The sequence below is a fragment of the Phragmites australis genome, chromosome 3 (genome assembly GCF_958298935.1).
Source record: "Phragmites australis chromosome 3, lpPhrAust1.1, whole genome shotgun sequence".
Classification (NCBI taxonomy): Eukaryota; Viridiplantae; Streptophyta; class Magnoliopsida; order Poales; family Poaceae; genus Phragmites; species Phragmites australis.
In genome coordinates, this window is record NC_084923.1 from 11887313 (window position 1) to 11959100 (window position 71788).

The 71788-nt window shown below is 47.2% G+C and overlaps 3 protein-coding genes across 6 annotated transcripts; 1 reads left to right on the top strand and 2 right to left on the bottom strand.

Moving 5' to 3' along the window:
* Positions 1-1043: 1043 nt before the first annotated feature.
* LOC133910983 (small polypeptide DEVIL 11-like) lies at positions 1044-1892 on the bottom strand. Its single transcript, XM_062353219.1, has one exon. The coding sequence runs from the start codon at positions 1809-1811 to the stop codon at positions 1509-1511; it is 303 nt and encodes a 100-aa protein (XP_062209203.1). The 5' UTR covers positions 1812-1892; the 3' UTR covers positions 1044-1508.
* Positions 1893-31646: 29754 nt separating this feature from the next.
* LOC133912166 (uncharacterized) lies at positions 31647-34590 on the top strand. 4 transcript variants are annotated; one of them, XM_062354774.1, is made up of 3 exons: positions 31647-32592; positions 32940-33556; positions 34031-34586. In XM_062354774.1, the coding sequence occupies exons 1-3, from the start codon at positions 32373-32375 to the stop codon at positions 34235-34237; spliced, it is 1044 nt and encodes a 347-aa protein (XP_062210758.1). In that variant the 5' UTR covers positions 31647-32372; the 3' UTR covers positions 34238-34586. The 4 variants fall into 4 exon arrangements, with proteins under 4 accessions (XP_062210758.1, XP_062210757.1, XP_062210756.1 ...); XM_062354773.1 differs by having other exon boundaries at positions 31647-32261; positions 32410-34590; XM_062354772.1 differs by having other exon boundaries at positions 31647-32223; positions 32410-34590.
* A 2299-nt stretch (positions 34591-36889) lies between these two features.
* On the bottom strand, positions 36890-39612 carry LOC133912167 (laccase-10). The gene is made up of 6 exons (XM_062354775.1): positions 39426-39612; positions 39173-39324; positions 38637-38881; positions 38406-38534; positions 37326-38282; positions 36890-37231 (listed from the first exon to the last, which is right to left on the bottom strand). Exons 1-6 carry the CDS (start codon positions 39522-39524, stop codon positions 37101-37103), a joined length of 1713 nt encoding a protein of 570 aa, XP_062210759.1. The 5' UTR covers positions 39525-39612; the 3' UTR covers positions 36890-37100.
* Positions 39613-71788: the final 32176 nt, after the last annotated feature.

A 71788-nucleotide genomic window follows, 5' to 3' on the forward strand; every position in this document is an offset into this window, starting at 1 on the left:
CTGGGTGAATTTTCACTGCACAAACCCAACTATCTTTGAGCGCCAACCCGATCATCTTTGAGCACCAGCCTCGCTGAGATTTGGCAGAGGTGCACGGCGCAGTTCGTCAGTCAGATTCAGGTGTATTGGCCGCTAAACGCATCCTGCCTCCCAGTTAGATCACGGGCCGTCGTTTGGTCACCGTACATCTACAAGGCGATGGCCCGTCCTCTACACGAGCGCACAGGCGACCGCAGAAAACGCAAGCACCTCCCGCCCGCTGGCCAATGGCGCCGTCGCCGTGCAGGTGATGGCAACACCAGCGCAACACCCCATGCCGGCGGGTACTCTGTTGATCAGCAGGGGAGGGGGGTTTTACAGGGGATGGTCCAATTCACCTGCGGCCAAAGCCGAGGCACTCTCTCTCTCTCTCTCTCTCTCTCTCTCGCGCGCGCGCGCGCGCATTGTTTGATGCTTTGATTCACCTAATCGACCTTTCCAACTAATTCCCCACAACTAACAAATGGGTTCGATGACGTAATGTGATTGCAACGTTAATTAATTAACTGTTTCAGCCTAAGATCAGTGCAGAGCGCTAGTACTGCCCTGCGGCTTTCTCTCTCTTTTCACGTGTGTTGCTCGAAGGACCAAGGTGAGGAGGTGGACTGGTGGAGAGGGAGCGGGAGGGAGCACCAAGTGCAATAATGGAGTGCATCAGATGGCCACGCCGGAAATGGCAGTCCCAAAAGGATGAGGACAAAGGAAAAAAGGGGTGCCATCACCGTCACCATCCCCATTTACTGCCCTGCCTTGCCCTGGCTGGCTGCCCTTTCTCCTCGACCTTTGCTATGAATCCTCTCTGCTCACAGCTCTTCCTCAGTCTTCGATCGGTCTTCTTCTTCCTCACCATCCTCACCAAATCATCCATCTCCCTGATCTCTCTGTCTCTCTGCTCGATCCTGCGTTCTGTTTGCATCTCCCTTTTAATTGGCATCCTTGTTGGACGCCACCCAGAGAGAAAAATGACAAGAGAAACAAACAGAAAGAACGATAAACAAATGTGGTGACATCATAACACGCTGTTGCGTCTGATTTCTTTAGCTATACATCGGTAGTGACAACTTTTTCACCCTGGTCCGATCGTGGTACGACAGAAGATCCACTAGATTTCATTCAGCTGCCCTACCCCTGTGGAGTGTGTTCCTTTGCAGCATCAGCAGCTGTAAAGAAAGAACTAGATCCCCATCTCCTTGAGAAGGAGATCCCAAAACTGCCCACGATTCAACATCTACTAAGTACTGTACTAATCACTACTACTATCTACTTAAGCACTAGTAATCAAGAAACATACCAGAAATGGAAGGTAAAAAAGGAAGAAAAGGACTCCTAATTGGACTGATCTATACACACATCACCTAATCAGCCTTCTTCCCCGAGTCCTCTGGCTAATCTTGGAAGAGAAGCAGCGGGGGAGGACCGGAGGAGGAGGGAGCGATCTGCTTTGCCGGCCGGAGGGCACAGGGCGGTGGCTACGAGCAGTCCTTCCAGCAGACTAGCATGGTGACGCAGCGGCGCATGATGTAGAAGCGCGCCCGCTGTTCCTTCACCAGCCCCGCGCACCGGCTCGAGAACGACGGTTGCGGCGGGCACCCGCCCGCAGCGGCGGCGCCGCCGCCGCTCGCGCGCCGGCCGATCGCCTGGACGTCCCTCATGCTGGACGACCTCTTCAGGAAAGAGTCGCCGACTCCGGCTCCAGCTCCCGGGACGCGCCTGCTGCCGTTGTTCCGGCTCTTCTTGGAGAACTTCCACTTTTCGTCCACGTAGAACTCCATGGATGCGCTTTGCCTTGCCTTTGCTGAGATTGAGGTGGGTGTGTGAGGAGAGTGCGGCGGAGAGAGAGGGGAGGGGGGAGGTGTGGGGGCGTCAGGAATCCAGCACTATTTATAACGGGGTGTGGTCTCGTGCGTTTGGAGCCTTATCTAATTTATTACAGGCGTGGCAATTTTTTATCACACATAATTTTATTTATTTTTACCATGAATTTTATGATAATCTTTATTACGTATCACGTTACAAATTAAATCTAAATCACAAATACATGAGATTATGTCTCACAAGATTATTATTCTACTGTTGCCCCAATCCTACGGGTTGAGACTGGGCTCCTACAATCATAAGATTTCTAGTATACTCGATAGGCATACGCTAATTTATTTTGCATGGTCTTTTCAGCCAGTCCGGATCATGACTGTTCTTCAAAATTTTCGTCATAATTGAATTGTTTCTGGCAAAATTTATGCTTTTTACATAAGCCTAAAATCGCTAGAGTTTGTGAATCATATGTGTTGATATAACGGGAATGCATAGTTTTTTATGGATAAAGTATAGGGTTTTGAGAGGAGCACAATGGGCTGGAGGTGTTCTAAATAACTGCGCAAGCATGTGGTGTTTCCTTAGACCATTTCTGGTTACATAGAAAAGCCAATGTTTTTTCCTAAAGAAGCTTTATTTAATCTGGTAAGTCAAACTATGAAGGACTCAGATTTAATCGTCTTGTTTATAAGTTTTTGGATTTATGAGTTGTCATTATATTCTATCTATATTATGCAGCAATTTAGATTTGAGTGGCTATTACATGACACTCTCAACCTAGCCGTCCGCCGTATCTAAAGACTCCCATTTTTAAACTTCCTTGATATGCTAGTAAAAATACTTTCGTGTTTCTTATATTTGTTTTGCTTATGGTTGTTGAAATAAAAGAAGTGAACCAACGAACTAGTTGCACCATTTCGAAGGCTTTTAAAGCATGAAACATCTAATGATCCTAGAAGTCAATAGGTAGGCCATCAAATATTAGTTGGACTAGATAAATTTAGAGGACATATCTCCAGTTTAGTTAAAATTAAGAATAAATTGATGATGGCTAGTATAAAACTACCGTATCCGAATATTCTAGAGTTTTTCTATATTCTTGAGGCATATCTCTATTCTTGAAACAGAATCTCTAAACTTATAGAAACTACCCATATACCCAGAATATATTATAAACACGAAAGTTTATCTCTAGAAATGATAGGAAAAAACTCCAGTAGTCGTACGACTACCCCCTATATATACGGAGCTAGGAACCTATGGAGAACAAATCAATTGAAGTCGAGTTTATTTTCAGTGTGGTTGCTCTATTGGACTTTGATGAACTTAATCGAATGCCGCTGAGTTTTGTGTTCCGTTTCATCTAAGATTCGACTGCAACTCTTGGTTTGCAACTTCGATCACTTCTGTTGGAACTCAAAGGTATTTCTTTAATTGCGACATGTGAAAGACATTGTAAATGGCAGAGAGGGAAGGAGGCAAGTTCAATTGACATGCCACCACCTCACACCGGGCAACAATTTGGAATGGCCCCTGTCGGAGGATTAACTCCTGTCGCAGGGATCCCGAGAGACCCCTTTTTAGAGATTCGGCCGGGGGGATGATTCTGAATAAGTTCGTCGGAGAAATAAATGGGAATGAATGTAACGGCCGGTAGCGGGGGTGTCGACCTAGTGCAAGAAGGAGTAAATGCACCGGAATTTCGACAGGTTCGGGCCGCACGGAGGCGTAATACCCTACTCCTGTATGGATGCTATATCTGTCCTGAGGAAGTCCCTCAAGGATGTTGCTGGTTACAAGAATATTGGCCTAACTAAGAGCTTGAGGCTCCTTGTTCTTCAGTTGGAACTGTACTCAACCTAGCTCACAGTGTCTCTCGTTCTTTCTTGTTGACGTTGTGCCTTGTGCGTTGTGTTGTTCTGCGTGTCCTCTGGCTCTGGATCTATCTCTTCGATTGCCTTCTCCTTCCCCCCTTCTTCTCCTGTGTCGCCGGCTCTTTTAAGTACTCACCGGCCGCGACATGTCTAGAACGGGAAGGGGGGGCACAAGTTTCAAGACGCCATGATTGGAAAAGGCGTCATCATTTCTTCTGGGTGAAGTGACTGGGGGTGGAAAATGCGTCGCACGCCCGATCACCTATCACCATAAACGCCCTAGCAACGGGCGCCGTGGAGAGGGCCCACCGGGCAGCCGCAGAGCAACCCGGCGTGCCCGCCCTGTCTTGTTCCTCTGCCACAGCAGGGCGGCAGACGGAAAGCCTTGATCCTCGCGATGTTATCCCGAGACAAGCCGGATGACGCGGGACGGGACCCGTGCAATTAATGACCCCACGCCTCTCTGCCAAAACATGGCAGGAACTGACGCTGCGGCGGGAGCAGTTGGATGTGTCAGGCCACACACGCTCATTAAATGCGGCCTCGGACCTCTGACTGGTGGACACCTCATCGGTGGGCCCCTCGGGGGCCTTTCTGGGTCGTTGGGGTACCGAGTGCTCGGGGGTACTGTTCACCTCCCCGAGCACTCTCTCCCGAGAACGCCTATCCTTGTCCTCAGGGTACCGGGTGCTCGGGGGTACTGTTCACCTCCCCGAGCACTTTCCTCCCGAGCACTCTTGCACGAACCCTCGGGGAACCGAGTGCTCGGGGGCCGCCACGTGCAGCCCCGAGCACTCTCTCCCGAGCACTCTTTGTGCGGATCCTCGGGGAACCGAGTGCTCGGGGGCCGCTGCTCGCAGCCCCGAGCACTCTCTCCCGGAACTCAGCTCTTCTGATCATCGGGGGACTAGGGTGCTCGGGGGTGACCGGGCACCGGCCCGAGCATTATCTTCCCGGCACTTAGACTACGTGGATCATCGGGGAACTGGGGTGCCCGGGGACCACTGACTGTGGCCCCGAGCACCTTCTCCCGGGACTTAAGCTTTTCTCATCCTTCAGTAGAGACCTCGCGGGATGGTGCCATGTGGCGGATGGCTGGCTCGGTCTCGGGATTCGGGGACCCCCGGTTCCTGATACACCGACAGCCCCATATGTCGAGGTGCTAGCTTTCCTCTGACTTCAAAGCGTCGAACTCCTTTGAGTGGAGAAACCTTGAGATACGTAAAGTCTCCAATCTTGAACGCTATAGGGATATCGACTCGCATGCTAAAAGGTCACAACTACAAAGGTATTCGGCTTATCGTTCCTATATGCGACGTGTAGTAAGCACGGAAAGTGCTAAAGCCAACTGCACCAATGGACAGTGCTTAACCGATGCAAAACGGTTTATGGTGCCCGGCTCCTCTCCCGAACTAGCCCGAGGAACTCCTCCAAGGCAGAAAACACCCCTAACACCGCTCACATCTCGTCTCATCCTCACATCTCATCCAACCATCGACATCATAATCAATATTCGTGAACAATAAGTAAGCCCTAAGCTCACAAACAATGGTTACACCATCGCTCGACTTCTACTGAGGACCTATGCATTGCTAAGCATTTCGAATAACTTTCAAATTAGACATCAACAATGTTATCAAGACTATAAGGATATGGATCATCAAATAACCAAGGTAGGACAATGCGTCGCATAGGTTCTACCTATATAAGCCCGACATTTATCGATTGAACATGCAAACTTACATAAAGCATAATTTATCAGTTTTAGACTCCACAATTCAAATCGAAAGGTGCAATATGCTTGGATACTTGTCTTGCTGCTCTGGGGTTTGCCTGACACTTCCCGCACAACACTCGTAAAACTCTGGGTGGTTGGCGTCGCCTTCACTTACTTGGACTATTGGTGCAACACCCTCTAAACGAATCAAAATGCAATGCATAAACAAATGAGCGACGAAAAAATACGCAAATGATCCATGCTTGAAGTATAATAGAGCGTCGAGCTTAAATACATTTGCAAAAGACTGCTGAGTGATTAGATTTTCAAAGTTTGAAATCTCGGACAAGGTAACCTAAGTATACTTAGCTTTAACAAGCTGGTGGTCAAACTCCTGTATAAGTTTTCAACTCAGATTCTCCGGTCCCAACTGACGGTCAGACTGGCCCTAGCGGCGGTTAGACTGCCAAACCTTGTCGGCAGCGCCTTTGCGAGGTCGTCGGCGAGGATCCAGCGAGACCTTCGACAATGAAGGATACAAAAATGCTCTATAGGACTAGTGGAGTGTTTCTAAAGTGATTTAGACATCATTCACCGAGCTAAACTCAAAATACTTTATGAATTGGATCTAGGCTAGGTTGGACTTGGGCCTAAATGACACGAGGGTCGAATCGAGCTCGAAAACAACGGAGAAATGGTAGGGGATAGCTCACCTCAGCTTATGGAAGTTTTCTATTGGATTGGAATGCTTTGGGGAGGCTCCGATTTGCGAATCGGCTTTCGGAGTGGTGGTAAAGCTTGCGGTCAATGCACGGGTCTCCAGCGAAGGAGAAGAGGGGGAAACTTGGGAAAGTCCTCCGGGAAGCTCGTGGGAGTTCCCACCTCCGATCTTCATCCTTCAAACACGATGAGTAGAGCTCTCTTTCTCTCTCTAGGGTCGGGTGAAGAAAGGGAGAGTGAGAGAAAAGTAAGAGGGAGAGAGCAAAAGGAAGTGATCAATCCACTTAACCCGAGCCTCTGTATGTTGGCGGTCAAATCGTGAGCTCGGGCGGTCAGACTACAGTAAATCCACATGGTAGCCCACGTGGCAGCGCAACTAGCGGTCAGACCGCAGGTGACACTGGTCAGACCGTGAGGGGGTTCTTTTGCTGAAATTTTCCTAAGTCTCCCCTTGACATCCTCCTTCTATTCTTTTTCCTTCTCCAACCATGTAAGGATTCTCTAAAGTGCTCTAAACCATCTCTAAGGTGTTTGAGACATGTTTAACCAGTTTTTGATAGACAAACATGTGCAAGCACATGCGATGATAATTATGCATGCCTAATTACATAATTAGCATTTTGGGATGTGACAAAGGCAGCCCGGAAACGAAAAAAGAGGAGGGAGAGAGATGGGTCTTGGGCTGGGTTGAGAAGGGTTTTGGTCCAGAAAGGTTTAGGGAACAAGAAAAGGCTTTTCATTTTAACTTTTAAACCATTTTCTCAAAGCACTTTTAAACGACGCCTTCTAGCAAACTTTTGCAAACATTTTCACTCATAAAAACCTATTGCAACTACTACAGCATGAATGCATCAAACACGAATATAACCTATGGAAACTTAAATTTAGAAATTAATTTATTTCTATTTGAACAAAAATTACAACTCCTATTTAATTCTAGCAAAATTTTAAACTATTGCAAAGATTGAAAATTTAGGGTGTTACATAAACTCTGGAGCGCACCGGGCTCATCTGGGTCATATCCCATGACGAATTCCCCATGGTTACTGGGGTCCTCGGAACAAGACTCAACGGTTACTGTGGATCCGACCATGAGTATCCCAATCTAATCTCCAATATTCGCTGAAATGCAGAAACGTGCTCCCTACCAGGCACGCCAACTGTCGAGGGTTAATCCCTGACAATGATTCCGGGGTGTATCGGTCAAGGGGCGCATGAAAAACACTTGTGGGGTGCGTATGCTATGAACTCAAGAACACAGGGGTTATCCAGGTTCTGGCCTCTAGAAGGATAATAGACCTACGTCCTATGTATTGGGTTATCAGTGTTTTAGAATTGGTTACATATAAGTTTTCTCGACTCCTCCCTCTCTTTATATACCAGAGATAGAGAGGGTGAACTTACAAGTGGACCCCTTTTTCTTTGATGATACTGACGAGCATGTCCCATCCGTCAGATATCTCTATGCTCACCTCACCCCGGTCAGTCGACCTGCCCTGTCCCCTCACCGGTCTCGCATGTGCGCCTGCAAAGTGGCCTGCCACACCTGCGAGCATGTCCTATAGATTTTAACGCTATGGGACGAGTGGCCTGCCACACCTGCGAGCATGTCCTATAGAATTTAACGCTATGGGACGGGGCATGACACCTCCGTACTGACCACGACATGTCCGCCGGGGTGGAGTGCCTAGGGTAGTAAAGACACTCGAGTGGAAAGCTTTTATGAGAATAGACTGGTTTTGTGAGTACCTGCCCCAAGACCAGTGAAGGATGATCGTAGGATTTTCTTATGTCGTAAGGATCCTGGTCACGAAGGCACAAACTGGTCGCGCGGTGAGACCTCGGTCCGGGAAAAATCTTCTACCAACTGGAATTGGCCGGTGTAGGACCACGGAACAGGGGACCCCCTATTCTATACATAAACACCTAGCTATTCCATGGATCATCTTTAGTCAAACAAGTACGAGCACATAGATCAAGCAAAAACAAGTATGAAGGTTAATGAGATCAAGAACATAAAGAATAAGCAAACGAAGAGAGGAGACGCGTTGATTTATTTTCCAAAGTTCGGACATCTCTGTTGAGGTTCTTACGTCTCTGTTGAGGGGCTCAACCACACTTGAGCCGAGTCTCTTTCAACCATTTTCCTCACCAAGCTCGGCCACACTTGAGCTTGGCTTTCACTCTTGATTTTTTCCCTTGCAGAGGCAAAATCTAAGCCTTCATAAACTTTCAGGGGCACACCACAACCTTGGGCACATATACCTAGAGATTAATACCAGATCATCTTATAAACACAGAAGTTTATCTCTAGAAATGATAGGAAAAGACTCTAGGAGTCGTACGATGATCCCCTATATATACGGAGCTAGGAACCTGCGGAGGACAAGACAATTGAAGTCGATACAAGTTCATCGAAGCCATTCAAGCCTACATGAACTCTGAACCCCTCGAACATTCTGTAACTTAGATCTGTATTAGCAGCTCTTCCTGACTAATTGCAAGGGTGCCCTTCGACTAGATTTAGATTCATCTAAGCTAGCCAGACACTCCTTGTAAATAGTCTCAAAGATTAATACCAGATCAACAGGACGTTGAAAGGACAATGATGCCACCTAGGGGGTGGATAGACATTTTTTACAAAAATCTGTCACACTTTACCGTTGGCCTGAACTTGCTGCGAAAAATAAACTAATGGATTTTTCACAAGTGAAACTCCTAAATATGCTAGACTCAACTAGTGCACAATCACACTAAATAAGTGTGAAGGTTACAATCCTAGGGTGTGACAAAGATTATTTAAATCTAGCAAGATATGCAACAAAACTATAATCGAAAGTTCTGAAATTATTGTTCACCGGAAGTTCCAAGTTCCATCTGGAACTACCGACTATATGGAGCAATGAAATGAGATCTAGCTATGCCTAATGAGTCTTAGCTCAAACCAGAAGTTGTCATAGGTTCCACGAAGTATTTCCTAGTTATTCCATGAATCACCTGCAGTCAAACAAGTACGAGCACATAGATCGGACAAAAACAAGTATGAAGGTTAATGAGCTGAAGAACACAAATAACAAGCACACCAAGAGAAGAGACGTGTTGATTTATCTTTTCGAAGTTTTTACACCTCCACTTGAGGTTCCTATGTTTCTGTTGAGGAGCTTGGTCACACTTGAGCCGAGTCTCTTTCAACACTTTTCCTCACCAAGCTTGGTCACACTTGAGAAAGTTGTAGGTATTATTGTGGGTCAATCAATTGGGCAGCTAGGGCTTTCACTCTTGATTTCTTCCCTTGCTGAGGTGAAATCTAAGCCTTCATAAACTTTTTGTGGCACACCACAATCTTGGATGCTCGCTGGCAACGTCTAGCCGCCTAGAAGCTTCAAGCTCCAAGAGTAATAGATGCGATAACGGACTTCTTATCGATGAACCCGAGTGCTCAAGATGGGAATTATGATCACTTGCTCTCAAACTTCCAATATCTCAACCCAACTCACTTTTCTTTTCAAATCTCACATTAAAATGGAGTGGGGAGAGCTCTATTGGCTTTGACTTCGAATGTTTTCGTGGGAGCATCAGTAGCGAATGAAGAGAGAGGGTGAGAGGGGTATTTATACCCAACCCCTAAAAATTAGCTGTTATGCAACTTTCTGTCTTAACCCGCAACTTCTGGGTTACTCGAGTTAAATCCACCCAAGACCCCTATCCGAATCAAGTTCAAAACCTCTGAATTGATCACAGAATCTGGAACTTTTGGGTTCAATACAAAATTTCTGGATTGAAACTTCAAACCAAAAGCGAGAACCCCAACTCAGATTTCATATGGAACTTTCGGCCAATCTGGAACTTCCGGATTAACCCAGAACTTCCAAGTTCAGCACAACAGACCCTTAAAAAAGGCGATAACTTTTGATCCCGATGTCCCATTTCGATGATTTTGGACTCTATGAAAAAGTTATTTAGAGAGCTACCTATCCCACCAGAAATCATGATCTTAAATACATTAGATCAAAACTAGGAACACTACAAAACCCGATTTAGACACTTCCACAATTTCCACAATGGACTCCTAAAGTGAACTTTCACTTTGGTTTGGTTAGATACTCTTGAGCATTGAGACACAACAATTTGCTCTACGTCGCATCTCTCTTAATAGTGCGGTATATCTGTACTCAAATTCAAATCTAAAACTCATTTAAACCAATTTGAGCCATTAAATACCTTTAAGTATCACTTTCTTCTTTCAAACTTAGAGAGTTGCCAACCTTTATATCGTCTTCACTACATCTCTTCTTGATTCTTCATGTGATTGATGTGAATCAGTCATAGCTTCCCATGACCACGTACGGTATTGGCGCAAAGTTTTTACTCATCCTTCACCACCACTTTGGTCCTTCGGCGTCAAGCTCTTTGCTTGCTTTTCACCACCAGATGGTCCATCGTAGCTGACTCTTGCTTGTCCTTCACCGTCTTACTATAGAAAATCATTTGTACCTAATATCTTTAATAAATTCACTTTATCATATATGGAGTCTAATTTTATTCTTCACTCTTGGCATATATGATTTCAATTCAATTTATGTCTTCTTATGGATCCTAAACCCAACTCACTCTGAAGCAAAAAGCACATGAGTTAGTCCATAAAACTTAATTGACAACATTGTACCTTAAGTTACTTGATCTCCATAAGTAATTTAGTCTTCATGCTTCAAGCTTCTTCTTCTTGTTACGAGCATTACCAATATCTTAACGACTTTGATGCAATTCTTTGAACTCATAGCATTTCTCAATGAATCCATACTTTATTTCTTATGCTTCTCCTATGGAATACTAATAATAATTTTTAACATAATTGTTAGTCCATATATATTATCATTAACTTATCCAAGCATCACCTAGAGCTCATTCATCTTAATGCATATTTTTCCTCCATGTATCACTTCTGGAACACCCAACTAACAATTCTCAACATAGATGTTAGTCCATAGGTATTATCATTAATCACCAAAATCACACTTAGGGGCTAGATGCAATTTCAGACGTAAGGCTATTATCCTAAGTGAGGTTTGAACCAGTATAAAACCCTATATATGTTATGTGATTCGTCTACTGGAAGCATCCCTTATTCTTTCTATAAGTTCATAAGATCGACGGTTCACCAATTGTCTACAACTAGCGGTTCACCAATCGCTAAGTTGCAAGTACTCGCTGACTTCATTGCCAAATGGAAAGAACTCGATCAACCCTAGGACAACCACAATGACCTATAAAATGTATGGGCTCTTTTTTTTGATGAGTCGTTTATGCTTCAAGACATAGGGGCTGGAATGATCCTTATATCTCCCACATGAGAAAGCCTATAATAAGATTTGCATATCAACTTTTTGACCACAAATAACATAGTCGAGTATGAGGGTGTGCTTACTGGTTTCTGAGTGGTTTCTGCTCTTGGTATCTGCCGCCTTTTCCTGAAAGGGAATTCACAGTTGGTGGTGAAGTAAGTCAGCAAAGAGTATCAAACATTGGATAAGACCATGACAGACTACCTCGCGGAGGTGAGGAAGGTGGAAAAGAAATTTGTCTGGCTCGAAGTCAAATATATCCCAAGGAACAATAATTGCTCCGCTGATAGTATAGCTCGCCTAGTCTCCTCACGATCTCTAGGACAAACCAGGATTTTCGTAGCGGAACTCTCCAATCCATCTATGAAATCATCAAATGACATGGCCGAAGGAGTAATGGTCTATGAGACCTATAACCAGCTCGGGGGCTCACTAGGAATCGGCGCTCCAAAAGGAGTCGATGGGAAACTCGTGGATCTACTCAAATATGATGATTCGTGAATGGATCCAATTCGTAAGTTCCTTCAATATTGAGTCGTGCCTAAAGATGATGAACTATCTAAGAAAATATCCTGTGGATCTATGATGTATAACTTGGTGGACGACGTTCTCTATCGATGAGGCACCCATAGAGTACTCATGAACTGCATCTCTCAGAAGCAGGGTAGAGAACTACTCGAAGAAATCCATGGAGGAGTGTGCGGAACTCATGCTTCCTTCTAAACTTTGGTCAGAAAGACATCCATACAAGGTTTCTATTGGCTTACAGCTCAACATGATGCGAGTGAGTTGGTAAAATATGTAACAGTTGTCAGTTCCACAGCAGGTGCATACACTAGCCCACCCAAGTCTTACAGATGATCCCCTTGTTGTGACCATTCGCAACTTGAGGGATGGATATTTTGGGGCCCTTTCTGGTAGCATATGGGAGCTTTAAGTTCCTATTCATCACAATCAGTACCTTCATCAAGTGGATTGAAGCTAAGTCAGTTGGCAAAATCACCTCGGTAGCAGTGAAGAAGTTCATCATGGAAAGCGTCATAACAAGATTCGGCGTCCCAAGTAGGATCATAACCGACAACAGAACTCAGTTCTCAAGCACAACATTCATTAATTATTGTGAAGGACTAGGCTCTACGTTCCGCTTTGCGTCAGTGGCTCATCCACAAAGCAATGGGCACGTCAAGCAGGCCAACGGTCTGATGCTTCAAGGAATCAAGACTTGTGCCTTCAACCTCTTATCTGCCCATGCTACGGTCTGGGCTTCTGAATTGCCTAACGTACTCTGGGCATTCTGGACGACATCCAATAGAGCGACGTGTAAAATGCCTTTCTTCCTAATATACGAGGCTGAAATCAAGTTCCCCTGTGAACGAAAGATCAAATCCCCCTATGTCGAACTCTATGCTGACAAGGATGAAATCCCGAGAAGACAGGACAACCTCAATGTTCTCGAGGAAAAAAGAACTCAAGTGTTGATAAGATCAGCATGATGCTAGCAAGCTCTTCGGCGCTACCATGATTAGAAACATCTGAAAGAGATCCATCCAACCTAGGGATTTGTTTCTATGACGCGTACAAAGCCAGAAAAATAGCAATAAGTGGTCCATATATAGTGATCGAATCTAATTGTCCAGGGTCGTATATGTTAGCAATGGAGGTTGATCAAGTCCTTAATTTTTTTTAATATCGACCAGCTTCGTAAGTTCTATGTGCAAATACTTATGGTATACTTTGTAATATTAGCTGTCATATTACTAAAAAAAGATCAATATATCTTGATAATTTCTATTCAATGTCGCAATCCAATGCCTTAAGTTGAGATAAGCCATTATTCTAGTGCTTTGTGCCCAAGTGCGCGCTTAAAATTATAGACTGTCTATTCGGGAACTTTCCCTGATAACCGGTCGGGGGTTTCATATGTATTCGGTGCCAATGGCTGCAAATACTTGTTGTGCGCGCCACAAAATGTTTTCTAACAAAAAGTAATGATAATCTAAAACCTCCTTTTTAGGGACCGTGAAGATCCTTATCGAGTCCACAAGTGCCTAAAAGCTACGACGCTTTTCACTAAAGTCTGACTTAAGGCAATCCTTGATGTACATCGTAACAAGTACCTACAAAATTCTCAAACTAATCGGAAGAAACATTTCAAAGGCCAGATGCATGTTGTCATTTCTTGCATTCGTGAAGGCCCACATTCATAAACATGCATTATAGTAGAAACTCGGATTTTTATTTAAAAAGATTTTGATCTATTTTTAAGATATGCTAGAGAGAATGAACATCCAAAAGAAGATCTAAAAGAAACCCTATGTTCTAGCTCATCGTCGTGCATGAAGAGGAAGAAAGAGAAGATCATGGAAGCCTCTCCCTCCTCCTTTTTCTCCTCAGTCGTTGCCATCATCATCAGTGTCGCTTGGGATGAGGATGAAGTGGAACCCTTGGCCTCCTCCTCATCCATCATCGTCGGTGTCGCTCGAGGACGAGGGTGAAGAGGGAGCTTTAGCGGCAACATTGCCAGTCGCCACCTCCTTCTCCTTAGTAGTCACTTCCTCTTCACGTATCTCTTCCTCTAAGAGATCCTAGTCCACATTCTCTTGGTTTGGAAAAGATTCTTTGGGAGCCAAGGCCTTGCCATCTTTAACAGAGACACTACCGGTCGCCACTTCTTCTTCTACCTCCACATCGAAAGAGATGTTGAAAACCTTCACAATGGAGTCGACCTCGGCTGGGGAGGGTGGTGGCGCTAAAGGGGGAGACCTTGGTGATGAAGGCAGAGGACCTGATGATGATGAAACACTAACCCTAACTTCTCATGAGTTAGATGAGGATGAAGACTCCATGACTAAGCTAGAAAGCTGATGTAGCAAGAGCTTGCCACCCTGAGTTATAAAGAACTCCGGGTCATGGAGAGACAATGTCTCTTTGTCTTTGAGCATTGAATGGTGGGTGTGGCTGTATAATGGTTCACGGTAAACCAAGTGTCAACCAACCATCAAGTCGCATCTCTTCCGCAGACTCGCACAGATAAAGAGGTGGTATCTCAGAGAGGACAGAGCACTACTCTGTAATACTCGTGCAGTCCCCGAGCATCATTATAATCTCTTGTCAGGTAAAGAATCTCTTCAACACCACACAAAATCTCTACAGCGATTGTTCAAATTTCAAACTCGGCTAGCGACAAGTCTTTTCTCCCCGTCTTTTCAAAGGATTAGGATGATATTTCTCGTATGAATTGGAATTTATACTCGGAGGGAATACCTTCTCGAGAACTCACCTGAGTACTCGAAGGTGCTCGGAAGCCCAAATAGATGACCCGAGGACTCTAAGAATTTGGTTAGATGTATCGTCCTATCCAGGGATCTGAGTTCTACTTGAGGACGTAGTCGGTCAAAACGTTTATCTTTGCTGACTAATTATTTGATATGTTGAAGCATCATTTCATGTACTGGTGGGGGGGGGGGCTTGACGATGGTTAGTATAAAACTACAGTATCTGTATACCCTAGTGTTTTTCTACATTCTCGGGATATATATCTACCTCTGGGAAGGGAACTCTAGGATGCATGGAAACTAGGGATAGCAACGGGTTGGGGCTGGGTGGAGCAAAACCACACTCAACCAGAAACCCAATAATCTCAACCCGACTCGAGCCCGAAATGACAAACGGGCAAAAATTGGCACCTGAACGTGCACCCGCCGAGTGTTTGTCAGGTTGGGGAGCCTCGCTGACCAGAGTGGTAGAGCATGAGGCACTGAAGGAGGTGATAAGGCCAGAGGAGGCCGAGCGAGGCGGCAGGGAGGCCGATTGTGGCGGAGGGGGCCATGGGGAGGGGCCTGCGTGGCTAGGCGGCACGAAGGGGTCGACACAGCGCGGGCGATGCGGAGGGGCCGGCGTGAGTGATGTGAAGGGGCCGATGCGGCTTGGGCGTGCGGAGGGGGCAGACGCGACACGGATGGGGATAGACGTCTCGCGTGTAAGGATGGAGGCGAGGCATTGGGCTTGGCTGCATGAGTAGTTGAGTGCTGAGTGGGCTGTTTGAGTGACCCATGTGCACCCACGGGCGTAGGTACAACCCCGCACTCGACCTGCTATTTTTCGGGTACCTGACCCGCCAGTCCCATGGATGGGATTTTGTATCCGAACCTGCACCCGCGAGGACCCGAACCCACAGATCTACTTGCCACCCCTAATACATACTGTCTATAGATATTCAAGATATCTTGTAAACATGTAAGTTTATCTCTAAAAATGATTAAAAAAAAACTACATGACTCGTATGATGACCCTCTTATATATACGGAGCTAGAAAATCTTACGGAGGACAAGTCAATTGAAGTCGATATAAGTCCATTGATGTCATTCAAGCTTACAGGAGCTTTAAACCCTCGAGCCTTATGTAACTTAGATCTGTATTAGTAGTTTTTTTTTACTACTCGCAAGAGAACCCTCCGAGTAGATTCAGATCCATTTAGACTAGCTAAGCAACTCCTTATAAACAGTTTCAGAGATTAATATCAAATCAACAAGACTTAGGGCTATTATCTTAAAGAAGATTATCCTAAAGAAGATATAAACCTATATAAAATCTTGTGTATTGTACAATTTATCTACTGAAAACAGTACCTACTCTTTTTACAAATTCGTAAAATCGACCGTTCACTTACAGTTGGCAAATTTGATTTGTATATGAAAATCCCTACATATAGTACTGATGATAAAAATAGCTCTTGCCAGCTAGTACACCATATCATTAAAAAAAAGGTAAAATGGGGAAAAACTGGGAAATGGTAAGAAAGTAGTTTGATCCATACTAATGCGGTGATCCTTTGTCGTGACATCGGTAGCCGAGTGCTCCAATAATTGTCCCTATTGATTCATCGATATTTAGATATTTTTTCCCGTCATCTGGCGACGACAACTACCTTTGCTGTGGTGCCAGAAACTGAGTCAAGTGACGCGGGAAAAGAACAGAGGTAGTGAGTTGCCAGGTGATATTTTGGAAGAGAGAAAGATCCAACTCGACGATAAAAAAAGTACGACCGAAATTTTTCTCGAAAGACATCCGCATGAAAAAAAAAAGACAGATCCGAATAAAACAACCTAATTATAACGTTTTTTACCGTGTTACAATGTGTTACCATCGCGTACTATGCAAGGTGACCAATGATCACATGATCAAAATTCGAAATTTAGGGGACCAAGTCCATGTGAGTTTAATCAACGTAACGGTGTACGGCTGGATTCTTTCCGGGCACGAGGGAAGTAATCATTTGCCTGCAAAGACCGCATTTCATCAACCTAATAATCACTAATTTCCCCTAAGAAAGCACGATCCAAAAGGGTAAGTACTATTTGGAGCCATTCGCTTTGTTTGTTCAACGGTGCCACTCGCCTCTTGTTTTTCTCATGATGCCCCTACTCTCATGGAGAGAAAGAGATGAGCATGGTTGCTTGTGATTTTGGGTTCTTGGCTGATGGTGTTCAAGTCCAATCTGGGCTGAGTCAGATGGGCCTGGAAGTGGGCCCTGCCGTGTTCCCTCTTGTCCACAGAGGCTAGCAGGGGAGTTAACGCACATGTCCCTTGGTGCAGCCCCACAACTACCGCCGTCCGCTCATTTCGTTCCAGTCCAATCAACGTCCAAAAAGGAAAGTCTAAAAATGGATTAGGCTTTGATCTCTAAGGAAAAATAAACCATTTCGTTCTTATCAAATCTTTGCCTATACAAATAGGGCTAACCGGCTAAGGACTAGCCCCCGGACAGATCTATTTTTGGGCGTTGGATTACCATTGGATCGCGAGTTAGGTTTGTAAGCCTCGTGCACGTTGTTACTTGTTGGGTGGCCTCGTTGGGTTCAGGCAACCTGGCTCCGATCCATTCGATTCAAAGGGCGCCTTGACTTCACGTGTAGACGGACGCGCGCGGCGGCAGGTCGTCGCTCTGGCCTCTGGATGCCCCCGTGCAGCCGAGCCGCCCGTCCGTGCGCGGCTTGGCGCATCCCGATGCGCCCGCGCGAGCGCGTGACGCGCCTCGATTCGTTTTTTCACCCTTTTTCTCCACTCCGCAGAGCCGCACGCGCCGGCCCCCCGGTCAGCCGCCGAATCCCACGCTGGTGCGGGATCGGGCTCCGTAGCCGCCCGCCCCCGACAAGAGACGATGCCGGCGTGCCGCAACAGCCGCGGAGTCCCGATGGCGGAAAAACGCGGCCACTTCGACGGTTCGACAGTGCCGCGGGCGCGAGGTTCACGGGCGCTGGGCAAATGGGTGGATGGACCGTTAAACTGGGCCGAAATTGCTGAACAGACAGACGGCGGGCGCCGCAGGTGGGCTCGCCGTCGGCATGGACCCGGCTGCAAATTAATTAGCATAAGAGTATCTATGGATTCTCATTAGTTCAATCAATGATAATACCTTTTTAAATTAAACTTTTTTAAAAAAATTAGTATTATTGGTTGAATAAAAAAGATCGCTGAATATACTTAGGTTAATTAATTTACATCCTACGCCGGTCTTATCCTCATGTGTTGTGGTTGTTCCGGAGGGGTCGGCTCGTGGTCGCGGGTGCATGTATGCAGCCACGGCGGGATGGAGCGCCTACGATCTTTCATGGCATTTCCCGGCGTGGCCATACCGTCCGCCCGTGCTACGCCTCGGCATTCGATTCTCGTAGCTATGTTTGGTTCGGGCGCCGCCCTTATCCGGTCATGCTCTTCGAGGACAGACACGCCGCAACCGTATGGGCAGGTAACGGGAGCTCGCCGGGATGCTACCTACGAGACACGAACTGTCCACATGACTATGGCAGCGCTGGCGATGCAAATGGCCTGAGTTCTCCGTTCCAAACTTCTCTCTCACGACAAGCGCGATAACATGCAACGATTTCGCGCTTATCTGCGATTACTCTGTCGCTTTCGTCTACAATCTTTGACGGAGAACGCAACCGCGAGACAGGATCGCACCGGTCCATTTCTGGCTTTCAAGCGATGATCGATGACAGGAACTTGATCATGCAGGAATGCTACCGAGTGGTGTTCATTGAACCGGCAGCTCAAACCGAGGACCGCTCAAAATTGTGTCTTGGCAGAGGCAGCGAGTCCAAAATAAATCCAAAGATTAATCGTGGCCCTTGTTCAGTTGCGCCCTCGTTATCGCGCGCGATCAACAGGGAGACAAATAGCTCGATCGCTGTTCTCGCGCAGTTACGGGACTTGGCACACAGGTCGCGCTTTGTATTGTAGGTGCGCACACATGTCAACTCGCGTGCACAAGGAAGGAGGCCACGAGTTGGCACGTGGGGGTGATAAGGCGTGGCATGGACGTACTCGTGGTTGGTTGGTCCCGATTGACGTTGGGCCAGCCGGCCTAGCTTAGCTCGTGGAGAGGGACTCCGCATGCTATTCTTGATCATCTTATCTGTTGAATGTAGTTGATCACTGTTCAGGGCTTCAGGCGATGAATTTGACCTGGACAAGTGACTTGAGCAAGTGATCTGCGATGAATGTGCGTGTGCTTGGACGGGTTGGGATTATAGTGCAATTCGCTCAGTATAGCCCCTGTACCTGTCTGTATTCTTGGTCATATCACGACTGGGCTGCTATTCTGACAGAGCATGCACATAACAGACACCTAGAGAGAGAAAAAAAATACTGTACAGTAGAACTTATGTACATGTGAAATATTATGAAAACAGAACATAGAATTCTATCCCTGTCTTTGCTTCACGACTAAATTGAAATGACCGCTCCTTCGTTTGCATGGAGAGAATCTTGCAGCAGTTGATTAGCCAAACCGTGTTACCGCCATGAAGTACGAGTCCCATGTGTTCTGAATAATGCAATTGCAACGATCTTGTGCTGATTTTGGTCAAATAGAAACATTGCTCGACCTTCTTTTTTCATTGGAACGGAAAGACTCTCGTGATATGATGGATATCTCCCTCAGCAAAATGATATGATGGATATGCACGACCAGTCTGTCCATAACCCCATGGACACCTGTTTTAGAAGATAATATAATGTTTGGATAGCATGCGGTTTTAGAGCTTTTGGTTCGTTAAAGAAGTAGTTGTGACTTTTAGATTTTGATTGTTAGTTTTTATAATAAATTTTTAGCTTATTGACACATCTCAAAGCTAGAAAAGCCAACTAGAATCTATTTTTCAGCTTTTAGTTTATTTCAAGCATAACTGTTTACTCAGCCAGCCATAAATCATAAAAACCGAGACCAAAAGTCAACCATTTTGATAGATTCTGACTATTTTTAAAGAAAAGCTAAAAAAAAGCTATCCAGATAGGGTTTAGCACTGTCTGCTTCAGAGATTGTGTTTGAAACACCGAATGTATTGTATATTGATTCGTGTCCATTCTATGTGGACTGGTACGCATTCGGCAACTTCAAATGCGAATTCCCGCAGTATCCTGTTGGAAAGTTGAAACTCTAAAAGTGGCAGTAGAGGTTACATGAACATAGTGTTGGAACCGTACTCCCTAACAAGAAAAACCTTCGCTTACAGGGGAAGTCGAAGGCTTCTAGACGTGACACGTGCTTAGGATAAATAGTCTCAACCGATTTCAACCGTCTCGGATACAGTATGACCCTATTTATAGCCCATACTCAACCACTCCACGCGGAGTTTACAGTTTTTACCCCCTTACCTGCTACATCCTCGAAATATTCAGGGGTATTATGGTACAATCAAGTGTATTTACATAATTACAACTCTGTCCCGGGCAGTTAAGTGGGCCCCGACATTCAATCGCGGTCTTCGATAGACCCCATGACTCCACTGGAGGCTTCTCAGCTATCAGCCGGAGGTTCACCACGGGCTTCGCTCCTCTCTTTCGGCGTCGCGAGTCAATCCTCGGTCTCGGTCCGAAGACGCCTTGCTACCTTCACCCACTCCGGTCAGCAAAACTGCCGGCGTAGTCTTCGGCTTCCGACCGAAGGCCATTGTCGCCTTCACCGACGCGGGTAGCTGGGACCGCGGGCGCGCCTCCGATCTTCAACCAAAGGATCGTCCGGGTCTTCTCCCTTATGGATGAAGGATTTGAGCCAGCCTCCAGGTTGCGACCGAAGGTACTCTATGATCTTCGCCTGCACTCCCTGAAACTTCCCTGTAATCACCCGAATGCGTAGCCACCGGTAGACTTCGAGTTACCCTACGAAGGGGGAGGGCGAGAGATCATCCCTAACAGTAGCCCCCTACGGGTAATGTTCATCTTCGTTGGGCCGAACCTGTAGACTTCAAGATGTGTCTCAACGCCGTCCCCGACACCACGTCCACGTGGTCGTGGATTCGATCCCCACGGACGGCGCCAACTATTGGAACCATAGTCCCAAACAAGGAGAACATTCGCTTACAGGGAAAGCCGAAGGCTTCTAGATGTGACACGTGCTTAGGATAAATAGTCTCAACTGATTCCAACCGTCTCAGATACAGTATGGCCATATTTATAGCCCGTACTCAACCACTCCACGTGGGGTTTACAGTTTTTACCCCCTTACCTGCTACATCCTCGGAATATTCGGGGGCATTATGGTACAATCAAGTGTATTTACATAATTACAACTCTGTCTCGGGCAGTTAAGTGGGCCCTGACATCCAGTCGCGGTCTTCGGTAGACCCCATGACTCCGCCGGAGGCTTCTCAGCTATCAGCTGGAGGTTCACCACAGGCCTCACTCCTCTCTTTCGGCGCCGTCCGTGGGATCGAACCAGGAGGACCTTCGCTTATAGGGAAACCTGAAGGTTTCTATGTATGATACGTGCTTAGGATAAATAGTCTCAACTGATTCCAACCGTCGGATATAGTATGACCCTATTTATAGCCCATACTCAACCACTCCACGCGGAGTTTACAGTTTTTACCCCCTTACCTGCTACATCCTCGGAATATTCGAGGGCATTATGGTACAAGTGTATTTACATAATTACAACTCCTCCCCGGGTAGTTAAGTGGGCCCTGACATCCAGTCGCGGTCTTCGGTAGACCCCATGACTCCGCTGGAGGCTTCTCAGCTATCAGCCGGAGGTTCACCACGGTCTTCGCTCCTCTCTTTCGGCGTCGTGAGTCGATCCTCGGTCTCGGTCCGAAGACGCCTTGCTACCTTCACCCACTCCGGTCAGCAAAACTACCGGCGTAGTCTTCGGCTTCCGACCAAAGGCCATTGTCGCCTTCACTAACGCGGGTAGCTGGGACCGCGGGTGCGCCTCCGATCTTCAACCAAAGGATTGTCCGGGTCTTCTCCCTTATGGATGAAGGATTTGAGCCAGCCTCCAGGTTGCGACCGAAGGTACTTTGTGATCTTCGCGTGCACTCCCTGAAACTTCCCTGTAATCATCCGAATGCGTAGCCACCGGTAGACTTCGAGTTACCCTACGAAGGGGGAGGGCGAGAGATCATCCCCAATAGTAGCCCCCTACGTGTAATGTTCATCTTCGTTGGGCCGAACCTGTAGACTTCAAGATGTGTCTCAACGCCGTCCCCGACACCACGTCCACGTGGTCGTGGGTTCGATCCCCACAGACGGTACCAACTGTTGGAACCGTAGTCCCGAACAAGGAGAACCTTCGCTTTTGGGGAAAGCCGAAGGCTTCTAGATGTGAAACGTGCTTAGGATAAATAATCTCAACTGATTCCAACCGTCTCGGATACAGTATGGCCCTATTTATAACCCGTACTCAACCACTCCACGCGGGGTTTACAGTTGTTACCCCCTTACCTGCTACATCCTCGGAATATTCTAGGGCATTATGGTACAATCAAGTGTATTTACATAATTATAACTCTGCCCCGGGCAGTTAAGTGGCCCCCGACATCCAGTCGCGGTCTTCGGTAGACCCCATGACTCCGCTGGAGGCTTCTCAGCTATCAGCCGGAGGTTCACCACGGGCTTCGCTCCTCTCTTTCGGTGCCGCGAGTTGATTCTCGGTCCCGGTCCGAAGACGCCCTGCTACCTTCGCCCACTCTGGTAAGCAAAACTGCCGGCGTAGTCTTTGGCTTCCGACCAAAGGCCGTTGTTGCCTTCAGCGACGCGAGTAGCTGGGACCGCGGGCGCACCTCCGGTTTTCAACCAAAGGATCGTTCAGGTCTTCGCCCGCACGGATGAAGGATTTGGCCAACTTCCAGGTTGCGACCGAAGGTACTTCGTGATCTTCGCCTGCACTCCCTGAAACATCCCTGTAATCATTTGAATGCGTAACCTTTGGTAGACTTTGAGTTACCCTACGAAAGTGGAGGGCGAGAGATCATCCCCAACAGTAGCCCCTACGGGTAAGGTTCATCTTCGATGGGCCGAACCTGTAGACTTCAAGATGTGTCTCAATGCCGTCCCTTTCGGCCCGTCAAAACCTTGCGGGGGCGGATGCACTTCGGGAAATTACCTGATGAAGTTTGTTTGTTGTTTTTAGTATGATCATGCTGCCCCTGAGTAACTGTTTCGTTTACATGCATTAAATGTCTTCGATGGATACCAAGATGTCATTTCCCACTTCGATTCGAATTCTGACGCGCCTTGTTTTAACCGCTATCCTCGCTGCTATAAATACTAGTCCACGGTTGTTTCTTTTTACCGTGTGCCACTGCTCGAGCTGCAGCTCTCGTTCGAAGCTTCTCACTCTCTCCCGAGTCTTTTTCCATCTAAGACTTTTCATGCCAGACCGATGGCGCCGAAGGCTAGGTCTAATCGCCCAAAGACATATTGGATTGGACAATCGAAGGTGGATGACGAAGTGCTGGTCGGTCTCGTGAAAGAGGGATTGATCAGCGACGTCTCAAAGGTTAGGCTCTCCGGGAACCAGGAGACACCGGAGTCTTCTGACGATGAAGCTGCTGTGTTCATTGACTATTTTCGAGCAGGCCTTCGCTTGCCCTTCGATGACATGGTCGTCAAGGTACTGAAATTATTCGAGTGTACCTGCACCAGCTTACGCCCAACGCCATTGTGAGGCTGGGGCTATTTGCCTAGGCTGCTCGGTCTGAGGTAGCAAAAGCATCAACCAGGGCCTTCACTGCTGCCCACCGGCTTCATCATCAGCCGAAGCCAGTATTCGCCCGAAGCATGCAGAGTGAGGCACATTATGGGTGCTTAAACTTCGCTTACTGCACCGGGTTGTCCACGTCTGCCATCGTGTACAAAAATAAATGGTCGAAGGACTGGACGCAGTGGTGGTTCTACCACAAGGTAGATCAACAGGACTTTCTCGTTTCGAAATGTGAGGAGGTGAAGGGGAACTGCACTCCGGATGTGCAATTGAAAGCGTCCTAGCGGACTGCTCTCGAGGCCTTCGCCAGGTGTGCGAAGTATTTATCCACTCAGGACCTCATAGAGGAGTTTATAACCACCGGAGTGTGGCCCCTTAGCCGGGACTGGAGCATCCCAGAGTTTGGGGAGAAGGGGCCTGAGGGGCTCTGGGAGACCGCTAAAGCACAGCGGTTGCAAGAAGAGCTGAATGAGACGAAGGCTCTATTTGAAGATGCCTTAAATGAGCTTGGGGAGCTAGAGCCGAAGGCCGTCGCTGCATGCGAAGCCATCAGTAGCACCTTTGAAGGGATTGGTGCTTCGGCCACGCCCCCAACACTCGATATTGTCGGACTGGGTGATCTTATAGGTTGGATTAATGAAACCAGCGGGAAGGCTGCTCCCAGCAGCTTAGTTATATGGTGACTTCTGCGTGATGGTCTCAGCCCGAAGCCTTGTCTAATCAATTGAAATGATAGGCTGCGACCATCACACTGGGCTCCAGAAGCACACCTTCCGATACCCAACGGACATGTCTACCTCGGCCGTGTCGAGGGCGTCGAAGGCCACTGCCCGATCGTTCACTACCAATTATTGGTGCAGACACGGCCGCGATCTTTCCCTCCAGGAGGCGGAGATGAATCGCCAGCGAGTACGTTTCTTCTTACTACCAGTTTTGTTTAATTTTTCTAGTCGTGTGTGCTTTGAAGAAATATTTCTCTTGTAGGCGAAGGTGAGGGACGATCCTTCGGCTAAGGCTACGACCGCGGCGGCCGAAGACACTGGGAAGGTGTGACTAATTAGCGCAAAGCGTCATGTTGTTTATTAAAATTTTGTTATAACCTGGGACGATGTAACATATATTAACGATGTAATATATACTATTTTTATTTGTTGCAAAATGTTCTTGACTTTTTGTGCTCCCTGCGTAGGTCCTCCCTTCGGACACTGCACAGGTAGCCGAAGAGGTTGTTCCCGTTACTATGATGAGAGACAATTTTTTGTGTCTTGATCTTGCTGGGACTCCTTTCACCGCCGCCATCCAGATATTGAGTTCGAGCGGTATTGGGAGGCGAAGTGTAGGGCATACGATGCGATGAATAATAGGACCAAAAGATTTTGGAAATATTTTAGCCCTTCAGCTTTGATTACCGCAGAGCTGAGCGTAACTCGTGTCAAATTGCGCGCAGAGACGGTGAACCTTCACCTACTCTCATTGAACCAAAGGTTGAGCCCGAAGACGACGACAGACTCCTGCCTCGCCAGCCTCAGCTTTGCTACCGCCGTGGGACCTCTTCGCAGCTGGTGCAACACACCGAAGGCGAGGGCGCCCTTCATGCATCTCCCTCAGCTTCGTCTTATGTTGGGTCCCCACTGGACCCAACTATGCCTTTTCATGCTAGTCAAGGCATAGCCTTTCAATTTGGTTTTAGTCGGTGGTATAAGGATTTTGTTGATCCTGACCTTGATCGCTTTGCAGAATAAAAAGTGTTTTTTACAGTTAATGTTCATTTTTGGGCGTTTGAGTTGTTTCTTCGGTGGCACCATGCTTGAAGTCTGATTTTGACAGATGTTTCGCAATGCTTTCAGAGGTTAGGAACACTTCGCAACAACTTGAGCAAAGTCTCCCTCAGCGAACGCCGTTCACCTGACTTTAGCTGCGGGAACCAAGTAACTTCTACGAAATGTTTTCTCGAGTTTCATTCTCGATAATTTATTTGGGGTGACGCTTTGGCAGTGATGAATGTTTAAGATCTGAGAACGCCATCCCCCCCCCCCCGACTTTGGTAATGCTATTCCAAGAATGCCGTCCCCCTGACTTTTTATCGTAGGTACCTTCAGCTGATGGAACTTTATTATTAGGTGCGAGGGTAGGCACTCTTAGCCCCCAACTTTTTAGCTAGAAGTGCGCCGCCTTCTTTCAGGTCGAGCGACACTTCGGCTTTTTCTTCTGAAGGTTTGTTTTTCCTTCGGTGCGGGGGCAAGCATTCTTAGCCCCTGACTTTTTAGCGAGAAGTGCGTCGCGTTCTTTCGGGTCGAGCGACACTTCGGCTCTCTTAGCCCCCGACTTTTTAGCAAGAAGTCCGCCGCCTTCTTTCAGGTTGAGTGACACTTCGGCTTTTTCTTCGGAATGTTTGTTTTTCCTTCGGTGCGGGGCCAGGCACTCTTAGCCCCCGACTTTTTAGCGAGAAGTGCGCCACCTTCTTTCAGGTCGAGCGACACTTCGGCTTTTTCATCCGAAGGTTTGTTTTTCCTTCAGTGCGGGGGTAGGCACTCTTAGCCCTCGACTTTTTAGCGAGAAGTGTGCCGCCTTTTTTCAGGTCGAGCGACACTTCAATTTTTTCTTCCGAAGGTTTGTTTTTCCTTCAGTGCGGGGGCAGGCACTCTCAGCCCCTGACTTTTTAGTGAGAAGTGCGCCGCCTTCTTTCAGGTTGAGCGACAATTCGGCTTTTCCTTCCAAAGGTTTGTTTTTCCTTCGGTGTGGGGGCAGACACTCTTAGCCTTCGACTTTTTAGCGAGAAGTGCGCTGCCTTCTTTCAGGTCGAGCGACACCACGCGGTTGTGGGTTCAATCTCACGGACGGTGCCAACTGTTGGAACCGTAGTCCCGAACAAGGAGAACCTTCTCTTATAGGGAAAACCGAAGGCTTCTAGGTGTGACACGTGCTTAGTATAAATAGTCTCAACTGATTCCAACCGTCTCGAATACAATATGGCCCTATTTATAGATCGTACTCAACCACTCCACGCGGGGTTTACAGTTTTTACCCCCTTACCTGCTACATTCTCGGAATATTCGGGAGAATTATGGTACAATTAAGTGTATTTACATAATTACAACTCTGCCCCGGGCAGTTAAGTGGGCCCTGACATCCAGTCGCGATCTTCGGTAGACCCCATGATTCCGCCGGAGGCTCCTTAGCTATCAGCCAGAGGTTCACCACGGGCTTCGCTCCTCTCTTTCGGCGCCGCGAGTCGATCCTCGGTCCCGGTCCGAAGACGCCTTGCTACCTTCGCCCACTCCGGTCAGCAAAATTGTCGACGTAGTCTTCGGCTTCCGACCAAAGGTTGTTGTCGCCTTCACCGACGCAGGTAGCTGGGACCACGGGCGCGCCTCCGGTCTTCAACCAAAGGATCATTCGGGTCTTCGCCCGCATGGATGAAGGATTTGAGCCAGCCTCCAGCTTGCGACCGAAGGTACTTCCTGATCTTCGCCAACAATACCTGAAACATCCCTGTAATTACCTGAATGTGTAGCCACCGGTAGACTTCGAGTTACCCTACGAAGGGGGAGGGCGAGAGATCATCCCCAACAGTAGCTCCCTACGGGTAAGGTTCATCTTCGATGGGCCGAACCTGTAGACTTAAAGATGTGTCTCAACGCTGCCCTCGACACCACGTCCACGTGGTCGTGGGTTCGATCCCCATGGACGGTGCCAACTATTGGAATCATAGTCCCAAACAAGGAAACATTCGCTTACAGGGAAAGCCGAAGTCTTCTAGATGTGACACGTGCTTAGGATAAATAGTCTCAACTGATTCCAACCGTCTCAGATACAGTATGGCCATATTTATAGCCCGTACTCAACCACTCCACGTGGGGTTTACAGTTTTTACCCCCTTACCTGCTACATCCTCAGAATATTCGGGGGCATTATGGTACAATCAAGTGTATTTACATAATTACAACTCTACCTCGGGAAGTTAAGTGGGCCCTGACATCCAGTCGCGGTCTTCGGTAGACCCCATGACTCCGTCGGAGGCTTCTCAGCTATCAGCTGGAGGTTCACCACGGGCTTCACTCCTCTCTTTTGGCGTCATCCGTGGGTTCGAACCAGGAGGACCTTCGCTTATAGGGAAAGCTGAAGGTTTCTAGGTATGACACGTGCTTAGGATAAATAGTCTCAACTGATTCCAACTGTCTCGGATACAGTATGACCCAATTTATAGCCCATACTCAACCACTCCACGCGGAGTTTACAGTTTTTACCCCCTTACCTGCTACATCCTCGGAATATTCGAGGGCATTATGGTACAAGTGTATTTACATAATTACAACTCTGCCCCGGGCAGTTAAGTCGGCCCCGACATCCAGTCGTGATCTTCGGTAGACCCCATGACTCCGCTTGAGGCTTCTCAGCTATCAGCCGGAGGTTCACCACGGGCTTCGCTCCTCTCTTTCGGCGTCGCGAGTCGATCCTCGGTCTCGGTCCGAAGACGCCTTGCTACCTTCACCCACTCCGGTCAGCAAAACTGCCGGCGTAGTCTTCGGCTTCCAACCGAAGGCCATTGTCGCCTTCACCGATGCGGGTAGTTGGGACCGTGGGTGCGCCTCCGATCTTCAACCAAAGGATCGTCCGGGTCTTCTCCCTTATGGATGAAGTATTTGAGCCAGCCTCCAGGTTGCGACCGAAGGTACTTTGTGATCTTCGCGTGCACTCCCTGAAACTTCCCTGTAATCACCCGAATGCGTAGCCACCGGTAGACTTCGAGTTACCCTATGAAAGGGGAGGGCGAGAGATCATCCCCAACAGTAGCCTCCTACGGGTAATGTTCATCTTCGTTGGGCCGAACCTGTAGACTTCAAGATGTGTCTCAATGCCGTCCCCGACACCATGTCCACGTGGTCGTGGGTTCGATCCCCACGGACGGTACCAACTGTTGGAACCGTAGTCCCGAACAAGGAGAACCTTCGCTTATGGGGAAAGCCAAAGGCTTCTAGATGTGACACGTGCTTAGGATAAATAGTCTCAACTGATTCCAACCGTCTCAGATACAGTATAGCCCTATTTATAGCCTGTACTCAACCACTCCACGAGGGGTTTACAGTTGTTACCCCCTTACCTGCTACATCCTCGAAATATTCTGGGGCATTATGGTACAATCAAGTGTATTTACATAATTACAACTCTGCCCCAGGCAGTTAAGTGGGCCCCGACATCCAGTCGCGGTCTTTGGTAGACCCCATGACTCCGCCGGAGGCTTCTCAGCTATCAGCCGGAGGTTGACCACGGGCTTCGCTCCTCTCTTTCGGCACCGTCCGTGGGATCGAACCAGGAGAACCTTCGCTTATAGGAAAAGCCGAAGGTTTCTAGGTGTGACACGTGCTTAGGATAAATAGTCTCAACTGATTCCAACCGTCTCGGATACAGTATGGCCCTATTTATAGCTCGTACTCAACCACTCCACACGGAGTTTACAGTTTTTACCCCCTTACCTGCTATATCCTCAAAATATTCGGGGGCATTATGGTACAATCAAGTGTATTTATATAATTACAACTCTGCCCCGGGAAGTTAAGTGGGCCCCGACATCCAGTCACGATCTTCGGTAGACCCCATGACTCCGCCGGAGGCTTCTCAGCTATCAGCCGAAGGTTCACCACGGGCTGTGGTCCTCTCTTTCGGCGCCACGAGTCGATCCTCGGTTCCAGTCCGAAGACACCCTACTACCTTCGCCCACTCCGGTCAGCAAAACTGCCGGCGTAGTCTTCGGCTTCCGACCGAAGGCCATTGTCGCCTTCATCGACGCGAGTAGCTGGGACCGCGGATGCGCCTCCGGTCTTCAACCAAAGGATCGTCCGGATCTTCGCCTGTATAGATGAAGGATTTGAGCTAGCCTCTAGGTTGTGACCGAAAGTACTTCATGATATTCGCCTGCACTCCGTGAAACATCTCTATAATCACAGGAAATACGTAGCCACGGGTAAATTTTGAGTTACCCTACAAAGGAGGAGGACAAGTGGACTGGCCTATTCTGACAGAGCATGCACATAACAGACGCCTGGGAAAAAACAAAATAATGTACAGTTGAATTATGTACTCCCTCCATTTTTGTTTAATAGGCAATTTTGATTAGAAAGTTGTTTGGTAATACTTGGCAATGCAAAATATCCAATGCGAGGTTTCCAAATTTACCCCTACACCTCACCTGTCTGGGTAACGTGGCACGTTCTCAGCCAAAAATTTGGACCTAGTGAGCTTCTTCTCATCAACGCTCGCACCTTCTTCCTCGTCTAAGAAAAACAGAGTCCTCAACAACACCTTGGTGAGCCACGGTGCCGATGACCGATGCTTCGCCGTGCACCAGCAGCATGTGGTCGGAACCTGCTCGCCGCCGCGCTGCCCGCAAGTCATGCGCGGGCGTGGGCACGCCCAGCCTCCCGAGCATCACCTCGTCACCTAAGCCGAGCTGTTGCGTCCATATGGCATCAGGGGCAATATTTTGCTTGTCAGTGCAGCTGATGTGTTCTGCAAAATGCCTGAGCTGGTGTATTATTCTCAATGTAGCAGGTAATCACAGTAAGGCTAGGCATTTACATGACCCAAAATTCGGTTTGACAATGTCGGTGAGTACTCTTGGAATACTTGTGGAACAGCAGCTACAAGCTCTGCCAATGTTGTAACAGCCTTCTTATATTGTATGGTCTGAATACCAGCAAAGAAATCCAAATCAAAGATATTGAAGTCTGACGAATTTGGTGGTTGACAAATCAGCTGTATATCGAATCCCTCTAGTTGTGCTGCTTCACAAAATATCATTTTCCCAATATCTTCTCATGGCCACTTTGCTCGGATTGCAGGACCTTGATTGGGATGCTCCACCTCCATTTCTTGCTTTGGAACTAGGTTCAGATCAAAGTCTCGCAGAACTTGTTGTGGGGGATCCAGGTTCAAATAGGGGCGGACGTCCCTTGATTCGAGGGCATTCAGTTGAATGCCTAAATTTTTTTGGTAAATAATTAAGTATATGTATGTGTATTTGGCATATGTATAGATATGCAATCAATTTGCTACGTAGGCCCAGTATCACATGCTTAAACTTGCTCAGTTTTATTCTATAGACTTCTCAAGCAAATATTTAATGTCTCTTAGTTATCAACTCAGACTATTTATTAAAGATAAGCGTACAGATAAAAGGTTTAGAAAAGTGAAAAATCTTGGGAGCTTCCGGTCATGCTTGTTAAAAGAGATAAGAGTATCATGTATCCTATTGTTTACAACCTTCTTAAGTTGGTGTTAGAAGTTTCTCAAGTTGGTGTTAGTTTTCCCGTGGCAACTGCTAGTGTTGAGAGGATACTTTCAACAATGGATTATGCAAAAAAAAAAAGCTAAAAATAGAATAGTAGACTAATGGTTGAATGACTGTTTAGTTACATTCATTGAGCGTCAATTTTTCAGATAAGACATAGACAAGATCCTGATATTGCACATACAATCTATAAAGGAGTGCATAGTTAAATCATATTAGTTATTATGTAATTTGTATAATTATTTGAGTTTGTCTCTAATATGAATAATTTATATTATATTATAGAGTTTAATATTGTGAATATTTTCTTTTTTATTGAATATTTATGTTACCGTCGAAGTTTGAATCTCTAACCCAAAAATCCTAGATTCGCCATTGGATTCAAATCGAAGTCCCTTAAAATCGGTCGATTACGGTCTTGACACGAGAAATCGAATAAGAGGTGTTATTCCTTGCTTGCCCTGTGTTATTTTTTTCACGATATTTGTTCAAGTCAAAGAGAACTATAGATGAGAAGAGAAGCTCAGGAGGAGTTGGCTTATCTGAAACTCACGCACAGAGACGATGAGAACTTTAGAAGCTGGGAAAGTGAAGAAAGAGCGCCAAGCTTTCTCTGCTTTGAAATTTGAATAGCCCGCCATACCGTTCACCGAACACCAAAGCTCAGGGGAAATTTGGTCACAAAGTCAAAATCAAATGGTTGCCTAGTTGTGTATGCTAGGGCCAAATTGTCAAATACTCCCTCCATTTTCAATTAATTGACACCCATAACCTTAGCGTAAAGAACTAGGCAATCATTTGTTTATAATTTTGTGACCAAATTGCCCCTAGCTAGGCCCTCCACGGCGTGACACTACAGATGACAAAAATTGGGCCCCATAGTGGAAAAATTGGCATCGGACTCCCAGACTGCAGTGTGTGGCTTTGGTTCCTCTTCCTCAACCAACGTTTCCTTCGAGCGATAAAAATCCCCTTCTTCTCGTCGTCCTGAGCCCCAGCAAAATCCCCAAATCTCATCAATCTCTCGGTCTCCAAAAAAAATCGAGTTCCCTTCTCTCAGATCTGGGCTCCCTACCACTTCTCTCTAGCTGATCTGGTGTAATAGGAAGGAGCGCGCGTGCGAGGTTCCGCGCGTGCGGGCAGTAGGGAGGAGGAGCTGGAGGAGCCGCGCTGGGGAGGACGCGGCTAAGGCGGCGAGGCCCGCGAGGAGGCACGCCGGGAGGTTGGCGGGGTCCGCGGCAAGCACGCGCGCGAAGGAGTGCGGCGATGGGAGGGACGGGGGCAGGTGCAGCGGGACGAGGAGCGTGCAGCCTGCGTCGGTGAGCAGCGTCGCCACCGCGTCGACGACAGCGAAGGGGGTGGAGGGGAGGGGAGGGATGCAGGAACACTGCCTGCCTGCCTCTCACTTTCTCCCTTTTTTAATCGGCTGGCATCGACACAAGAAGTGAGCACACGTGTGCAAGCGAGCACCACACAATCGAAGTGAGCAAATTGGCGGGCTGTTCAAATTTCAGAACTGGCGGCCAATTCTTGCGTGCTCATTTTATCTGTTTTCCTAGCTTTTCCTCTCCTCCTCATATTCCCTTCTCAGCCATGGCTTTCTTTGACTTGAACAAATGCCTTGATGAAGATCACAATGGGCAAGGAAGGAGCAAGGTTCTACAAGACTTTGATTTGAACAGATACCTTGAAGAACAAATACCCCACCAAGACTATACCTATCAACTGGTTCTGAGAGATTTCGATTTGAACCTCGTACCCCAGCAGGAAATAGAGGTGGAGTGTCCCTACCAAGGTTCAGCAGCTTCCAATGGTAAGCTCTATTTTTCTAGCTTGTCCTCTAAATACATTGCTCTTCCCCGGGTGGAGTTTTGACAGCCTACCAGCCTGCCTCATGCATACGGCGAAGTAGAGGCATATCGACACAGAAAATTGCATCCCCTACGAGCTTGTCAACTAACGGGCCTATGCAATCTAGGATCATGACTTGGTCTTGCAAAGTCTTATTCTCAGTTATTAATGTAATTGTGCTTATGTACATCGTGGTTCTGTTGTGGAACGTTGCAAGGCACAATCAGTTTTATTTTAGTTTCAGTCCCCTGCAGCACATGTTCCTATTGCACTCTGTCATTTTCTTATCCTATTTGATCTTTTCTTCAGGTCATATTATTAAATATTCTTGCAAGAAGGAACTCACTAATGATCAGCGAAAGGAAGTGTATAAAGCTCTTGCTTTGAGAAGTACAAAAGGAAAGGTATCACGGGAAATTGTCAGGGACATTGCAGCATCATTCTTAGTTAGTCCTCGAACAGTTTGGCGCATTTGGCGGCGTGCAAGTCAATGTTTCAAGCAGGGTGAGAATATAGATGTCACTAAAAAGAGGTATAACTGTGGTCATAAAGATCTCCTGGTTGATCTAAGCAAGATGCAAGATATCCCTGTTTCCAAGAGGACAACATTGGATGATCTGTCAAGACACTTGCATGTTAGCAAAACCAAAATTTGGAAGCTTAAACAGCAAGGTCAGATAAAGAGACACTCAAACACAATAAAGCCGTTGTTAAAGGATGAGAACAAGAAAGAAAGACTCAGGTGGTGTATTTCCATGCTTGATCCAAGTAGCATAAATTGTGACCCAATTTTCAAGGACTTCTCTGATATTGTGTATATAGATGAAAAATGGTTTTATCTTACAAGGAAGACTGAGAGATATTATCTTCTTCCAAATGAAGAGGAGCCTATTCGGACATGTAAAAGTAAGAATTTCATCCTAAAGGTAATGTTCCTCTGTGCTGTTGCTTGTCCAAGGATGGCTAGTGAAGGAAATTGCACATTTGATGGGAAAATTGGGTGTTTTCCTATGGTTACATATGAAGTTGCTAGAAGGTCAAGTAAAAATCAGGTGGCGGGAACATTAGAGATGAAACCTATTATGTCAATTACGAAAGAAGTGATGCAGTCCTTTATTATTGAGAAAGTTCTCCCTGCAATTCGAGCAAAGTGGCCATCCGAGGACATTGAGAAACCAATATATATCCAACAAGATAATGCTCGCCCTCATGTTGATCCTGGTGATCCTTTATTTTGTGAAGCAGCACAACAATATGGACTCAATATTCAACTAGTTTGTCAACCGCCAAATTCGCCGGACTTTAATATCCTTGATTTGGGCTTCTTCTCTGCTATTCAGTCCATCCAATATAAAAAGGCTGCTAGAACAGTACCTGAGCTTGTTGCTGCTGTTGAACAGGCATTCCAAGAGTATTCGCCAATATTATCAAATCGGATGTTCTCGACATTGCAGCTTGTCATGATAGAGGCGATGAAAGTAGGAGGCGGCAATAACTATAAGATCCCCCATATCAACAAAGCTTCATTAGAAAGAGAATACAACCTTCCAACCCAGATGAAGTGTGATCTCAATTTGGTTCAGGAGGTATGTAGGAAAATTGATTAATTAAATGGAGCTGCTGGTTCATGTGAAGTTCAGATGTCCATATTTTGCTTAAGGATGTCCCTTGTCAACTTACTTTGCTGGAATATCCATATGCAAGTCTCTTTTGATCGATGTAGATATGTATAGAGAAGTCCTTTGTCACCATAAATATGTGTAGTCTTTTGGTCTATGTAAATATGTATTGTACAGTCCTCTATATAGAGAAAATATCTTGGTCAATGTAGTTCTCTGTATAGTAAATTGGTCTGATCTATTGCATTTGGAAAGCTGACATCTATGTGAGAGTATCAGAACGTATAAAGACCACTATACTTATATTACAACATTCCAAAAAAATTGCATCATAAAAACTAAACGCAGAGATAGGAGTATCCGTTGGTCATCAATTCCATGCAATTTTGGCACTTAAGCCTTGATTACATGCAACTTGACAAGAGCATACTTGTACAGACATTTTGCCAAACACATCGGCTACACATATGAGCATGAATGAAGAAATATACATAAGCGTCACAGTCCTTATTAGCAGCCTTGGCTCTGTCCTTTGGCACGACAGGGATGCGACGATGGGAGGTTGACATCCATCTTTGGCATCTGTTGCGAGTGAGAAAAATTCAAGAAATATAGTATGACATGTGAGTAACAAAATAGACTTGGGTCCCTAAAAATATCTGGTGGAGGATAGAGGGGCAAAATTGGAAACTTTGCATTGAAAAGCGTGTGGTGACAAGTATTTGCAAACGAATATTTTGGTCAATGATGTCAGTTAATTGAGAACGGAGGGAGTAATAAAAAACGGAGGGAGTACATGTGAAATACTACGAAAACACATAAAATTGTACACAATACCAAAACACGGTGGTAAGATACCAGAGTGGTCGCGCGCAACCTGGGTTCGACCCCATATGTTCGACCCCATATGCAGGCAAAGAATCAGAACACCCATATAAAAAAACAGAGATCCCTACACGAGGGCATTCCTAAGAGTAGAAACCAAGTTCTTCATTTATGCGTGGCCCCGCAAAAGTAACACTTGCATAAAATTCCTAAACATGACAACAAGGGTGCTATTCCAAAAATCACACTCCAAAGTCCAGATAGTACAGTGCTCACTAATCAGTGCATGATTGGACGGTAAAAGCCCATTCATAGCCATATGATTTTTTTCTTTTCTGATTGGAGTAGCCATATGAGTTATATATATATATATATATATATATATATATATATATATATATATATATATATATATATATATATTACATATCGAGTATTTCATGTGATAAATAGTATGTATATAAAGTATGTGAGTATATAAGATCATTCAATTGTTATGTATAGTTTTTAGTAGTTTGCACATATTTTTTTGTGTATTATATTTTATGTACAAATATAAAGGTATTATCAAAATTTAATAAAATTGATGGACTTCTTTTCTATTTTTTCATGTAGTTCACATTGGAGTATCTTAGAATGAGTATATAAGTATACTTATAGTGACAAAGGAGTATATACAGTTTATTTATATGGTATATCATAGTAGTAAGTATGTATTCCTAGGAGTACAGACTAATTGTCCTATATATATATATATATATATATATATATATATATATATATATATATATGTGTGTGTGTGTGTGTGTGTGTATGTATGTATATGTATATGCAAAATTGCATGACCGTTTGGAAAAATTGCAGGAATAAGTACCATCTTCTATTCATCAGAGCATATTAAATGCATTTCACAAAGGTTTTACCTATTCGCTCCCTAAACAGGCAAGATCTTCGTCAACGCGCCATCCAGCGAGCCCACTAAAAAGTGTCGCCCATTGTTCGGGTGAGACATCAGCACAGTCATTTGGACGTCGTGCCCATTCAACGGGTCATTTCAAATTCTCGTTCAATCAACGGGTGACAGGTGAGACATAAGCACAGTCATTTGGACATCGTGCCCATTCAACGGGTCATTTTAAATTCTCGTTCGATTAATAGGTGACATGTTACGGTCACAATTTTTTATTTGCCTAACCGTTGGGCCCATAAGGTCTCGCTAGTTTCATCGTGCGAGACCTTCATCTCACCTAATGAATGGACGACAGTAGCCTATTCTTGCAGTTTTTTCAAACGGTTGTGTAATTTTGTGTGTGTATATATATCTATATCTATTAGAGCACTACACAGTCTCGAAGGTAAAAAAAAGAGGACAAGTGTCCTGCTATGATCTGATTGAGACGGATGGGTGAGGCAGAGATGTGAATAGATTTTTATCTTAAAATATGATTTTTCTATTGAACCGTAACTCTATTTTTGAATCTATTTGAACAACCGTATTTTTTAAATTAATGTAACAAAATAAGATCCAATAGATATATATTTTTTATTTTTTGGAACTAACATTTTGAATGTACTAATTTAATATTTTGTGTGAAAATGTTAAACTGGCTTTCGTAAAATATGTAACCGATTTTCGTTGAACCGAGGCTATTAATGTTGAAAGGAGGTGGGCTTACCTCCCCCGCTCCGTGAGCTGAATTGGGCCTATTTTGGTGTGCTGTGCGCCACGCTACTCTTGAGCTCCCAGTTTGTCATATGTCTCCAACTATTTTTATTGAGTATGAGTTGCAATAAAAGCTTTCAAACTACTCCACGTGAAGAAAGCGAAGTAAAACAACGATATCCTCTTACAATAACACATCCTTGTTGAACCTTTGGAAGAATGGAAAAAAAATATTAAAAAAATGCAAGCCTCTTTAACCTTTGTGTACGCTACGTACGACAATGATATCAACTGACAAGTGTATGCAAATCAGACGAGAGAAACGAATCACAATCTTGGTCAATGTCAACGGCTGATCGATCTTCAACACTTGGGAAGATCGGACGGCGGAGGCATCAACTTCTGGTCAGGCAACGGACCATCGTTGACCACCCACGCCATCTTCAACCCCCAGCTCGTGTGCACCTCCAGGTGGCAATGCATGAACCAAACACCTGCCACGTCACATGTTAAGAACGAAGAGTTCAGTGACCCATTTAGTCATTAAACGATTGCGCTGACAGCACTAATTGTTCGCTGGCTACTCACCGGGATTATCCGCGAAGAACCTGATAGCGACCCAGCCGCCGGCCGGCACGCCGACGGTGTTCCTCTGCACCGGGTCGGCCAGGTTGAACTTGGCTGGGTCCTTTGACGGATCGTAGTTTCCGACGCCTTGCCCCACCACGAAGAAGTCGAAGCCGTGCAGGTGCAGAGGGTGGCTCTCGGCGCCCTGGATGCTCGTGTCCTGCATCACCACCTCCACGCTCGTGTTATACGTCAGCACCACCACCTTGGTCCCGTTCGATACGTTTGTGTTGTTGGGCGGCGTGCCCGTGTAGTTGAACGGCTCCAGCGGCACGACGGGGAAGTCGGTCGTGTACACGCCGGGGATGTTGTTGTAATGCGCCTGCAGGAGCGCCGTGGTGGGCATGTCGAAGGACACGTTGTTCATGGACGCAGAGAACTTGGTGCCGTTGGGGCCCTGGCACGTCTGGTTCGCGGGGCACGGGGTCGTGCCGAGCCCCACGGTGAAGAAGAAGGATCGGTCCACGCGCCGGGGCACGTTGGCCGGGTAGTCCGGGCTGGCAAGGCTCCGGAGCTTGGCGCTGTAGTTGGCTGCGAAGGCCGTGTCGTTGAGCGCAGGCAGCGATGGCCGGAAGAGCGGGAGGCTCTTGATGTGTCCCGGCGGCGCGTACTCGAGGACGGCCGCGACGGTGGTGTTGTCGAAGGTGCCCGGGGCGGCTGTGGCGTAGGGGCGCGCCAGCATGAGGTGCGTGGCCGCGGGGCAGCCCTCGTCCGGCTTGGCGCGGAGGAGGACGTTGGTTGTCTGGCCTGGTGTGATCAGCACTATGTCCGTGTCGAACGGCTTGACGTAGGCGGCGTCGACGTCGACGACGGTGAGCGTGTGGTTGGCGATGGAGAAGAAGAGCTCGTCGTTGAGCGCAGCGTTGATGAGCCGGAGCAGGTACCACTTGCCGGGCTGCACCTTCAGCTTGAACGTGTCTGGGAAACCGAAGCATGGATCGTCAATCGTACACGGGCTCCCGAAGAAGCTTAAACCTCGAAGTGACACAAAATGGCCATTTTGTTAATAGGCCTTAGTGAGCCTAAATTTGTCGTCTTTACCTTCGCTTGAGCAGTTGTACAACGGGCCTGGAAGCCCGTTGATGGTGAAGGCATCTGAGACATTTGGGCCTGCCCCAGTCTGAAGCGCCTGCGCGACGATTGCCTCGGGATCCGCGTTAAACCACTCTCCTGCAGCATGACGTACGGCACAGTATTAGCTTCTGGCTGTCCGTCTATTGTATCAGCCACTGCACATGGATACATATACGCAGAGCAATAGCTAGCGCGCACCGAAGATGATGGGTACTTCCTTGTAGGGCTTGGGGAATGGATAGGGCACGCCGCGCTTGGGGAGGATGACGATGGGTCCGTAGAGCGTGGCGCGCATCCAGGAGACGTGCGCGTGCCAGAACAGGGTGCCCCTCTGCCCCGTGATGGTGAAGTTGTACACGTAGCTCTGCCCCGTCCGGATCGGGCACTGCGTCACGTACGCCGGCCCGTCCGACCACCCCGTCCGCAGCTGCCGAACGCCGTGCCTGCACCCCAGACAAAGAAAATTGAAGCACCATCCACCATGCATGAGTTACCTGGACGGCGCGTAAAATTAAGAGCACGCCCTAGAAGAGCTCGAACAGATCGGTTAGTATTTGCTAAGAACAGCGAGCTAATCGCCTCCAGGGAAAGTGACGATTGGTGGAGCTGTAATTAAGCACCAACGGTTTCTTTATTGGAATGTAGTCATAGCAGCTGTTGGGAATCGGCAAGTCCCAGGTGGGGGTGATTGCTACTCATGAATCAAGAAGGAACAAGAAGGGGTGCAAATTTACCAGTGGATAGTCACGTTGTCCTTGACATTGTTAACCACCTTGACGACGACACGGTCCCCCTCCCTGGTGACTATCTTGGGGCCGGGGAACTTGCCGTTCACCGTCGGGATGGCGCGGGTGTTGCACAGCCGCGTCACGTTCGTCAGCGTCACCTGCCAAACCCACACATGAAGAAGGAGCGGATCAGCGCATTGATAAAATAACCGGCGCCATGCATGCTTGGAACGCATGCGTGATCATGCATAGCACGCACATTGAAGGTGTAGTATCTCGTCGCGCCGCGTGACAAATGCGGCAGCACCAGCAACGTGCCAAAGAACAGGAGGAACAACGGAGCACAGCGTGCCCCCATATCTCCCTCGTCAAGTTTGCAATCGCAACGGGAGGCGGCGACAGCTATTCCTAGCTCGCACGGCCAGTGCCTACACAATGTGGGAGGAAGGGTTAAATAGCGAGGACAGTAGTCACAGTACTGATGGTGGTTGCAACCTTCAGATTTATTAGGTGATGACATGATTTTTTCCTTTTTCCTAGGAGAAGAAAAATGGAGAAAAATTAGGTGACGATGATGATCAGGGGGAAAGTTGAGGACACGAGAGGCGAAAAGGTCGAAGCCAGCGCCAGCGCTTTTGCTGGTCATGTACTAAGAGTTGGGTCGGGCTGGCTTTTAGAGTGCAGGCAAAGGAACGGATTATTTCGACAATGGAATATATATTTTTTAGGACTTAACATTGAAATACAAAATGTAGTATTTGAAAGCATGTCAAAACGTACACCACACCCATATATACTCTGAGACACACGTTGCACCTACAATATATACTCATACATGTCTATTAAAATGATTCATGAAGCTTCAAGCTTCGCGACAGCACGCCGCCCTCCTGTTACAATCCACGTACGCTCGAGCCTGTTGATAAGGGAATTATTCTTTTTGGGGTAGGTGCTGGTCTGGCCACACACGTATCCCTCGAATATTACTGGTGGATTACTGAATTTTGAACGGTTCGATCTAAGTACACCTCAGGAATCATGATGCAATTCGGAGCGTATTCCTTACAAAAATTCGCACTGTGTATGATCTGATCGTCCGCTCTGAGATCGACACAAACCTTGCGTTATCTGTTGCAATTTCCTTGTCGCGTCAGATCATATATGCTGGCGACTTCATCTCTTAGAAGAAAAACAAATGTTGGCGACTTGGCGAGGATCGGACCGCAAAGACGGCTAAATTCGCACTGTGTGTGATCTAAGTTTCGACACACCTAGCTTATTTGTTGCAATTTCCTTGTCGCGTCAGATCAAATGTTATCGGATCGACACTTGTAGCTCGGCTGTTAAATTCTACAGTTTCATCCCTGTGCACGGAGTGGCTGACGAAACAGAGATTAGAACACTGCAACCTGTTCCGGGGGCCATCTCAAGACCAGGGGCTGAACAGGCACCTAACAAGACACTATGCAAGATTGAGATCATCCACGATTGTATCATAAGTTTTGTCTGTCTAATCTCCAAAGCCAGTTTTGGTGCAACAGGAATGCTGAATTCACGTATGAACAACCCGCACCCTATCGGATATCTATATCAACCGCATGCATCGGTTGGACGTAGGTCGGCGAAGGGCTTTGACTTATGAACGATGGTTCGTTTCTACCAAGAGCGTCGCTGAAACGTCATACTAGGTTTCCGACAGAGGAGCGAGCAGGCAATCACACAGCACAGCACCTGCACTTCACCGATCACCACCGCCCCCAGTGCACAACATGGCTCTGAAATATGAATGGAATCCAGGCACAACTGCATACACATACATAGATACAACCCGATTGCTTCATCTGACAATCCAAAGCAGGTAAAATACGCTGCAGTTAGAACGTCATTGCAGTCGGCTGATTGTCAACACTGTCACTGCTGTAACTGAGGTTACTGCAAACTGAAGCTAGAAGACACAGGAAACACAACCTGCACACACTGTTGCGGTTCGTCTGTCTTTGCCCTTCCACACGTGTCCATGTAATGGAGCAATAGCATTCTTTTCTGACAGTGTAGTTCTCCCCAATTTTCATTGCAGGATTAGCAAGTAAAGCACCATGTGTTAATGTGTGGCTTTTTTGCGAGCTCTTGTTCCTGTCTGATCTCCCTTGGCAGGGCACCTTTACTCTGTCTTGGACATAAAGGAAACAACTTTGAGTAAAACTATAATAATTTCCTCGATCGCATTGTGCAACCGGAAACACACCCAAGAGGAGCTTTTGATCAGCCGCTGGTTTCTGGTTGGTGACAGGCGACAGGACGCGCATCTGATGATCTGATCTGACTTTTAGGTTGCTACCGGGACAGTGACGCGGCATCCTACTCGGATTCTTGAATTGCGAAGGACATAAGCCCTCGATCTCCTCGAGACCACTCTAGTATGCTACTTCGTGCACATCAGCACACCTATAATGGGAGGAACTTCTGTCGTTTCTGTTTACAGGTTTTAATTTCATCTCGAAAGACCAATAATAGGTATATGTCACCCTCAACGACCAACTTACATGGTTGAGTTGATGTTGTAAATAGCAGATTTATGGGGTTTTGCGGCAGCTGCAGACCTGATCAAAGCTAATGGAAATTTTAGTTTGCACTTCGAGAATATATTTGGGCTGCCAATATTTACATAGCGAGCTCTATAGAGGTTAAAGTTCAGGCATTGTTATGGAGCACCATGCATAACTACGTGACAACTTGCGAAAGGCAGCTCGAGAGCGCTGTTTTTCTTTTCCATTTATGCAAGAGTAGCACAAGCGAAATGTTAATAAAAAGAAACTATTTTTTACGAACAAGGTGTGATGAGAATCAATCTCACTAAAACGATTCAAGCTTGAAGAAGTAGTTAAGAAGAAGATGATGCCTATGATAGTTCTCAGAAATTTCTGTGCGTGGCATCGTGTGCTCATGGTCAGTATTTACATTGTCTTGCTGAGCGTATTGTTACAGACATACCTTTACCAGCAGTAGAGATACGAGCTACTACTTGTACAACAGGGTTAGATGATTAGTTTAGTAATACATCGTCCAGACCAGAGGCCAAAATATCGACATGTTAATGATATCATCCAAACCGTGACAATCATTGTGGCGGCGAGCGGCCATAGTGCTTGGCGGATCGCCAAATATGGCGTCAGTCTTGTCCGACGTGTCAGGGTAGCCACCATTTGCACCAGCGTGTCAGGACGCATCTCCCCAGTCTCCGAAGGTCTATGGCCTCCGGGCCTCCGGATGGTTCCGAAGGCTTAGGTTACCGGAACTGCTCTGGAGCCTAGGAATTCCGGATGGATCCTAAACTTAATGGTGTTCGGTCTTAGACGGACGGAGTCAAGAGACGACGGGTTCTTGATGGCGCCCCCCTCCCCCACGAAGCAAGCCTAATAGGGTAAAGGAGCTATGCAGAATATGCTTTCTCCCGGAGAATTTTACTTTAACTTTGCCTCTAATCTGATGTTTGATAAGAACAATCTAGCTTCAAGTGCTTCGAGTCTTTTACCTCTGAAGTCCAGTATGGTATCATCTGTTTACTAAGCAAGTTGAAGCATGCTGAAGTGGGTAGCTCAACCTACAAAGGAAAATGAACAAATTTCAATGGAAAGTTCTTACTGTTTTAACATCAGTTGAAGCAACCTCAGCTAGTGCTTGCAAAATAAAGAGCAACAAAGGAATTCTGACCATAGATGTCACTACGAAAATTAAACTTTGGGCTAGACACACGGCTTATGGCCTCAAAAATGTGGGTAGCAAGTACATTTCCTGTGCTTTTGAGGTGCAACGTCAAAACGACAGGACGTTTTGACAGGACGAAGACATATGCTTTTTAGATTCGCCATTAACGGGAAATATCTTGATCGAAGCCAAAGTCGGCTAGTGACGCCCGGGTCTTACGAGCATCTTCAACCAGCTCCTTATAGACAAATATAGCGATACAAGACAAAAGCCGGCTCCAACAGGTTTGGCATGGCACTCACCAAAAATTAGGGCTTGCTATAGTCTCTCCTCACTCACCACATCCGATGAGGGGGATAGCGTTTGCCATTGACAACTGCCCCCCCCCCTCCAGTGAAATCTCCCTCGCGCCATCAAGGAGGAGGCCTGCACGGAAGCACCTTGTTATATTACTCCGTATTGGCGCAATGTCCATGGTCGTGACGTCGTTCGTCTCCCACACTGAGTGGGTGGGGGACGAATACTGGGAGGCGCAGGATGAGGTAGCGACGTGGCTGGAGGCGATGGCCACGAGGGCTCGTGATGCGTATTAGCCCGATCTTCCGAAGGTAATATGATAAGTCGATCGGTGAAGTTTCGACGTTGATAATCTAAAAGCTCCAACCAGAACAGATCGAGAACCCTTGCAACCACTACACCACTACTTTGTGATTATCAATAGTGCTAAGACACGGTTGATCTCGCAAAGAAGACTTTTCCCGCAAGCGAATCGAGAACACAAGCAAGAACAAGTAGATGTAATATGAATATTGCTAATTACCAATGAAGCACTCGAGTTGGGGTTCAACAAACCGATAATCAGTGAAACTGTCTAACATAGAATAATCTTAGCTAAATCCGAGCCTAAACTATGACGGCTACTGTGTATATACAGGGGGACGTGAGGAGGTCAACCTAGAATTGTGCAGCCGTGGAAAGATGCGTGCACAACCCGGACTCCAACTCCGACACGATTACAAGACCCAACAGGGTCCAAAACGGTGATGCAATACCTTATTCCTTCGACTTTGACTATATTATAATGAATATTTGGTCGAGCATAGATACATTGAAAAGGGTCTGTCATAAGCTTTCCAGTAAGTCCAAGAACGCCTGAATTAGACGTCGTATACGAGAGTTATACCAGTTTTATTAATGTACTATCCTGGGATTCGATCATGACCATGACTATGACTTTGACCACGACCACGACTTCGATCATGACCACGACCATGACTTTGACCACAACCATAACTTTGACCACGACCATGACTAGAGCTTAGCCTCGAGTCCGAGTAGACTTGGCCTTAGAGGGGTGATGTCCGGGTAAGATTGTGGTGCTTCTCTCATGTTTCTAAACAATAAAATATCACAAGAATTTAATAGTAATTCATCCAAAGAAACATGAACAGTGAGAAATGAGTTCACCTAGTAGTCTAATTGTCGTGCTCGTGCTCTTGTAATTGGACCTTGTATGATTTGAGAAATATTAATAGTATTGATTGTATATGAAGGAGTCATAGGCACATCATCCTCCCCCTTTTGAATTGAAGTCGTTCACAACTTAAGCTCATCTTCTTCTCCCAAGTATGGCTTCAAATCTGAAATGTTAAACGTGAGACTAGTCCCAAAATTTACGGGTAGGTCTAGTTTGTATGCATTATCATTTATTTTCTCAATTATCTTAAACGATCCATCAGCTCTAAACATCAACTTTGATTTTTTGAAATCTAGAAACCTATTCTTTCTCAAATGCAACCAAACTAAATCACCATGTTCAAATTTTATTTCCTTTCTACCTTTACTTCCAACAATCTTATACTTTTCGTTCATGCTATATATATTCTTTTTAGTTGTTTCATATAACTTAAGAATAAATTTAGCATATTTCTTAGCATCTAAATTAAGTCTTTTAAAAGTAGGTAAATGTAGTAAATCAATAGGAGCGTGGGGATTAAATTCATACACTATCTGAAACGAACTTACCTTGGTGGTGGAGTGTACCGACCTATTGTAAGTAAATTAATTATGCAGTAGACACTCTTTTCACATCCTCTATTTTTTTCTTTAGAATAGCCTGTAACATGTTCAATAATATACGGTTGACAACCTCTGTTTGACCGTCGGTCTGGAGATGACACGTAGTAGAAAGCAGTAGTTTTGTCCCCAATTTATTCCAAAGTAATATCCAAAAGTGACTCAAAAACTTTGTGTCACAATCCGAGATGATAGTATTAGGCACTCCATGTAGCATCATCGCTCTTATGACAAGGTATAAAATGTGCTATTTTAGAAAATCCATCTACAACTACAAATATGCTATCTCTCTCCCTCATTATCTTAGGCAGTTCTAAAATAAAATCCATAGAAATATCCTCTCATGATGCACTAGTAACATGAAGAGATATATAAAGACCATGTGAATTTAAGCGAGACTTAGCTTTGTTACAAGTGGTATAACGTAAAACGTAGCGCTCGACATCACATCTCATATTTGGCCAAAAAAAAGTGGGTGGCAAGCACATCTTCAGTCTTCTTTGCTCTAAAATGTGTCATCAATCCTCCTCTATACGCCTCCTGTAACAACAAAAGACGAATGCAGCTAGCTGGAATGCATAACTTGTTAGCACGATAGAGTAATCCTTCATTTAGCACAGATTTATACAATATTTTTCCTTCTTTACAATGTTCAAGTACTTCTTTAAAGTCTAAATTAGCAGCATATAAGTCCTTAATAGTCTCTAAACCAAAATCTTATGATCGAGTTGAGATAACATGGTATAACACCTAGAAAACGCATCAACAATTACATTGTCCTTTCCTTTCTTATGCTTTATGACATATGGAAAAGACACAATAAATTCGACCCATTTAGCATGTCGTTTATTCAATTTAGTTTGGCTGCTAATATGTTTCAGCGATTCATGATCAGAATGCATAATAAATTCTTTGGACCATAGATAATGGTGCCAAATTTTAAACATACGAACTAAAGCATACAGTTCTTTATCATAGGTAGAATAATTCAGACTTATCCCACTTAATTTCTCGCTAAAATAAGCAACAGATTTACCTTTTTGAATTAACACACCTCCAATTCCAATCCCGCTAGCATCACACTCTAGCTCAAATGTCTTACCAAAATCAGGGAGTTGGAGTAAAGGGGCATAGGTAAGTTTCTCTTTCAACAACTTGAATATTTTTTCTTGTGTAGGTTCTCATTTAAAAGCCACTCCTTTCTTCATCAATTCATTCAATGGGACAGCAATGGTGCTGAAATCCCACACAAAGCGCCGATAGAAAACCGTAAGACCATGAAAGCTTCTCACTGGAGTAATAGTCTCAGGGGTTGACTAGCTCTATATGGCTTTAATTTTTGCTTCATCCACTTCTATTCCCTGTGGAGTAACAACATAGCCAAGAAAAAAAACTCGATCCGTGCAAAAGATGCACTTTTGAGGTTACCGAACAAACATGCATCTCTCAAAGCATTAAAAACAGCACGTAGATGATCAAAGTGTGACTCATGTGAATTGCTATAAATCAAGATATCATTAGAGTATACCACCATAAATCTTTTAAGGAAAACACGCAAAACTTCATTAATCAATCGCATGAAAGTACTAGGTGCATTAGTTAACCCAAAAGGCATTACTAACCACTCATATAAGCTAAACTTAGTTTTAAAAACAGTTTTCTATTCATCTCTAAGTTTCATCCTAATTTGCTAGTACCCACTTCGCAAGTCAATTTTAGTGAAAATTATAGAACCACTCAACTCATCAAGCATATCATCTAACCTAGGGATATGGTGACGATATCTTATAGTAATATTATTGATGGCTCTACAATCAACACACATACACCAACTACTTTTTTCTTAGGAACCAAAAGAACAAGAACAACATAAGGACTAAGACTTTCTCGTACGTACCCGTGATCCAATAGATCTTAGACTTATCGCTGAATTTCTTTAGTCTTTTACAGGTTGGTCCTATATGCAGCACGGTTTGATAAAGTTGCTCTCGAAATCAAATCAATTTGATGCTTAATCCCTTGAATAGGTGGTAATCCCAGGGTACCTCAGCTGGAAATACATCCACAAACTCCTATAAAAGGCTAGCAACAGCAGAAGACAAAGAACTAGATATATTCTCTAGTGAAACTAAGGCCTTTTTACATATCAAAGTATAACATGATAGCTCATTAACATAAATTTCAACAAGATCAGATTTAGTAACAAGCATAACACACCCTTTCAATCTAATTCCATCGGACTTAGAACTTGTTATTGAATTCTCCTTTTTAGGTGGAAAACCTTTTCCCGCTACTTGCTGATTTTCAGATTCATTCTCAAACTCTTTTCTCTTATTTTCTGCTATCTCTTGTTCACATTTCACAATTTCAGCAGAGGTTAAAGGTAGAAAAGTTATTTTCTTATCTTTATGCATAAAGATGTGCTTATTACTTCTACCATGATGTATTGCACTAGTATCATACTCCCATGGTCGTCATAGCAAAAGAGAGCATGTTTACATGGGAACTACATCGAAATCAGCACAATCATGGTATGAACCAATAGAAAAATGCACCCTAACTGTTTGCATTACCTTCACCTTACCACTGTTGTTGAACCATTAAATACGATAAGGGTGATGATGGTTTCTTATCGGCAAGGCAAGCTTCTTGACCATATCTGAACTTACCAAGTTGTTACAGTTTCCTTCATCAATAATAACTTGAACACGATAATCCTTGACTATGAGGAACATCTGAAATAAATTATGGTGTTGTAGCTGTTCAGCTTGCTCTATTTGAGTGCTTAACACTCGCTGCACAATGAGAATCCGATAATCCTCTGTGGCAGTGGCATCGAACACTTCCGCATGGTCGATATCCGTCTCACGTCCATCCTCGTCACCTGCATGGTTAGCTGCAAGAGCATATACATTCTCAACATCACTAGCACTTACATATCAATCGTCTTCTGTTACAATGTACGCCTCGCTAACTTAGACAATCCTTCATGACGTGACTCATTCCCTTGCATCGGTGGCATACAATCCCGATTGATCGGCCTATAGAAGAAATCGAAGAAGAGCTCTTGGTTGGTCTCTGCACACTTATGGATTTGCTTACCTCAAGAGCGTGTGACAGTGTCGAAGGTACTGCTGAACGCGCCTGTCGGAGGATTAACTCTTATCGCAGGGATCCCGAGAGACCTCTTTTTAGATATTCGGTCCGGGGGGATGATCCTGAATAAGTTCGTCGGAGAAATGAATGAGAGTAAATGCAACAGCCGGTGGTGGGGGAGATGACCTAGTGCAGAAAGAAGTAAATACACCGGAATTTAGACAGGTTCAGGCCGCACGGGGGCGTAATACCCTACTCCTGTATGGATGTAATAACTGTCTTGAGGAAGTCCCTCAAGGATGTTGCTGGTTACAAAAATATTGGCCTAACTAAGAGCTTGAGGCTCCTTATTCTTCGGCAGGGACTGTGCCTTGCGCCTTGTGTTGGTCTATGGTTCGGTTCTTGATGCTTGGGTGCTTGAGGACTCTTGTTCGGATTCTCTATCCTCTGTCTTTCTTCTGCGTTGCCGGCTCTTTTAAGCATTCGCCGGCCGAGACATGCCCCGAACGGGAAGGAGGGGGGCACAAGTTCCAAGACGCCATGACTGGGAAAGACGTCATCATTTCTTCTGGGTGAAGTGACCGAGGGTGGAAAAAACGCCGCACGCCCGGTCACCTGTCACCATAAATGCCCTGGCAACGGGCGTCGTAGAGAGGGCCCACCGGGCAGCCGCAGAGCAACCCGGCGTGCCCGCCCTGTCTTGTTCCTCTGCCACAGCAGGGTGGCAGACGGAATGCCTTGATCCTTGCGATGTTATCCTGAGACACGCTGGATGATACGGGACGGGACCCATGCAATTAATAGCCCCACGCCTCTCTGCCAAAACATGGCAGGAACTGACACCGCGGCGGGAGCAGTTGGGGATGTCAGGCCATGCACGCTCATTAAATGCGGCCTCAGACCTCTGACCGACTGACACCTCATCGGCGGGCCCCTCGGGGGTCTTTCTGGGTTGTCGGGGCACCAAGTGCTCGGGGGTACTGTTCACCTCCCCGAGCACTCTCTCCCGAGAATACTTATCCTTGTCCTCGGGGTACCGGGTGCTCGGGGGTACTGTTCACCTCCCCGAGCACTCTCTCCCGATCACTCTTGCACGAACCTTCAGGGAACCGAGTGCTCGGGGGCTACCACGCGCAACCCCGAGCACTCTCTCCCGAGCACTCTTGTACAGATCTTTCGGGGAACCGAGAGCTCGGGGGCTGCCACGCGCAGCCCCGAGCACTCTCTCCCGAGCACTTTCACACGGACCCTCGGGGAACCGAGCGCTCGAGAGCTGCCGCACGCAGTCCCCGAGCACTCTCTCTCGGAACTTAGCTCTTCTGATCGTCGGGGGACTAGGGTGCTCGGGGGTGACCGGGCACCTCCCCAAGCACTTTCTTCCCGGTACTCAGACTCTGTGGATCATCGGGGAACTGGGGTGCTCGGGGACCAGTGACTGTGGCCCTGAGCACCTTCTCCCGGGACTTGAACTTTTCTCATCCTTTAGGAGGGACGTCGTGGGATGGCACCATGTGGCGGATGGCTGGCCGGGCCTCGGGACTCAGGGACCCCCGGTTCTTGATACACCGACAGTAGCCCCCGGGCCTATTGGCAGGCGATGCCACGGAGACTCCGGATGGGCCCTTCGTCGCGAACGAGGCCGAGGCTGGCGTGGACGCCACATGGCAAGCTTTCAAAAGGTGGCCCTTTAGATCCGGACCTTTGGTACGGCCCAACGGGGAGACGAATGAACGCGCGTCCACACAACTCCCGAAGGGCATGACAACGGGACCGGCGGCACGGGCGGCTGCCGCGCAGATCGAGGAAAATACGTCTGGCAGCCGCTGACACCGCACGACCAGTGGGAGATTCGCTTGGCAGTTGCGTTGATCGAGGAAACCGTCCCGCCGAGTGCGCCGTTGGCAAGAGACGTTTGAATTCTCTGAGGTATAAAAGGGGGAGGAGAGCGATCCGCCCCCCTCTTTACGCCATCTTGCGATCCTACTCTTATTTCCTTCGCGCTCCTGAGCCCTTAGAATCCCCTAGGCGATCAGAGCGCTTTTCTCTCTTTCCACCACCCAAACAACCTCCCCCTCCGACGAGATGCCGAGAGCCGGGGGAAGCCGCCGCGACAGGACTCCGGACAGCGTACTGCCGGAGTCTCGCTTGAGGAACGAGGAGGCAGCGGAGAGGGTCAGGAAGCTGCTGGTCCCCGAGGGCCAGCAGGGGGCCCTGAAGGAGAATACCGGCTGCGCTATGCCGGTAGAGATCCCCATCTACTATGGCATAGCGTTTGGACTGCCGAGCAACTCTTTCGGCAGACGCCTCATCCCCGGGAAGGAACTTTTCCTTCAAGTACCCTCGAATGTCGTCCATCCACGAGGCATCTTGAGAACATTCAGCAAGTGCAGCGCACTCACCGGACGGCGGCACCCTGACGGGGCTTCCCACTGAGGGCGCCACCGGGGTCCCCTGAATTGAGTTCGAGGTTTCCCCTATGCCCTGTTCGGCAGGCAGGACGGAAGGCCGTGCGAGTCTTTGCGAGTCTTTCTTCAAAGACTCCGGCAGGGACGCGCGCACGGGAGGAGGCCAGGCGGGAGAGCTCGTCGGCCAGAGTGTTGTCGCGGCGAGGGATGTGCCGCAGCTCCAGGCCATCGAAGCGCTTTTTCACTTCCTGACTGCTGCCACGTACGCCGCCATTTGAGGATCCGTGCACTGGTACTCTTTGGATACCTGGTTGACTACCAGCTGGGAGTCTCCCTTGACCTGGAGGCGACGAATCCCGAGGCCCACCGCGGCTCGGAGGCCAGCGATGAGACCTTCATATTCTGCCATGTTGTTGGATGCGCGGAACTGCAGCTGCACGACGTACCGGAGTTCTTCACCCGTTGGGGAGGTGAGAACCACTTTGGCCCCCGCGCCTTTCAGCGAGAGGGAACCGTTGAAGTGCATGATCCAGTACCCTGGCGCATCGTGCCTGGGATATGCAGAAATCTCTTCTGGGACGACCTCGGGGACGGGTGTCCATTCTGCCATGAAGTCAGAGAGCGCCTGGCTTTTGATCGCCTGGCGACTGACAAAGTGCAGGTCAAATTCCGCCAGCTCCACCGCCACTTGACAACATGCCCGGTGCCTTCTCGGTTCCGGAGGATAGGTCCCAGTGGATATGTGGTAACCACCGAGACCTTGTGCGCTTGGAAGTAGTGGCGCAGCTTCCGGGAAGCGATAAGCACGGCGTAGACCAGCTTCTGAGCCTAGGGGTACCTTGTTTTGGCCTCCCGGAGAACTTCACTGACGAAGTACACCAGTCGTTGTACCCGGCGGCCCGGACCGCGGCCTCACCCGAGGGGCTGTCGCAGCCCCCAGGCTCGGCGGCGTGGTCGGGGCTGACCGGGTACTCGGGCTCTACTCCCTGGTCGGGAGGAGCCGAGTGCTCGGGCTCGACCCACTACTCGGGGGGAGCCGAGTGCTCGGGCTCGACCCCCTGCTCGGGGGGAGCCGCGAGGACGAGAGAGTGCTCGGGGGAGGCCGGGAGCTGGGACCCAGCACCTAAACCAGCGTACTCGTCGCGCTCCACCACCAGCACCATGCTTATGACATGAGGAGTAGGCGATACGTAGAGTAATAGCGGCTCGCCTTCGGATGGAGCCACCAGCACGGGTGGTGAGGTGAGGTACTTCTTCAGGTCGCGGAAGGCCTGCTCGGCCTCCGGTGTCCAGTCGAAACGACCGGTCTTCTTCAGAAGCTTGAAGAGGGGGAGCCCCCGCTCCCCAAGTTTGGAGATGAAGCGCCCGAGGGCCGCCATGCAGCCGGTGAGACGCTGGACCTCCTTGAGTCGAGCCGGGGGTCGCATCTGCTCGATGGCCCGGATCTTCTCTGGATTGGTCTCGATTCCTCGGCTGGAAACCAAGAAACCGAGGAGCTTTCCCGAGGGTACCCCGAAGACACACTTCTCGGGGTTGAGCTTTAGGCGGGTAGTGCGGAGACTATTGAAAGTCTCGGCAAGGTTGTCGAGCAGGGTGGCGCGGTCTCGGGACTTGACCACGAGATCGTCGATGTAGGCTTTGACGTTGCGGCCAACCTGCGAATCAAGGGTGATACGAATGGCGCGCTGGAAAGAAGACCCAGCATTGCGCAAACCAAAAGGCATAGACATATAACAATAAGTCCCCACCGTGGTGGTAAAAGCAGTTTTTTCTTCATCCTCTATGGCCATACGAATATGGTGATATCCAGAGTTTGCATCTAAAAAACATAAAAGATCACATCCCGCAGTTGCATCTACAATCTGATCTATACGGGGCAAGGAAAAAGTATCTTTAGGGTAAGCCTTATTTAGGTCGGTGTAGTCCACGCACATGCGGAGCTTGCCGTTGGCCTTCGGGACGATAACTGGATTCGCCAGCCACTCGGGGTGGAGGACTTCTCGGATAAATCCGGCGTCAAGGAGCTTGCTGACCTGCTCCCGGATGAACTCCTGGCGCTCAGGCGCCTACCGCCGGACCTTCTGCTTCACCGGCCGTGCGTCCGGGCGCACAGCCAAGTGGTGCTCAATCACCTCCCTAGGGATCCCGGGCATGTCGAACGGTTGCCATGCAAACACGTCGGCGTTAGCCCGGAGGAAGGTGACGAGCGCACTTTCCTATTTGCCGTCCAGGTCACCGCCGATGCGGACGACCTAGGAGACGTCTTCGCCCACCACGACCTCCTTCGTAGGAACAGAGGCGTCGGCGGTGAGTCAGGGTTTGGATGAAGAGGGTCTCAGCCCCCCTGTGCAGCCTTCGACCTCGTCCTAGGCTGAGACCAAAGCCATGTACGACTGCTCGGCGCAGGAAATGGCACCACCGGAGTCGGCAGTCACGGAGATGGGGCCTGCTGGGCCCGGCATCTTGACCGTGAGATACGCATCATGCGCAGCCACCATGAATTTGGCGAGCGCCGGACGCCCGAGGATGGCGTTGTAGGGGAGGGGGAGCTCTGCGATGTCGAAGAGGACATTTTCCGTGCGGAAGTTGTCCCGACTCCCGAAGGTTACGGGTAGCTCAACCTGCCCGAGGGGCAGGGAGTGCCCGGGTGTCACTCCACAGAATGGAAGTGACGGCTTTAGGCGCCTGGAGGGCACCTGAAGCTTCTCGAAGGCCTCTTTGGAGAGGAGGTTGAGGCCTGCGCCCCCATCGATCAGCACTCTGCCGACCTTGACATTGCAGATGGTGGGGGACACTACCAAGGGTAGTCGCCCCACGCCTGCGGTACTGGCTGGGTGATCGGCCACACTGAACGTGATCGGAGCGTCCGACCATCTCAGGTGCCTCGTGGCCTCTTCGCTCGGGGTTGCCGAGCACACTTCGCGCCGCATGGTCTTGATGCCACGCCGCGAGGAAGGCGTGTAGGCGCCTCCGTCGATGAAGGCGACGGTATGCTCGGACTCCTGAAAGCCGAGCTCGGCGTTGCCGGGGGCGGCCTCAGCATCGCCTCCCCCGCAGGACTCATCGTGCTCCCTCCGGCGCTGCTCGACGAGGCCTTTGACCGTACGACACTCTGTAAGGTTGTGCCATCTGGTCTGGTGGATGGGACACCATTTGCCTGGCTCGGGCCCCGCAGGAGCGGGAGACCTTGCTGGAGCGGGAGCCTGGGTGGGGGGCGGAGCCCTTGCGGGAGCCGGGGCCCTTGCGGGAGCTGGAGCCCTAGGAGGGGCCCTGGACGAGGCCCTCGCGGGCGTGGGCCGTCTGTCGGTAGCCGCCCGGCGTTCTTGCCGGCGGTCGGGCTCTTGGGCCGGCCAATGGGCAGGGCCCTGGGCCGGTTCAACAGGAGCGGCCTCGCGCTTTCTTCTTTTTTTCTTTTCCCGCCTGTCGGAGCGGGAAGAACTTGGTTGGTTGGTCGGCGGGGGGGGGGGGGGGGGGGGGCGGAGCATGCCACGCCCGAGCCTCCGCCGCCTTGGCGCACTTGTCGGCCAGTGCGAAGAGTTCCACAGTGGTTTCGATTTCGTGCGTACCTAGCTTCTCAAGCATCCGCTCGTCGCGGACGCCCTGCCGGAAGGCGACGATGGCAGCGTGGGGGGCTATCCGCGGGATGGTGTTGCGGACTTGGCTGAAACGCTGAATGAAGCGCCGCAGCGTCTCCCCCTCCTGCTGCTTGATGGCATGGAGGTCGCACTCCAAGACGGGGCGCGTGAATGTGTCTTGAAAATTAACCATAAACTGGTGGCAGAGGTCATCCCAAGAGCTAATAGATCCTGGGGGTAAGTTCATGAGCCAAGAACGGGCGGAGCCCCTCAAAGCAACATGGAAATAATTTGCCATCACCTTTTCACTGCCACCGGCCGCCTGGACGGCCGTAGTGTATATTTGGAGGAACTCGACGGGGTCGATGGACCCGTCGTACTTCTCCGGCAGCTCAGGGCGGAACTTGGAGTGCAATTTGACCCGTTGGAGCTCACTAGAGAAGGCACGGCAGCCGATGCCGTACCCTGTGGCGCGGGCGGCGTTCCTTGGCGGTGAACGCCGGTGAGCCGGGGAATCCTGGCGATCGTGGGCCGAAAAAGAGGAAGCCTGGTCCTCAGCCTCGGCCTCCTGCCGGGTCTCCCGCTGGCACTCGAGAGTGACGCGCGCATCTTCGTGGCCCCTCCGCTCGTTGAGACGCAAGCGAAGGTCCTGGGCTTCGGACGCGGCCAGGGGGGTGGTGCTCCACCTGGAGGCCCCCTGGCCTGTGCGAACGTTGCCTGTTGATGGGCCGGTTTTGGTGGCGCCATGCTGGGTGGTGGCGCGAGAATTCTCGGTCAGCACCTGGCGGCGAGCAGTGCCGACCAGGGCAGTGACTTCTTCGATCCAGTGGCCCTCCGGGATTTCCGGAGTCGCCTGAATAGGCGGATGCCTGAGGAGAGCGTGCGCCGCAAGCAGCGCGCTCCCGGGGCCGGCCTCGCTGAAAGCGAGCCTACACCGGAGAGGCACCCGGCGCTATCCAGAGGCGGACCTGGCAGCCGGAGTTTCGACCACCTGCTGGGGGTCGGATGGTGCACTGGAGGCGGCGGCGGCGGCCCTGCTGGGCCTAGCGCCTTGGTCCCCTTGGGAAAGGAAAGCCGCACGTGCAGATTGCGGCTGCTGCTGGGATGTAGCAGCGGCTAGGATCTCCTGTGCGAGGGGCTGCATTTCCTCGCTGGAACTGGAGCCGGAACGTTGGAGGCGGTGCCCACCGGCCATTTTTTTCTAGTGCCGAAAGAAAACAAACAAACAGATTCAGGGATGTTCCCCCCTACCTGGCGCGCCAGCTGTCGAAGGATTAACTCCTGTCGCAGGGATCCCGAGAGACCCCTTTTTAGAGATTCGACCGGGGGGATGATCCTGAATAAGTTCGTCGGAGAAATGAATGAGAGTAAATGCAACGGCCGGTGGTGGGGGAGATAACCTAGTGCAGAAAGAAGTAAATGCACCGGAATTTAGACAGGTTCAGGCCGCACGGGGGCGTAATACCCTACTCCTGTATGGATGTAATAACTGTCCTGAGGAAGTCCCTCAAGGATGTTGCTGGTTACAAAAATATTGGCCTAACTAAGAGCTTGAGGCTCCTTGTTCTTCGGCAGGGACTGTGCCTTGCGCCTTGTGTTGGTCTATGGTTTGGTTCTTGATGCTTGGGTGCTTGAGGACTCTTGTTCGGATTCTCTATCCTCTGTCTTTCTTCTGCGTTGTTGGCTCTTTTAAGCATTCACTGGCCGTGACATGCCTCGAACGGGAAGGAGGGGGGCACAAGTTCCAAGACGCTATGACTGGAAAGGAGTCATCATTTCTTCTAGGTGAAGTGACCGGGGGTGGAAAAAACGCCACACGCCCGGTCACCTATCACCATAAATGCCCTGGCAACGGCGCCGTAGAGAGGGCCCACCGGGCAGCCGCAGAGCAACCCGACGTGCCCACCCTGTCTTGTTTCTCTACCACAACAGGGCGGCAGACGGAACGCCTTGATCCTTGCGATGTTATCCTGAGACACGCCGGATGATACGGGACGGGACCCATGCAATTAATAGCCCCACGCCTCTCTGCCAAAATATGGCAGGAACTGACACCGCGGCGGGAGCAGTTGGGGATGTCAGGCCACGCACGCTCATTAAATGCGGCATCAGACCTCTGACCGATTGACACCTCATCGGCGGGCCCCTCGGGGGTCATTCTGGGTCGTCGGGGCACCAAGTGCTCGGGGGTACTGTTCACCTCCCCGAGCACTCTCTCCCGAGAATACCTATCCTTGTCCTCGGGGTACCGGGTGCTCGGGGGTACTGTTCACCTCCCCGAGCACTCTCTCCCGATCACTCTTGCACGAACCTTCGGCGAAGTGAGTGCTCGGGGGCTGCCACGCGCAACCCCGAGCACTCTTGTACAGATCTTTCGAGGAACCGAGAGCTCAGGGGCTGCCACGCGCAGCCCCGAGCACTCTCTCCCGAGCACTTTCACACGGACCCTCGGGGAACCGAGCGCTTGGGAGCTGCCGCACGCAGTCCCTGAGCACTCTCTCCCAGAACTTAGCTCTTCTGATCGTCGGGGGACTAGGGTGCTCGGGGGTGACCGGGCACCTCCCCAAGCACTTTCTTCCCGGTACTCAGACTCTGTGGATCATCGGGGAACTGGGGTGCTCGGGGACCAGTGACTGTGGCCCCGAGCACCTTCTCCCAGGACTTGAACTTTTCTCATCCTTTAGGAGGGACCTCGTGGATGGCGCCATGTGGCGGATGGCTGGCCGGGCCTCGGGACTCAGGGACCCCCGGTTCTTGATACACCGACAGCGCCCTACTCGAGAAGGGGGCAGCAGGCCGTGTAGCTTAACATGGGGCTATTTTGACTTGTCCCGGTGTTGATTTTGAAGTAGTCATGCTTCCAAATTTGTTCCTTGACCTCTGTTGTCGTCCTTGCAATTCTTTTTCTACCAAACACGCAAGTTGGAACAATCTAGAAATATTATCGTATTCTTTTTAGTCAACTATGTCATGAATTTCATACCTTAACCCTCCATAAAAGCGTGTCATGGTAGACTCTTCATCCTCAATAATATCACAACGCAACATACTAATTTGTAGCTCCTGATAATATTCTTCTATGGATATGTCACTTTGGTTTAAGCGCTGCAATTTCTTATGCAAATCACGTTTAAAAGAGGGTGGAACAAATCTGTTACGCATAGCAATCTTTAAAGCATTCCATGTAGTAGGCGCTAACCCATCGATGCAAACTCTATTCCACCAGCTGATTGCAAAATCTTTAAATTCACTAGTGGCTTGTCTAACTCTATGCACTTCAGGAATCAAATGGCATTAAACTTCCGTTCGATCGTAATCTCCCATTCTAAATACTTTTTAGCATCATTAGCACCCGCAAAAGATGGTATAGTAAATTTAACCTTAGCAAATGGATCATTATTAACATATGGATTATGTTGATGAAAATTATTACCTCTCATACCTTGATGGTTGAAGTTCAATCGATTCCATTGTCGTGCATCAAAGACGTATTATTCTTGCCTCAAAATTTTATCTTATGCGACAGACTTCTCTTGCTCATGGGCTGCGCCATGAGGATCCACACGTCTATGGTTTGGTGGCTGACTAACCACTCGATCAAAGCATGTATTGAGCATGGAAATACTATCATTAAGTCGTTGCAATGTAGTGTTTGTCCCCGCAAGATTCTTATCGATATTGTCATTAATAGATTATCGATGATCATTCAACATCATTATGAGTTCTTCCCTCAAAACACACTCCTATGCATCCAATGCTTCTCCTGCCATGGTTAGTTGAAGATAGAAAATAATGAAAGATAAATTATCTCTATCGACTACTAGGTGGTGAAGGTGGAGTCACACACTATTAAATATCTTACCACGCTCTTCCAAGTGTTCTTACCAATCACCGCAGCTGGTACAACCGGTGGCTGGTTCGTGATACCTTATCGGGTATGAGTGAGGTAGTTGCAAGGGAAGATACCATTCTGATCGAGAGAATGTGTAGCTTGGACATGCAAGATTTAATAGCAAGGAATAGCAATTGATGAAATCAGATTAGCAAAGCTGAATAAAAGTCCACAATACTCGTCACAGTTGCTGACCCGAACACGATCCTAAAGCTCTAGCAAACCGAAAACTATATCAGACACAAGCACAATGGAACAAAATTCGCAATGCAAACTGATTCTCTTTCTTTCTTTCTCCAATTTTTTCTTTTTGTACTCCTCTTTTTTTCACTCTTTGCTTTTTTTTTGGCACTCTTTGCTTCTTGCTTGCTTTTCTTTTCTCTCTTTTTTCTTTTCTTTTTTTTGCGAATGTGACAGAAACTCAAAACTCTTTTACTACCTTTTCTAAGACTAGTGAGGTACGTGGGTCATGAACTTTTTTCGGAGAGTGATGAGGACATCACTCCCTCGGATACATACAATGATCTTCCATTGAACTTTCAAGGTCCAATCACAAGAGCTCGCGCACGACAATTAAATTTAGAGGTGAGCTCGTTCCTAAGCAACTCTTTATATAATTTTGAGAATAGATTACTACCTAATGATTATGCGTTGCTTAGGAATCATGGAGAGGACAAGGAGACACATAGAGGAAGGCTTGGAGGCGTGGAGGAGCAGCTAGGACGTCCAACAACAGCAGGAGGTCCAGTCCAACTCGAGTCCGAATCAGCCTCGACCTCCAGGATCAGCGAGCAGTAAAACGGACTCCCAGGACGCATCCAGACTCCGTTTTCGACGATTCACATATGGTTGGAAAGATAATTTCATAAGGAAACCAATGGCGTTGGTTTGAGGTCCAAATTCCTTCTGAGTCAACGGGAAACGTCGAAACAAGCCAGCGTCCAGAATCTGTCCCGGTGCTGCGTCACCGTTTTTGGTCCGTTGGGCCGTGTATCGTCGTTGAGCCCATTAGGGGGGCGTGACCAGGGGGTGTGATGACCCTAGACCCTTATTATCAGCCGCCGCCGCTCTCATTAGGGCGGGTTTTGCTTAGATTATTCTGTCAAGAACAGTTTCGCCGTTTCATCGGTTTGTCAGACCCCAACTCGTGAGATTAATCATTCATCTGCAATTTGGTTGCATTCTTCCTTGTTCTTGCTTGTGTTCTTTGATTCGCAGGCAAGGACTTTAGCCTTCTTGGCGAGGTCAACCGTGCAACGCCGGTTGATAACCAGAGGAGACGTGGTGCTGCGATTGCGGGGTTTCGGATCGTGTTGTTCGGAAGCCGGATCGACTTGTGTCTCGTTTCCACCAAATCGAGAGTTACCAGAACCTTTCGGAAGATCGGGAACCCTTGTTCATATTAGAGAGCAGGGGTATAAAGGTAATAAAAAGAAGGTGGGCGAATCCGACTAAGTGATCACGGCGACTAGATGGTCGGACCCCGAGTGGGTTGTCGGAGTGACTGGTCGGAACCCGAGTGACTGGTTAGAACCCGAGTGAGTGGTCGGATTGATTGGTTGGATCCCGAGTGGGGACACAAACTCGGCTTTAGGAGACTAGAGCAAGCCGAGTTATTCGACGACTAAATTAGCAAAGACTCGACACTAGAAACTAGAACACGATGACTCGACCAGCAACAAAGACACCAACGATGGATTCAAACTCAACAACCTGAAAGCTGAAAACAAAATTGCAAAAGACTCAAAGTGGTTTGGACAACAGAAGAACTAAAACTTTTTTTGTGGAGCAATTTTTTGGACTCTAGGTAATAGAACTCGACGAAACAAAAGAGGGTAGCTAAGATTTTCTAACGGGCAACTGAGGCTCTAATACCACTTTATGCGCGTTTGTTTGATCTTTTGAAGGTAATATGATAAGTCGATTGGTGGAGTTTTAACATTGATGATCCAAAGGCTCTGACCAGAATAGATCGATAACTATCGCAACCACTACACCACTACTCTGTAGTTATCAACCATGTCAAAACGTGGCTGACCTCGCTAACGCCAAGAAGGCTTTTTCCTGCAAGTGAATCAAGAACACAAGTAAGAATATGTAGATACAATCTGAATATTGCTAATTAACAATGAAGCACTCGAGTTGGGATTCAACAAACTGATAAACAGTGAAACTGTCTAAAACAGAATAATCTAAGCTAAATCCGAACATAAACTACGACGGCTACTATGTATATATAGGGGGACATGAATAGGTCGACCTAGAGTTGTGCAGCAGTGGAAAGAGGCATGCATAACTTGGACTCCGACTCCGACACTATTACAAGATCCGATAGGGTCTAAAACGGTGATGCAACATCTTATTCCTTCAACTCTTACTACACTATAAGGAATATTTGGTCGGGCATAGATCCATTAAAAAGGGTTCATCATAAGCTTTCCAGCAAGTTCAAGAACGTCTCAATTGGACTCTCTATGCGAGAGTTATGCATGTTTTATTGACGTGGTGTCCAGGGACTCGACCATGACAACAACCACGACTTTGATCACGACCACGACTTCGACCACGACCACGATTAGAGCTCAGCCTCGAGTCCGAGTAGACTTGACCTTCGATAGGTGACGTTCGGGTATGGTTGTGGTGCTTCTCCCACATTCCTAAGTAATAAAATATCGCAAGAATTTAGTAGTAATTCATCCAAGAAAATATAAACAATGAGAAACGAGTTCACCCGGTGATCTAATTGTCGTGCACGTACTCTTGTAATTAAATTTTGTATGATTTGAGAAATATTAATAGTATTGATCGTATTTTAAGGAGCCATGAGCTCATCATCTCGTGAGAAGGATGAGCTCTCAGAGGAGCAGTTGGTGCGGGTAGGCTGCATCATTGCCGGGTTTGACCGCTTCACCGCGAGTAGAAACCTAGTGCCCAACATCGTCTATTCATCGTTGTTGTTCCAGTTTCTTTCAAGCAAACTAAGTTAGAGCTATTATTGATCAATTTTCTTTTCATCAGATCGTAGAGTTTGAGTTTGATTTGGGGTATTTGCAATCCATCTGAATTAATAGCAAAATTTAAGGTTCAGGTTCAAGTTTTCATTTAACAACTAACACATCTTGACTGTGATTTTTGAATTTTTTTTATTTGAGCACATGTGCTAGACTAGCAGTTGCATGACACCGTGGGTGTAGGAGCAGAGCAGCTGGCCTTGATTGAGATGAACGGAAGTATTGCTAGCAGGTGGTAACCATTAATATTTAAACTATAAACAAGCCATCACATTTGATTTCAGATTTTAGTCTACACTCTGCAGACAAACTAGAAAAGCACTTCTACAGAGAACTTAAGGAAAGTCAATCAAGTTAATATTTATTAGTTTTTCTTATAGGATCCTAATAAAATATAGATAAGTGAAATTTAGGGAGTGAGATTTAAAAAATTGGTTAGAGCCTATAGAGAAATAGATAGAAAATCTTTAAGAGAGGCTCCCTATATAGAATTATAGTGAGCGAGATTAGAAAATCGGTTAGAAATGCTCTAATAAATGCAAAGAATGAAGTAAAGCCTATTTCGGTGATACTCCGTATCACTTAAGAAATATTGCCTCTGTTTAAGAATGTAAGATGCATTTTGTTTTTAAAAAATTATCAAAAGTAAATATTAACCGTTAATTTATCTTATAATATATTATTAGTTGTTATAAAATCAACATCACAGTAAAAAATACTTTAAAATATAAATCTATTGAAACAAATTTTGTATACCAAATATGTATATAATTTAACTAATTGCCAGTCAAAAATTATAAAATTTGACTTTTTCAAAATAAAATGTCTTCTATCTTTAAACGGATAGAGTACTGCGCTATTTCAATCATGTATATCATGGTCGTGTGATGAAGTTAGTCTAGTGCTGGAACATGTAATAATTAACGGTTTGATGCCTCCTTGGAGGTTGAGGCCACGATCTTTATTATTCCATTATCTAGAAAATGAGTAAAATGCAGCGATCTACCTAAGGGAAACACGAGCCCATGTGACGGCCGTGGTCGTGAGCTCAGGGTGTTAGGTTTCTATGGTGGCATGGCGCTCCCGGTCGTGTCCCCTGGTCCTTGCCGCTTGCTGGCTTACTTTCGGGGACTCGGGGTTGCCTGACACTGACGCGGGTGCATTGCCATCCAAAAAACTGCGGTGCGCGATGGTGGGGGTGGCTGCCCGGAGTCCACGAACTCCACGCCGGGGCACGATCTGTGGACCATAGGGTGCAAGTGGAGTGCAGATGTTGGATACGAGGTTTTCGCAGTCACCGATTGTGTTTGGTTGGGACCGTTCTAATTCGCGGACGCGCGTGTAGGGCTCCGTGCGAACTATCTCCGACAGCAACCGTAAAAAAAGCGCGTCGTTCATGCTCGCGCCTGGGTGACTCGTCCGTTTGGAACGGAACCTTCCGTTTGGGCCACACTCGGTGTGGGATCTCCTGTTTAGGAATTATATATACACACACACACGAAGGTATCGTCCGTTGAACGGGCGACGATAGGGTTAACTTCGTATATTTATTTTTTAATAGAATTTGTATTCAGTAAATTAAAAAATATTACATATTAATTCTTGTTTTTTATTTGTTCATCAAATAGCCCTCGAGGAGAAGGATAATGAGTCTATGTTGCATCGAGTTTTTAATAGACTTCGGGTGGAAAGTGACCTTCGTATAATTATCGCATCAAATAGACATTGGATCGAGGCAACACATGACCCCATTTTTTGTTTGATGTGATAATCAAGACATAGAGTTGAGCTGTAGCATCAGAGATATACTTGACATGACCCCTGACCCATTGCTCAATGACTGAATCAAGTGGAAAGTGAAGCATAAGCACTCATATTATGAAATGTAGCCTCCAACTCTTGGACTGATGTGATAATCAAAACAGAGTGAAGCAGAAGCATAAAAAATATATGATGTAGCCCCTGAATTTTTGTTTGATGCGATAATCAAGACAGAGAGTAGAGCGTAAGCATCAACACATTACTTTTGACCATATGCTCGAAGGATCCAGCCCCCGGTTACACAGCTATAATTGTGTCATAGTCATCAAGTGAATTCAAACTGCTAGGTAGGTGAACATTAAAAATCCACTCCTGTCTGTGCTCGTTTTCACTGCAACTCCTGATTTGACATCCCTTTGTGCCAAGATTGGACGTGCCATAATGTTTCGACGATGTCTCGACTTCTGCCGAACTCATCAACATGTGAAAGCCATGCAATAGAAGCGTCCTAAAAAAGGCTATCAGATCTTGACGGTCCCATTTCTACAGTACGACCCACTCCCATGACTATAAATAGGGGGATGCGAGGATGTTTGTTCTTCATCCCCATCTCTTTCCATTTGTTCCCATGCATTGCTTGTTAGAGCTCATAGTTCCTAAGATCATGGCCTCCATTCCACCATTGTCTCCCGAACAAAGCCAAGAAATCAAAGAAGAAATACCTTCCTCCCCAGAGCCTCTCACCATGGTTCCTCCGGGAACCATCATCATCTTCTCTGAGGAAGAGTCAGAGGGAGAAGGGGATGGAGAAGGGGATGAAGATGGATCTGAAGATGGTGGTGATCTTGATGAGATCATCAACCAAGCCACTGTGAGATCTTTGGCGATGGAGCTCCTGAGCCTCTGGTGGTGAAGAAAGTGTAGTCCCCATCTCCGTCGACAATTGTTAGATCGCCTCCGCATCCTGCAGAGGGTCCTTCGACCTTGCCGGTGCTGGTCAGTAGCTTCAGTGGGGATAGAGTCTTCACCTCTGCCACTCTCCCTAGTCCTTACGCTGGTCGGTTGTCGGTCCCCGGGCAATCAACTGCCGCCCTAAGGAGGAACATAAGAGGTTCCTCAACTCGGTCGAGGGAAAGTACGCCCTTCCATGTTTGCAAGATTTAGGTGAATCCTTTCTGTCAACTTTGCACTAGCCATGCATTCCAGAAGGAAAAGAAAAAATGTAATCGAGTAGTTAATCGATTCAAATGTAATTGACCTACCTTCAAGTTACCTTGTCTATGAATGAAACCGTTGGAGTTGATCGATATGCCATGAGTTCTTGAGTATCTTGTCGTTTGGAGTAGATAGTCGCATTGATCCAGATCAAATGACTTCAACTACTATGTAGGGCTCTTCTTACTTAAGTGATAACTTATGGTGCTGAGCCTATTTCTGCGCCTTTCGTAAAACAAAGCCCCCCAACAGCGAGTTTCCTGGGATGGACTTTTTGACTATGGTATCATGCAACACTTATTGATACTTAGCTGCTCGAATGGATGCTCGATCATGATACTCCTCGAGTAAATTGATATCGCCCGCTCGCAATTGCTCTTTCCCTTCTTCTGAGTATCCTTCCACTTGTGGTAATTCATACTTCAACTCGGTCAGGAACATTGCTTCTACTCCATAGACTAAGAAGAATGGAGTTTCATCGGTAGCCCTGTTAGTCGAGGTGCATACGGTCCATAGTACCAAGGAAAGTTCTTTCTCCCAGCATTTCGAGTATTCTTTCAACCCGTCGAAGACCCGAGTCTTACTACCCTGCAAGACTATACCATTTGCATGTTCCACCTAACCGCTGCTCTGAGAGTGAGCTACTAAAGCGAAATAGTTTTTAATGCCGAATCTTCGCAGAACGCAATAAAGGTCCCACTTTTGAACCGTCTACTATTATATGTAATTACATAATGCAGAATGTCATATCGAGTAATTATGTTCCTCATGAACTTCTTGACCACTTTTGTGGTGATTTTTCCTACGGTTTCGGCCTCGATCCACTTAGTGAACGTTTTAGTCACAATAGGAACTTACAACCGACTTGGGCCCTTGGAAACGGTCCCAGGATATGCAAGCACCAGATGGAGAAAGGCCAAGAAAGAGGAATTGTTTGCAAAGCTTGGGATGGTTGAGTGATCTGTCTTCCAAAAAATTGGTAGCTCTCGTACTTTTTGACCAACTTGGAAGCATCTTGGAGGGCAGTCGGCTAATAGAATCCTTGGCGGAAAGCTTTTTCGACCAAAGTGCGATATGACGCATGATTACCACACATGCCTTCATGGATATCGAGCAATATTTTATTGTCCTCTTCTTGAGTGATGTATTTCATCAAGATTATGTTACTCTCCTTTCGGAAGAGTTTACCGTCTATTAGAGTGTATATCTTAGACTTATGATCAATGTTCTCTATAGATGTATCATCGTCAGGTATCTCTCGACCTTTGAGATAAGCTCGAAATTGAGTCATCCAAGTCAGCTCATGTTCAAATAGTGCAGCTTACGTGTCTGGGTTTTCTACCTCACTGACCTGACCAGGCTGCTGGTTAAGTTGGGCATCATCCGTACATCGAACTATCGAGATAGATGATTTGAGGAGTTTCAAAGACACCCACGAGCACTGGTGCTCGAGAAGGAGTGAGTCTAGCAAGTTCATTTGCATCAAAGTTGTCACTCCTTTTAATGTGCGTTACTTCTAGCCCTTTGAACTTTTCTTCGAGCTTTCACACCTCGTTCAGATAAGCTGTCATGTTGTCATCCGAGCACTGGTACTATTTTTGCACTTGGTTTACGACTCGCTGTGAGTCCCCTTTCATAAATAGTCACATAATTCCAAGTGACGCAACTATATGGAGCTCGTTTATCAGTCTCTCGTATTCTGCAACATTGTTGGAAGCTCTAAAATCTAATTGAACAACATACCTGAGTTTGTCACCCATTAGAGATTTGAGTACAATGCCAGCCCCCGAGCCCTACAACGTGAGTGATCCATCAAAGAAGAGTGTCATGTGGTTCTCGACCACACTTGGCTTTGTTTCTTCTATGCTTGTCCATTTGGCAACGAATCCCGTTAGTACTCCTGACTTAACGCTTGTTCACAGTGCATAGTGTACGTCGAACTCATTGAGCTCAACCGCCCATTGCGCGATTCATAAAGTAACCTCCCTGTTGCGTATGACATCCTTTAGCAGATATGTTGTCACAATAGTGACCTCGTGCGTCTAGAAATAGTGTCGTACCTTCCAGAAGACATCAAGACTGTATATAAAAACTTTTGTACTTGCGGGTACCGTGGCTTAGCTTCATGTAAGACTTCGCTCACGTAGTAAACAGGTTTCTAGACCTTGGTTTTTTTCTCAGGACATTCTTGCTTGACCATCAGGAGCATGCTTACAACTTGTGGAATTGCTGCAATGTATAAAAATAGCTCATCTTTTTCGTTAGATGATGTTAGAATCAACGGAGACGATAAATACATTTTTAAATGCTGGAAGGTGTTTACCACTTCTTCTGTCCACCCGAACTGGTCCTGTTTCTTCAGTAGCTTGAAGAAAGGCATCCCTCGTTCGTCCATCCGGGAGTCATCGTTGAAGGCCAGGAGGCACCTGACCTCCAGTCACGTCCCAAAAATGCTAATTATATAATTATGCATGCATAATCGTCATCGCATGTATTTACACGTGTTTTTCTATCAAAAACTAGTTAAATGTGTTTCAAATACCTTAGGGATGGTTTAGAGCACTTTGGAGAATCCCTAAAAACTTTAGAGAAAGAAAAGAATAGAAGGAGGATGATGAGGGGAGACATAAGAAAATTTCAGTAAAAGAACCCCCTTGCGGTCTGATCGGAGTCACCCGCGGTCTAACCGTCAGTGCACTACCACATGGGCTTCCACGTGGATTTCCCATGGTCTGACTGCCCGAGCTTGCGGTCTGACCACCAGCATTGAGGCTCGAGTTAAGTAGATCGATCATTTTCTTTTGCTCTCTCCCTCTCACTTTTCTCTCACTCTCCCTCTTTTCACTCGACCCTAGAAAATTTTGGATGAAGCTCATGACTCTGTGCTATCCATTCATATAGGGAGTACTAAGATATACCGAGACCTCAAGCCTAGATTTTGGTGGACTTGCATGAAGCGAGAGACCACTCGATACATTGTTAAATGTGATGTCTGCTGAAGAGTGAAAGCCGAACATCTCAAGCCAGCCGGTACACTCTAATCTTTGCCTATTCCCTCCTGGAAGTGGGAGAATATCGGAATGGATTTTATTACTGGATTGCTGAAGACCTCAAATGGATATGACTCTACTTGGGTCATTATGGATCGATTGACAAAGTCTGCTCATTTCCTTTCTGTCAAGACCACATATTCGGTCAAGCAATATACGAAACTATATCTCAATTAAATTGTTTGCCTCCATGGAATTCCGAAGAAGATAATTTCTGATCGAGGCACTCAGTTCACTTCTCATTTCTGGAGAAGCCTTCATGAGGCCATGAGAACCGAGCTCTTTCACAGCACCGCTTACCACCCTCAAACCGATGGTCAAACTGAACGGGTGAACCAAATTTTAGAAGATATGCTCCAAGCTTGTGCGCTCACGTATGGGAAGAAGTGGAAGATTTACTTGCCATTCGCTGAGTTCTCATACAACAATAACTATCAATCAAGTACTGAGATGTCCCTGTCTGAAGCTCTCTATGGCCGTAGATGCCGAACGCCACTGAATTGGTCTGAATCCGACGAAAGAGCTTTTCTAGGCCCAGACTTGGTCAAGGAGGCATGTTCTGACTATTCGAAAGTGTCTCCTCATGGCTCAGTCATGACAGAAGAGCTATGTGGATCGCCACTGACAAGAACTTGTGTTCGAGATTTGAGATTTTGTGTATCTCAAGGTTTCTCCACTCAAATGAGTTCGATGCTTTCAAGTTAGAGGAAAGCTAGCACCCCGATATGTGGGACCATTCCAAATTGTTTCTCGGCGTGGAGAGGTGGTCAACCAATTGGACTTGCCTTCATCCCTCTCCGCCGTTCACAATGTCTTTCATGTGTCGCAATTGAAGAAATGCCTTCGAGTTTCAACCAAAGTTATAGAAGTTGCAAACCAAGAGTTGCAGCCAGATCTTTCATATTGTGAGTGACCAATCCGGATCTTGGATGAAGCAGAACGCAAAACTCAGCGATATTCGATTAAGTGCATCAAATTTCAATGGAGCAACCACACCGAAGATGAAGCAACTTGAGAGCGTGAGGATAAAATCCGCTTTAAATATCCCAAACTTTTTGAGAACTTATAAATACCATTGTAATTTTTGCACATTGAAACATCTCACATGTCTATATTCATCGCTATATTGAATAGAAGTTTTGTTGCAAGGGTTTGTGCCCAAAAACCACCCAATTGGGAGAGTCATGCTCCTAGCGGTTTGACCACTGTTGGTCTACCGGTCTGACCGCCAGTGTCATTTGGAACTCAAAACTCTCTGCTCCCTAGGCGGTCTGACCACCCAAGGCCTGCGGTCTGACTGTTGGTTGGCAGTCTGACTGTCACCACATCGTCAGTCTGACCGTAAAAGTCCAAAACTCTCTGTATAGATTTAAATCTAGCCGCCGTTTCCACGGTCTAACTGAGCTGCGGTCTGACCAAGCCTAGCAGTGGTCTGACCGCCAGTTCACAGAGAGGCCCAATGACTATCTTTTCATTCCATCGATGAAGGTCGACGTGATTCTTTCCCCAATAGAAGAGAATCCTTTCCCATTTCATCACCATCCCCTTCTCCCAAGAATTTTCAAATCTCAGGGCGAGATTCTTCTTGGAGGGGGGGGGGGATTTGTCATGTCCAAAAAATGATAATTATATAATTATGCATGCATAATCGTCATCGCATGTGCTTACATGTGTTTGTCTATAAAAAAACTAGTTAAACATGTTTCAAATACTTTAGGGATGGTTTAGAGCACTTTGGTCAATCCCTAAATACTTTGGAGAAAAAAAAGAATAGAAGGAGGAAGATGAGGGGATACTTAGAAAAATTTCAGCAAAAGAACCCCCTCGTGATCTGACCGGACTCATCCGCGGTCTGACCGTCAGGTGCGCTGCCACGTGGGCTGCCATGTGGATTTTCCGTGATCTGACCGCCTGAGCTTGCGATCTGACCACCAGCACACAAAGTCTCGGGTTAAGTAGGCCGATCACCTTCTTTTGCTCTCTCCCTCTCACTTTTCTCTCACTCTCTCTCTCTCTCTCCCTTCACTCTACCCTATAGGGAGAATGAGAGGTCCGTTCGTCGCGTTCAAAGGTCGGAGATCGGAGGTGGGAACTTCCACGAGTTTCCCCCCTCGTTTCCTCACCGCAAAAGCGTTCCTCGGGTGTTTCCTCCTCCGTGAGCTTCACCACTACTCCAGGAGCCGATCTGTGAATCAGAGCTTCCTTGAAGCATTCCAATCCAATAGAAAGCTTCCATAAGTTGAGGTGAGCTATCCCCTACCATTTCCCTTTTTTTTTCGAGCTCTATTTGACCCTCATGTCGTTTAGGCCCAAGTTTAACCTAGCCTAGAACCAATCCATGGGATATTTTGAATTTAGCTCAGTGAATGATGTTTGAATCACTTTAGGAACACTACACTAGTCCCATAGAGCATTTTTCATACCCTTTGTTGTCGAAGGGTCCTCGCTGGTGACCCCGCAAAGGCACTCCCGACAAGGTCTGGTGGTCTGACCACCACTAGGGCCAGTCTGATCGCCAATTGGGACAGGAGAATCCGAGCTGAAAACTTATATAGGAGTTTGACCGCCACTAGGGCCGGTCTGACTGTTGGTGGGTGGTCTGACCGCCACCATGCCTACGGTCAGACCGCCAGAGGCCAAAACTTTCTGCTGGCCACCGGTCAGACCGCCACCTACACATCGGTCTGACCGCCGGCCTATTAAGGCTAGGTATACATAAGTTACCCTGTCTGGGATTTCAAACTTTGAAACCTTAATCACTTAGCTGTCCTTTACAAATGTTTTTGAAACATGGTGCTTTTTTATACTTCAAGCATGCATCATTTGCACATTTTTCTATCGTTCATTTGTTTATGCAATGCATTCTGATTCGTTTAGATGGTGTTGCACCGATGGTCCAAGCGAGTGAAGGCGACGCCAACCTCCTGGAGTTTTACGAGTGTTGTGCGGGAAGTATCAGGCAAACCCTAGAGCGGCAAGACAAGCATCTAAGTTTATTGCACCCTTCAATTTGCATTGTGGAGTCTAAAATTGATAAACTATGCTTTATGTAAGTTTGCATGTTCAATGAGTCAATATCGGGCTTATATGGGTAGAACCTATGTGATACATTATCCTACCTTGGTTATTTGATGATCCATATCTTTGTAGCCTTAATAACATTGTTGATGTCTAACTTAAAAGTTATTCAAAATGCTTAGTAAAGCATATGTCCTCGGTAGAAGTCAAGCGATGGTGCAACTATTGTTCGCAAGCTTAGGGCTTACTTATTGTTAACGAATATTGATCATGATGCCGATGGTGGGATGAGATGTGAGGATGAGACGAGATGTGAGTGGTGTTAGGGGTGTCTTCTGCCTCGGAGGGGTTCCTCGGGGTAGTTAGGGAGAGGAGCTCTAGCACCATAGACCACTTTGCATCGGGTAAGCATCGTTCTTCAGTGCAATAGGCTTTAGCACTTTCTGTACTTACTATATGTCGCATATGAGAATGATAAGTTGAATACCTTTGTAGTTGTGGCCTTTTGGTATGCGAGTTGATGGTGTGAGCGAACGGGCTTGTAGGGGTATCTAGTTTGCTCCGAGAGTAGTTCTGGATGACCTCCGCACCTATAGTTGCATGATCAAATGGTTAGAGCTTATTGGGAAAGGTTGACACGAGTACCCCTCACGTGGGCCTATGTGGACATGTGATCCATATGGTCCTCGGGTCATGTAAGTAAGGAGTACCCCTTGCATGGTGTAAAAATAATTCGAATTGTCGCACTCTCAGTCATGAGCATGCTTTTGTCTATTTGAATCGGTCGTAGAGTTATGAATATGGGATGGTGGTATGGATGGTATATTGGGTAATTTGATGGCTGACTATTGATGTATTACTATGGTTCCATTTACATTTATGTGTAGATTGGTAGTTACAGGTTTAGAAGGGTATGTTGGTTATATTTAGATGCTCACATATATGTGTCTAGGTTGCGGTCTTATATGTTTTAATCAACCTTGTGGCATTTTTCCTTGCTAATGGCCCAATGCACAATCCTTGGAGTCGGGTTATTTATATGTACCATATATGGATTAAGTCTTGCGAGTACCTTCTGTCGGAGGATGAACTCCTGTCGCAGGGATCCCGAGAGACCCCTTTTTAAAGATTCGGTCGGGGGGATGATCCTGAACGAGTTCATCAGGGAAATAAATGGAAACGGAAATAAATGCAATAGTCGGTGGTGGGGGATGATCGGCCTAGTGCAAAAAGAAATAAATGCACCAGGGTTTAGACAGGTTCGGACCACACGGGGGCGTAATACCCTACTCCTGTGCGGATGCAATATACTTCCTTGAAGGGAATCCTTCAAGGATGTGCCTGGTTACAAGGGTGTATGGCTAACAGAGAGCTTGAGGCTCCCTTGCTCTAGCTCTACTCGAGCTTGCTTGTGGTGTTCTTCGAGGTTTCTTATGAGGATTCTGAGTCTTTCGGGCGTGTCTTCGAGAGTTCTTCGGGAGTGTCGAGTTTCGTGATCTTGGATCAATCTAGGTCTTCCAGGATGTCTTCCTGTGTTATCCATCCTTTCCTTTTATACACACGCCGACCTCGACTTACCCCAAATGGAAAAGAGGGGGCGCGAGTTCCAAGACGCCACGGAGAAAGGCGTCATCATTCCCTCCGGGCGAAGTGACAGGGGCGGTGGAAAAAATGCGGCGCGCATCCGACCACCCGCCACTGTGGACGTCCCGGCGCTGTTGAGAGGGCCCACCGGGCGGTCACAGAGGCACCCGGTGCACCCACCCTGTCTTGTTCTTCTGTTAGGGCAGGGTGGCAGGCGGAACGCTTTGATCCTGG

What these genes read in the sequence shown, in the direction of transcription:
- LOC133912166 (XM_062354771.1), top strand. Translation starts at nt 32,373, where the DNA reads ATGGCTTTCTTTGACTTGAACAAATGCCTTGATGAAGATCACAATGGG. An exon ending in AGGTTCAGCAGCTTCCAATG is followed by an intron (nt 32,593 to 32,939) that starts GTAAGCTCTATT and finishes TCTTTTCTTCAG; the next exon opens with GTCATATTATTAAATATTCT.
- LOC133910983 (XM_062353219.1), bottom strand. Translation starts at nt 1,811, where the DNA reads ATGGAGTTCTACGTGGACGAAAAGTGGAAGTTCTCCAAGAAGAGCCGG.
- LOC133912167 (XM_062354775.1), bottom strand. Translation starts at nt 39,524, where the DNA reads ATGGGGGCACGCTGTGCTCCGTTGTTCCTCCTGTTCTTTGGCACGTTG. An exon ending in CGAGATACTACACCTTCAAT is followed by an intron (nt 39,325 to 39,425) that starts GTGCGTGCTATG and finishes TGGGTTTGGCAG; the next exon opens with GTGACGCTGACGAACGTGAC. An exon ending in GTACAACTGCTCAAGCGAAG is followed by an intron (nt 38,283 to 38,405) that starts GTAAAGACGACA and finishes TCGGTTTCCCAG; the next exon opens with ACACGTTCAAGCTGAAGGTG.